General features: G+C 40.9%; 1 protein-coding gene and 1 long non-coding RNA gene across 9 annotated transcripts; one reads left to right on the top strand and one right to left on the bottom strand.

Annotated features, from left to right (window-relative positions):
- Positions 1–1,436: 1,436 nt before the first annotated feature.
- tbc1d4 (TBC1 domain family, member 4) lies at positions 1,437–57,306 on the top strand. Of its 8 annotated transcripts, none has more exons than XM_047370137.1 (23): positions 1,437–2,460; positions 14,934–15,062; positions 15,143–15,374; positions 16,955–17,199; positions 19,431–19,520; positions 19,933–20,037; positions 20,118–20,250; positions 20,358–20,449; positions 20,609–20,719; positions 26,408–26,530; positions 27,113–27,172; positions 30,699–30,913; positions 31,336–31,470; positions 35,136–35,293; positions 36,631–36,843; positions 45,492–45,656; positions 45,750–45,908; positions 48,284–48,384; positions 48,485–48,628; positions 50,081–50,240; positions 50,364–50,533; positions 52,762–52,938; positions 53,550–57,306. In XM_047370137.1, exons 1-23 carry the CDS (start codon positions 2,071–2,073, stop codon positions 53,778–53,780), a joined length of 3,738 nt encoding a protein of 1,245 aa, XP_047226093.1. In that variant the 5' UTR covers positions 1,437–2,070; the 3' UTR covers positions 53,781–57,306. The 8 variants fall into 8 exon arrangements, with proteins under 8 accessions (XP_047226093.1, XP_047226091.1, XP_047226094.1 ...); XM_047370135.1 differs by having other exon boundaries at positions 1,439–2,460; positions 30,696–30,913; XM_047370136.1 differs by having other exon boundaries at positions 1,442–2,460; positions 30,696–30,913; positions 45,495–45,656.
- LOC124871124 lies at positions 35,141–40,739 on the bottom strand. The gene is made up of 3 exons (XR_007038954.1): positions 40,525–40,739; positions 36,616–36,809; positions 35,141–35,278 (listed from the first exon to the last, which is right to left on the bottom strand). It is a non-coding gene; the product is annotated as an uncharacterized LOC124871124 (long non-coding RNA).
- Positions 57,307–60,948: the final 3,642 nt, after the last annotated feature.

Raw genomic sequence — 60,948 nt, 5'->3', positions numbered from 1 at the left:
TAAATATTTTATTATCAGCTAGACTGCTGTTTGTGCTCCAATTGCTTGATGGGTGATTATGCTACTAGGTTTACCGTACCTTTTAAAAACTGATTTTCATTTGATACTATAAATTCTAATTTGGGGAATTTTCAATTTAAAGGATCAATACTGAGATCATTATCTATTTTTTTCATGACAAGCACATTTTTTTAGCTAAGTGTTTTTAATGTAAAGTGTATTTCTTTATTGTTTTTAGTAATGTAACTGTACTGCTGCCTTCTTGGCCAGGTCTCTCTTGTAAGAGATATTTTATCCCAATGGTATTACCCTGGTTAAATAACACAATACAAGCAATTTGTCTTCGGGTTTCGTGGCAGATTATTCTCCGTGGTGTTTAACTGGTGGAAATATTCTGTAGTAACGCACATGACTTTTTGTAGAAAGACTGTGAACTGACATTTGGTCTCTCCACTGAAAAGACAGGATTATTCAAAGATTGTTGTCAAATATTTGCCAATATCTGAAACTCTGTTTTTGTGATTTTGGGCCACTTAAACAGTGGGACAAACTTATATCAAAATTTAAGCTTTTACTTCTTAACTACATTCAATTCAAATCAATTCAAAGATAACGTTATTAATCCCAAAGGGAAATTAAATGTTGCTGTAGCTCATTATGAAGGTTTCTTTAAAGAGCCGTTGTAGATGCTGATGGCTGTGGGCAGGAAGGATCTCCTGTAGCGGTCTGTCTTACAGCAGATCTGAAGAAGCCTCTGACTGAAGACACTGTTGTTGTAGGACAGTCTCATGAAGAGGATGCTCAGGGTTCTCCATAATGTTCTTCATTTTATGAAGAATCCGTCTTTCCACAATGATCTCCAGAGGTTCCAGAGGAGTCCCCAGAACAGAACCAGCCTTCTTTATTAGCTTGTTGAGCTTTTTAAGTTCCTGGCTCTGATGCTGCTTCCCCAGCAGATGATGGCAGAAGAGATCAAACTATCCACAACAGACTTATAGAAGATATGCAGCATCTTGCTGCAAACACCAAAGGACCTAAGCATGGATCATGGACCTATGCATGATCTTGGTATTATTTCAGACCTATTTAATCCTCTCTTAGAAGAAATAGTTAGTTTTTACATACAACTTGTGAAAATTGTCCTACCATACCACTGTAAACATTAAATAAAACAACCCTTTCAGCCCTTAAAGGCACATGTTTTAGTCCTAATACACTTTTACCGCTGGAGACCTTGAAGAATCATTTTTACTAGGTAGTAAAAAGACATATTTGATATCTTCACTTTCAACTCAGATTTTTAAGAATGCTTTTTCAACAAGGAGGAATGAATGTAAACAATATCTGTCACAACGGTCTGCCATACCACCACCCGCTTCTCCAGCACATGGGATGGCTGGGAGGTGCTTCAGCTCGCACAGCCGCTCCCCCTCCGAGGCGTTTGTGAGAAAAGGATCACAATCAAGGGACTGTTCTTAGAGACGATATGCCATCATCAATGTATTGCATTTATAAAAGATTTTTATTAAATAGAGCCACGCAGGTGTATGTGCTGTAGGATTTCAGGATCTAGACGGTGTAAATGCGCCGCAATCTGTGCGCTCTGGAGGGACGTCAGAAAATCAGGCTCTACTAAACGCCTTGTGTTTACACAGCAACCATCCAAAGCCACGTTGTAGCACGCATTCCTGGACGGGAGTGTAGCATGCAGCGCAGAAGACTTTAGCTGGTGTTTCTCCTAACAGACGAGCGCTGCAGTAAATCAGAGTGCATATGTACGATTACTTTTAATCTCTTGAGGAAAACTGTGCACCGGATACACGTTTTACATTTCGATAACATGGAGAATTGCAGCTGATCGAGAGGGTGAGCACATGTGCATGTTAGCTAATCCCCCTGTTGTTACATGAGCATAGAGTGTGGATGTGAACATGGAAATTGTTACAAAGTAATCCCAACTTCGTCTGGTCTGGGGTTGCACGGAATGCTTCATCTGGGATATTTTAGAAGGCGTGATTAGCTCCAGGTCGCCGTCTACTAGTTTTGGACTGAAGAGTCTGCAGTGTGAACATGGAGAGCCAGGAGGACAAGGAGAGCAGGACGGACAAGCGCTTCGCCCTGACTTATGTCGGCTGGTGCTCGCTGGACAGGCGGGCCACTCTGCCAATGCTGCCGTGGCTGGTGGCCGAGATCCGCCGGAAGAGCGAGAGGGGCGACTGCGGCCCCGTCATGCAGCCCAGAGAAGTTCAGCTGCTGCTCAACCCCCCCTTCGTCCGCTGCGTCCCCTCCAACAGCAGCAACTCTTCGGTGTTCATATTCGAGCACAAAGCTCAGCTGGTCTCCCGCTTCATCCACAACAGTAACGACCTCACTTGTTTTTCATATCTGCTGCGGGGCCAGCCGGACAACCCGGAGTCCGAGATGTCCTGTCACGTCTTCAAGGCCTGCGACCCCAACCAGGTAGGCGTGCTCAAGTTTAGGCACACAAATCTGGCGGCGACCCTTGCATGAATGGCGCCCTGGAGAGGCCCCATTCACATGCACCCCTAATTACATACTATATTAAAGCAAGATGTAGAAATGATTAAGACATGAGTTAATGTTGTGTGACAATAATGCACGAATATTCTATTTATGTGCAGACGAAGAAGTTAAGTCTTTCTTTTATTCAATAAAAGACTCAAAAGACCACAACAAAGTCTATAAATCACCCAGAAATGCTAAAACATACAGATCAAAACGTTGTGTTGCAATAACAATGTTCTTGTCTCAGCGTTTTTGTTTATTTTAGAATTAAATATTGAGAGAATAATGGTAATTATGATAAAATCTTGTACTTCACCCAGCGGGATGGAAACCACACACATTTGAACCTAAAGTGTTAATCATTTTTGTGTTTGCACAAATCCAGTAAATGTTTCATACATTTCAAACTGTGTCCTTAAAAGTGTTGTTTAGCACCAAATTGGAAGCTAGAGTCATTAGCCAGCCTCAACGCTTGACCATATTTTCTTCCACTTTTTACACGGTGCACAATCTCCATTACATGAGCATGCAAATGAGAAGTTGATAGGTGTTAGAGTCGTAAGAGACGGATTTGTTTCTCCTAAGTGCACTTCGCTGGTGGGCAAACTGGACAGAGACCCTTCAATAACTGGGGATTCATCTGTGTATTTACTCATGTATTTGGACGGTCCTAATTTAAAGACATTAGGATCGTCTAAATAATGTCTATTATATGAGTTATTACACAGTCGATTCCCCAGTTATTGTCCAGGTCCTAATGTATAGACATTAGGACTTCGATGACTCAAAAATTCTGTGTTTTTCATAATATTTTAAACATAAGACAAGGAAGTGGGGATAACCATGGAGCGATCGTCTTGCCTTTTAATCTCACACAAACAGTACAGTTTTATCCTTTAAACAAACAGTATTAAGTATTTAGGCCAATGGTCGGTGGATATTATTTGGTAGTTAATCCGGTCTCTGTCCTTTTTATGATAAGGGATCTCTTTACAGGCCCTGAAAGTCAACATAATGTAACATAAGAAATATGTGCATACAAAAAGTTCTTTAAAGTATTTGCTTTGATCATCGTGATAGTTTTACACAAATAATTGCCTGCAGTATTCTGTTGTTTCCTTTAAATCCTCTGATGCTTTCAGTTGTTGTAATAGACATTTAGTTTTTTGCCACAAATCTGATTCCAACTTAATGAACTTATCATTTTCAGTCGGCAAATCCTAAATTTAACCAATCACAATACTGAGGTGCATAGTTTTAAAGCCTCTTCTGGGTTATTGATGTCAATGCATATTCACTGAGAAACATTTGAGTAATTAAGTAATATTAGTTTAACAAAAGTAGTGTGTGTAATTAAAAGATGGAAGGATAACGACACCTAGTTTTCAAAACTGTTTACAAATAAAAATACTTTGTATTCTTGTATGTCTCTAAATGAATGTCAATTTTGAAATCTTGCCAAAGTTCCTTGAATGAATCTTGGTCTGTGCTTTGACTGGGCCATTCTGACATATCAATAAGCTTTTGTCTAAACCATTCCAGTTTGGCTCTTGCTGTATATTTAGGGATTTTGTCAATTTGTTAGGTGAACCTTTGCCCCAATCAAAGGTGTTTTTCAGCCTCCAACGTATTTTCTTCATGGAATGCCCTTTAGTAGCTCCATCCAATTTCCCATCAACTCTACCCAGGTTTTCTGTACCTGCTGAAGAAAAGCATCCCCACCACCATGTATCACTGGAGACGTGCAGTGTTAGTTTTCCGTTTTGCATAGCAGTTTGCATGTATGGCAAAACAGTTTAATTTTGTTATCATCTGACCAGAGAACCTTGTTGTACATATTTGCTTTCCTCCTACATGACTTGTGGCAAAATACAAATTAGATTTTTCATGACTTTCTTTCTGGAATTGCTTTCTTCTTGACACTCTTTAATAATGGTCAGATTTGTGGAGTGCACAGCTACTACTTTTCCTGCCAACAGATTCTCCCACCTGCACTGTGGAGGATCTCTGTAGCTCCTCCAGAGTTACCTTCAGCCTCTTAGTTGCTTCTCTGATAAATGCTTTTCCCAGAACATCTGTATTTATGCTGAGATTAAATTACACTCATGTTGACTCTATTGTTTGACATGTAAAGATATTTAGTTGCACAGGATTTTTTAGGGGTATGAAAGTACAGGGGGCTGAATACAAAAAAATTTTTGCAATGCAATTTATACAAGTCCAAAGTTAACATTAGGTAAAGTTTTTCTTCCACTTGACAATGATGTGATACAAGGTGATGTCTGTTATATAAAGTCCTAATGAAACACATAGACTTTTCTGAAGTCAGGAACTTTGTTGCAGATCTCAGTATCCCAGTCAGCCCTTCATTTTTTGAGTTTATATTTTCAGAATTTGAGCTGTCACAATCGGTGTAGACAAGACATTTTTCCTGAAATCTGAAGAGGCACAATTTTGAGTCAGCACATTTACATGCTGATCAGCATGCCAGTCTTGAGTAATAAACTGAAATGTTGAAAACATCCACAAAGCAGGAACGTGGGAGTCTGTGTTTTTCTTGCTTTCTTATCGTTGCTGAAAGGCTGTATCATGTGGTTCAGCCTCTAAGCTTAGAAGTTCACTTCAGCTGCTTTGATGCCCGTTGGGATCTTTGTCTGGCTTTAAATTAGCTGTAAAAAAAAAGCACAAGCTTAGTGCACGATTTGCCAGTCTGTTTTTACACATCTTGACATTACGCTGTTCTGACATGTTTCCATCTCAGCCAGCAACCAAATCTTAAGCCTCACACTTGGTCCTGTTTTTCTTGTTTCCCCAGTGACCCTGCAAACATTCATAAATAATGTTCACAAACAGATATGCACAGGTTTTGCTCTAATGTCAAGTATGCCTGTGTTGTATCATGTTTCCAGTGGTGTGAGCAGGGCTGCACTGAGTTTGTTTGGTGCTCTAAAATAAGAGTAAAAGTAGTTTGTTGCCTCTCAGCTGAAATTGAAATGTTTGCAACAGTTGGAGAGACATCCCGAAAATGCATTAGTCACTATTATTATTCAACAAAAGCCGGCCTGGCTGCGTGCAACATATGAAAGGTGGACTACGTGGAATGGCTGGTAATTCTACTTATATGTCTTTGTCATGTATAACGCTCTGTTGTGACCATTGTAATGGATTTGATTATCTGCCAGGTGCATCCTGTGCTTATTCAAGCTGGCTCCTTATGCTTTTGGAAATCTTCTTTGTCTTGAACAAGTTCAAAGGAACACGTGAAATATTGCTTCAGATTTTAAGGTGACAAAGTTGTAACTGTTTCCAAATCTATTCTTAGCTGAAGACATGATAGGAACTCATTGTGTAAAGCCAGAGTGAGGAGTCTTTGTCCTTGCGTGCATTAAATTGAAGGGAAAGGTTAAAATAGGGAGAGGTTATGCCTCCTCTGCAAATGTGGTTTTGCATGCACGAAGAAAAAGGTCAACATTAGGAAATGTCATGAAAGCAGGTCCTGTCTCTAAACCTGGTTGGTCACGTTGAGTGTGTTTGAAAGGTTGGGTGCTTCAAATAAGGTTTGACTTGAAATGCACATCAAATGTATAAAAAGTATGAGTGTTTTTATCCAACTGTAAAATGTTTTAACAAGGTGCACTCTTTTCAGGTGTCAGGGGAGATGCAAAGTTTTATCAGATTAAAATCAAAGTCAGACTTATACATCCCACTGAGAATTTGAACTTTTTACCTCTTCAGAATCTTTGAGACTTAGTGAGGAGCTCGTAGCCACAGCTACAAATGTAACCATGACCCTGTAATACCATGGCGCCATTATTAAGACAACAATACAGAGCTTGAGCCTGCCCATCACACAAACCACAGGTCCCTTTGTTTTTAAGTTGTGATCTGACGTGGAATCTGACCATTGTAATCTCTGTTCTTTGGTATTGGCACTAAACAGAGGTGTTTCTGCACCTCATCCATTTCTGGTTGCACATAAGAAGCATTGTAGAGTGATAAAACTAGCAGGATTGTTGGTTATAGCAGTGTACTGCATGGCTGAGCCATATTTCACTATTATTTACAGATTAAACTCTGTCATTACCTTCGCTGCAGACTTGGAGGTGTATCAGCAGCCGTATCAGTTTTGAGAAGTGATAATACTAAGGGGTTTCAGCCTGGATTAGGTTCTATTCATTTTTTACCCTGACACAATAATATGTAGTCAAGTCATTAAGAGTAATATATGAAATGGCTATCAAAAGTGTACAATCTCCTCCTAAAAGCACAGGTCTTTGCGGTGTAAAAACAAAGACTTTTATCAGTCATATTAATAACATTGTGCTCTTATAAAACATTTATCCTGTACAATTCAACTAAAAAACTAACTAATCTGTTAGATTAAATGGAAATAAAGATGTAATACCTAGGTTGCATAAGTGTGTGCACCCTCAAATGAAATAACCTTGTGATTCTAACTGAACTTTGGTAGGAATCTATCAGCCTGTAACATATTGACTTGACAATGCTTTCCCGATCTTACTTGCAATAGTTCACAAAAGCTTTCAGACTGTAAGGACATCTCTTATCCACACAAGTCTTTTGGTGACCCCCTCAGACTCTCTGTCCAGTTAAGTTCTAAAATAGGCATTTCAAAAGCTAATTCTTTTCTTGATTCGAATACATGTTTGATCTCACTGGGATGCTGAAAAATTAAATACCTCTCCATCTCCAGCTTTCTTGAAGACACTTAAAAATTATGGGCCAGTACTTGGAACTGTTTGTAACTTTATCAACAAACCCAAATAAGGACTTGTCACCGTGTCCGAGCTACCGCACCCTGTTGGCGGTCGGACGCCTCGGAGCTCCTCCAGTACTTGAACCCCAGAAGCGATCACACACTATATCTAATACTGACTCTTAAAGGAACGACTCTCAAACAATTTCTAACTTTTAGCTCCTTTAATCTAAATTAAGGCAGAGGAATGATTACAGAGATCAGCGCTGAGGCTCCCGTCTCGGACCGTCGCAGTCTGTGTAAGGATGACGAAGAGCCTCGATAGAAGGTCACATACAGTTTTTATATCTGGCACTCCAATGCAATGGATGTGCACTCCTTCAGTGATTATCAGTAGACTATGTGTCACCATTGTGGTGTCTATCTGTTAGATTGTGTAGTAGCGGGTGTCCATACTTAATCTAAGTGTGCTGTAGCTTTCTAATCAAACCAGTTATATCAGCTGCTCCACTATCAACCCCAGTGCCCCAGCCTCAGGTCATTTATGACAAACCTTGGGCCATTTATTCACACACACACACACACACACACACACACAAAACAGAACAAAAACAACACATGCAGAGTTCATGGCAGAAGTAGCACATTCAGTGGCTCCCTATAGGAGAAGCTAAACATATAAGTTCTGAGCTAGCTGTAAAGTATATGCCATGAAAAACAATGTATTTAACAGTCAGGTCAAAAGGTGCTTCAGTTGCTATGTTTAGAAAAGGGACCGGGTTAATCATAGAAAGACAGAGTCAAGGGTGTCATCTTGAGAAACAGAACATGACGTTTTTGACAGCAATAGCTCAGCCGATGGTCATGTGTAATTTCTGTGAAGAAAAAAACAGAGTAAGAACATAAAGTCAATTTTGGCAATAACTACAGATAATCCATAACTGGAGAGTAGTAGGAGAAAGTACCACAGTGAGGAAAAGTGGTCAATATGTCCTCGAAGAGCTTAAGCCAATAGCGGCAAAAACAATAGCAATAACTGAGGATAACAAAAGCCACAGTAACTATAAACTTTATCAAAAATCAATAGATGTAACATTTTGATCTCTAAAATATGGAGCTTGGATATTAAGGGCTTTATATGTAAAAGGAGAATTCTAAATGCTATTCTGAATTTAACAGGGTTTTCTGCATCACTTTAGGACATGTTATTTACATAATAACCAGAAGCCAGAGTAAGTTACTGACTAACCGGTTTGTTTTTCAGAGGCTCTGGCCCAAATATGACAAATTTAGTCTTTTCTGAACTTGAAAGAAGAAAATTTAAAGTCATGCAGGTTTTTATGTCTTCAAGACATGCCTGTAGTGTATCTAATTGATTGGATACATAAACATTCATGGATAAATATCATTAGCATAACGACGGAAATTTATCATATTCCGTCTGCTGGGATAAGTAGAAGTGTGTATATAGTAAAGAGAATTGGCCCAAGCACTGATCCCTGTGGTACTCCACAAGTAACCTTTGAGCATGAAGAAGAATTGTCATTAACATGAAGAAGCTGAAATTTGCATAAAAAAATATGGCCTAAGCCAGCTTAGTGCTGTTCCATTGATTCCTACAGCTTGTTCAAACCCTTGTAGGAGATCTCCGTGATTGATCGTATCAAATGCAGCACTGAGATCTAACAAGACAAGTACAAGCCAAAGCATGTTTATTTGTATAGCACATTTCAGCAACAAGACAATTCAAAGTGCTTTACATGATGAAGTGCGGACACAATTCCATTATCTGAGGCAATGAGAATATCATTGGTGACTTTCACCAGTGCTGTTTCACTGCTATGAGTTCTGAAACCTGACTGAAACTCTTCAAACATGTCCTTCTGGAGTCACCTCTAGGAACTGAACTTAACTTATTTTCAGGTCCATCAGATTCACTGTAACTTAAGAAAACTGAATGCTGAAACTGAATCAAAAACGCTTAATATTTTTGACAAGAGGCTGTGTTATGTTGAGAGCCACTGTACGTGGTTTACAACACCTTAAATTTAGATTTTCTTTTGACACGTTGAACACCATGATTTTCTCCACTATTAAAGTGCCTGTGACATTGAATTTTCATGATAAATCCAATTGCATTTATGGAAAGGAAACATTGATAAAATATTTGAAAATGTAAATTCATGCCAGTTGTTGAGATATATGGTCATACATTTCACTGAAAAGGCATTTCCAGACTACTCTTTTGTGATTTTGTTGTTCTCTTTTATGACGTCAAAGGGGAACTTTGTCACATAAACTGCTACAATGGCCAGCAACACAGACAGCAGCAAAGAATCTGATATTTCTTTTGATATATTTCAGTCACTATCACAGAGAGAGATGCAGCAGAGTCAGGAGAAGAAAGTCATCTGTCATCAGATGACAGAGCGTGCGGCAAGTGCTGCAGCATGCGGACAGCCATCTAATTCAACCAGTCTATTTTTGCCGGATGCCGGAGAACAGCCGGAGTCAATCTGCATGAATCATACCGCACCACCAGGAAACAGAACCAGCACAACATCTGGATTTTCAAGATAACTCACTAAAGACGGACTAGATCTCCTGTATTAATAAATACACATTAGATCAGTTAGATCAGTTGCTGGGTTAACTAAGGTATTATAAACCGAGTAATTGAACATTAATTGCACCGAATTAAGCAACAAATATAGCTTCACTGCACTAAGTGTTCTCACACATTGTAAAACAAAACACATGAAAATATCTGGATGCATAAAACGAAAAATGAAGCAATTTAACTGGTGTAACTTCCACAGAATGAGTTGTTTTGGACTTGCTTCCTCATTTATTGCGCGATCTGCATATGGTTCTTGAGGCTCCTCCGAGCTTCGCAGCGGACTGGACCGGACTGGAGCAGATACAGTGTAAATCTAGCGTTACAGTAAATAGGCACTGATTGAAACAATCAGAGGCAAAACTGAGCAGCATGGAGCAGTAGCAGCAGACACAAAGGATGATTCAAGATCGGAAGACACCACCTGGTGTGTCATTTTTTTAAAACTTTATATTAGAATCTTTAGAGAAACATTTATTTAAATATATCGTATGCTGGTGTAATTTATCTTATTTTAATATTAATTATAATTTCGGATTGTTAATAATAAAAATAATAATATCCGATTTTAAATTATTAACAATAACTGCCAATATCTAAATGTACTTTGGTGACAAGGAAGTGTTCTTACCTGCTGAGCCTTGATCCGTTTAGCAACAGCAGTAACAACCTTTTCTTTGGCGATCTTTTCACATCTTCGCATCTTTGTTCACTATTTTCTAATAGTCCACCTTTTGTTAAGGTGACATAAGGGTCTTTGTGTTTTATGTTGGGACAAGAGTGTTGTTAAATTCAACTGCCCAGTTTGTCCTTTGTAATCTTTGAGCTTACATATATAGTCTTTATTCTTAAGGATTAAGGTACAAGGAAATAAAAAGCCACCTGACCAGCTTTTTTCTTTCATTAACAACACCCATTCACATAGTTTAATTTTTTATTGAAAATAAACTTGGCTACAATGTAAAAAGTTTGTTCTGGAGAAAATGGGATTGAACAATTTCTAATGGAGCTGCTTAAAATATCAAATCAAAGTCATCATTGCAATATTGGTGTGCGAAATATTGCAATTGCAAAGGGTTGCTTGGCTGAAAACTTAAGTAGGGGATTTTCTTTCTTTCAAGTGCTATGCAGTCATGAAATAGGGCATGAATTCTTAGCAATTGAAAGACAATCCCCTACTTAAGCCAATAATATATTTAAGCAGGTCCACTCACTTTTAGTGCATTTCACTATTAGTGACTGAGGTCCTACAGCTGACAGAGAGGGGTGGGGACATTGTAAAAAAAGAAAATGTGGGTTAATAGTATGTGATGCCCTCATTGTAACATTGAAAAATAATATTGCTGTCGTGTTTTCCTAATATCATGCAACCCTAATTTCCAAATTTAGTCTTGTCTTTATACAATTTTTAGAGGAACAACAATACAATGCATCTGAGACACTACAGGCCTCAGTAAAGTGTTGAGATTTATGTCAGCAATTCCAATATTTCGAACAAGGGTGTTTTTGTTTTTTTTTGTAAGGCCTGCTAGTAAAAAATTAACTAAAAAATAGCAACATGTAAAAGTTGCTCCTGAATAAACCACCAAATTTCAGGTGGAATGTACATTTATGACATTTGCCCATAATCCACAGCACTATGTTTACTGGAAACAAGATCCGCTATATCAACACAGACACTTTATACCATCTGTCAAAGCAAAGTGCTGAAGGCCTGAAGATTTGGATTTGTGTTGCAGCCACAGGACCAGGAGTCTTTGCTGTGACTGAATCAACCATGAACACCTCTGTAGATTAAAAATGTTCTGGAGTCAGATGTGAGGCAGCAGCTGAAGTTTCATTGAAACATTCAACAGAACAATGCCTTCAAGCACAGCACCATATCTACCACAGAATACATATTCAAACCCACTCAGCAAATTTTCATTGAACAGACAGAGACAGTCCTATCTTGTCTTCTTTCTGAACAATGTGGGACTGTGGTTAAAAGTGGAAGGTGAAAAGACCTATCTGACAAATTACTGTAAAAAAGATCGCCTGTGTTTGAAGAAAATGTTCGGTCACCTTCCGAAACTAAAACAAGAATGAGAAAGAATGAAGGGAACAAATGAATTCTTAGAGAATTTGATCATTTCAGGTCATTGTTGATAAAGGCCCTTCTTCAAGCTATTCAATACATTGGTTCAACAGTTAAACAGGATGTTAATTGAATAAATCATGGCAAGATGTACTGTTTTAAGTGCTGATTCTAGGTTGAGTGTGCCTAACTAATTGTAAAGTATGTAAGAATCATACTTTTACAGAAGTACAGAAGCAACACGATCTGCTTCTTTTCTTTTCCCTTTATTTTTGTTATTTATTTTGGTTACTTACTTTGAACTGTAGACTGAATATCTGCCCTTGAATTCATCTACAGAATTAGAACAACAGTTTTGTCTGTCGTTTTGACACCAAGGTTGGAGCCTTGGCTCTGTTTAATAATACACAAGACCTTCTAAAAACACAAGTTGCTTATTTATGATGGGTCATGAATACAGTTGAAAATAGATACTTTTCTTTCTTTCGAGGCTACTTATGTCTTTGCAAAACAAGGGTATCATGTTTGCAATGTTTAGGAGACTGGAGATTCAAGTGTCTTTTTCCTTTCTTATAGTTTACCGACACAGTGGTAACCTATATTTTTACAAGAAGTCTGACTTGGTGTTCCTGCAGACACTATCAGTGTGAATTATCTTATATTATTATGGCTGACTGTGGGAAGGGGAGCCTTTACTCAGCAATCAATCTGATCATGTAATGTTTGCTTTTTCCCTGGCCTCTAAAGCTGTGCTTCACTGCTGGCGTTAATGTTGGCAGTCCCTGCTCACACCCAGCATTACTGTTATCGTTTGATAGATGCAGGCAGAAATGGGTGAAAGGTAAACCAGCTTGACAATAGGTTATTAGAGGGTTATATCTAAGCGGATTTCAAAGGGAAAAAGCCATTTCTTTCTTTTTGTCTTGGTTCGTCTCCTTCTACCTGGAACAAGCTATATTTCCGGTTGTATTTTGGATAGGTCATAAATAATTAATCAGCCCATGGCGTCATCTTTCTCATGCATTGTAAAGCAGTTTCTTAAAATCCTATCATGGCCCAGTCATGTTTCCCCTTGCATTTAAGCAGACAGTGTTGCTTTGACTGAACAAAGTCTTTGAATCACCTTCATCCAGGGGTTTCTGCTGTTCGTTCTGCCAGAGCAGGACTGGCAGGTTTCCACTTTAATTTCATCACTGTTTTTTCCAACCTCGATGGCCTGTATTTCAGGAAACTGGCTTGCTTAGCCTGTAGCCAGCTCAAAAGGAGTAAAAATCTTTAAGAATCATTACAAATCAGCTTTGCAAGCAGTTGGAAAATAATTACAGGCTTCTCTTGAGAGGATCTCTTAGCAAGCATGTTCAACCACCTCCTTACTCTTTGGAAATAATTTTTTTTATATAAGATTTATATAAGATACAAGTGATTTTTCTGTAAACCAAAGATGGTCAGGATGTTTTTATACCCTGTTAGGATATTGGTCTAGTGTCTTCCAGGATGTTTTGTTTCGATCCCAACTATCCTCTTCCTGTTTTCCTGTCATTTCAATTTGATGCTTCTCCTTCTGGCCTCGTCTCTGACGTGTTATGATGCATGACTTCCATCTTCAGTCTACATTAGAAATATCTGCAAACCGCTTTTATCTGATCAAATACATTTGTGGAGTATATGAAGCCACTGCCAGCTCTTGTTACTGTATCATAACTTTATATTTGGTCAATTTTGGTCAGTGTAGATATGGTTTCAGACTCTTTAGCTTGTGAATTAGGAATCACGACAAAATGCTCATACATTTCCAAGTATTGCTTATGAATTTGCATCTTCTGGCTTTGCGTCATGTTTTTTATTCCTGCATGAATATTTCCAGGCTGTCCTGATTGTGTTGATAACACAGACTCTTCCTCCAGCACATTGTACACAAACAGGCTCACTTCCAGGTCTCTGGTTTCTTCCACCCCTCCGTTTTGTCTTCAGTCCATTAAGGCAAGGTATTGATATTTCCATGACTCCTTGCCAATTTCACCTGGGATTTACCCTGCTTGTTTGTAACTTTGCTGCTTTTTTTCCACATCAAGTTATTTATTGTGCAACATGAAGTTGGCTCATGTTATTTGTTAGGCAAAATAATTGATTATCTGAAACTGTGTTTCAAATGGACTTTGGACGATGTTTTACTCAGCAAAACAAAAATATTGATATAATTTCCTTATTTTATATGTTAGGAATCATCCTGTGAAAGCAACCTTCCAGGCTTTGTGTTTGTTTACTTTCACTTTCAAACCTTTTTACAGCGCATTGGAAAGGCATTCACATCTCTTCAACTTTGTTCTTTACATTTTATCTTTTTTCATGTTTTAACCACCAGTTCCAGTCATATTTTACAGGGATTCTACGAATCTCCACCACAGTCTCAAGTCGCTTGCAGCATCTGCCAAGTTTTCTTCCAGGCTTTCCCTGTATTTAGCTCTATCCAGCTTTCCATCAAGTCTAACCAGCTTCCCTCTCCCCACAGCATGATGCTGCCACTACCATGTTTAACTATGGTGATGATATGATCAAAGTGTGTGTATTATTAGTTTTTTGCCTCATATAGAGTTTGGCAGGATGTCAGAAAGTTAAATTTTGGTGTTGTCTCACCAGAACACCTTCGGCTACATGTTTGCTATGTCCTCTATCGGTTATGTGGCAAACTCTTAAAGGGATTTCTTTTGGCCTTCTTTCAACAATAGCTTCTATAAAGGATTTGGGGATCTCTACTGTACGCCAGTTTACTATTATCCACTACTTTGTGTTGGTCTGTTAAGTATAATCATATTAAAACACATTGAAGTTTGTGTTTTGTAACGTGACAGAACAGAAAAAGGTCGATTTGTGTGTTCTAAAATGGAATTTCCTAAGATGTGCATTTGTTTGGTTGTTTTTTTTTCCGTACTTTCCTTTTATTTGTTTAAGGTCTCCTCAGTCATTATCTGCTCTCCGTCTACTGTATTTACTCATAGGTCCCTGAGGTAATCAGCAGCATTCGCCAGGTTTCCAAATTGGCTCTAAAGGAAGAAGCCAAGCCCAAACAAGAAGCTGACGAGGCCTTCTACAACTCTCAGAAGTTTGAAGTGCTTTACTGTGGCAAGGTATTTCCCTAAAAAAACTTGTACATTTTTATATTTCACGTTCTTCAGGTAAATGTTATGTATTTTTCTTTTAAATCTAGGTTACAGTGGGCCACAAGAAAGCTTCATCAACCCTCATTGATGATTGCGTCGAACGATTTCGGCAGCATGAGGTTGAACGTAAGCGCCTACGGCTTCTCAACGGTCAGCAAGGGTCTACGGAAACTGTCCCCGTGGATTTACTCATTGATGGAGAAGGAGACCCACTCTCCACTGCTCTTAGTAGGACTACAGAGGAACCAGAAGCTCCAGGACTAGAAGACATGACCACAGGTGAAGAGAAACGCCACGGGCGAACTGACTGAGTTCATTGCTGAGGGCCTCTGGTATGCATATCGTGTTTAAAAGATAATAAAAAAAATTTTTTAACTGGGGTTCTACAACTGCTGGTAAGATGACGACCACTGATAACAATCCTCCAGACCTCCAAACTTCATTTGGCCTTGAGATTAGCTCAAAAACAGTGTTTACAGAGGTCTATGGAATAGGTTTCCATGACTGAGCAGCTGCATCCAAACCTTTCGTACAGAGTACAATGCAAAGTGTTGGAGGCAGAGGTTTAAAGCACACTGCTCCTGGACACTAGAATGCAGAGGTTTTGCAGGTACCAGGAGAATTGCACTTGCCTCACTGTATTGTGTCAAGTGTAAAGAGTAGGGCTTGGTCCTTGGGAACAGTGCGGGGATGGTGGCTATCAGTTCTCACATTACTCTGCACCAGTGCACAAAGCAAAGTTCATAAAGACGTGGATGAGGGAATAACTTGACTGACACGCACAAAGTCCTAGTCTCATACTGACAGAGCACCTTTGAGATAAATTAGAGCAGTGAGCCAAGCTGTCTCGTCCAACATCGGTGTCTGACCTCACAAATGAATGTGCCATGAAAATTCCCATAAACATAATCCTAAACCTTGTGGGAAATTTTCCCAGAAGAGTTGAGGCAGTAATAGGTCCAAAGGGTGGCCTAAGGATTAAGATTAGGATGTCACTGAAATGGACTGCATGGTGAGGCAGTTGGTGGGACTGTTGCTATTCATCAAGAAGGTCCTGGGTTCGAATCCAGGCCTGGGATCCTTCTGCATGGAGTTTGCATGTACTCCCTTTGCATGCATGGGTTCTCCTAGTGGAATCTAGCTTTCTCCCACAGTCCAAAAACTGTTAGGTTACGTGGTCTCTCTAGATTGCTCTTAGGCATGTGTGTGAGCGTGCATGATTGTTTGTCTCTGTGTGTCTGTGCCTTATGATGTACTGGCGAATCTGTCCAGGAGGTTTACGCTGCCTCTCGCCTAATGAACGCTAGAAATAGGCACCAGCCCTCCCCCCAGCGACCCTGCATAGACAAGCTTTTATAGACGATAGACGTACTGTATGTCACTGAAGTTCATTAGTATGTGAAGGAAAATGAGGGAATATAATTGGTATTATAGTGTATATTCCAAAGCTCCTTGCCAAAAACAAAAAAGAAACAAAAAAGAAAAAACAACAGTATTTTCATTTTTAAAGAAGCACTTAATGAGGTTGATTTTGAGAAAATATTAAATTTGAAAATGCAGTATTTATACAGCGTGAGCTTCTTTCGTACAATAAACAAGCAGTTCACAGCACTTATCTCATGTATTATATCCATAAGCCTCTGCATAGTCAAATCAAGGCCAGCTGTTCCCATGCTCTAACAATAGTCTTAACAGAAAAGTAACATTTTAAACTGGATTAGACACTGAAACATGTCTGATTAGTTGCAAATCAAGCCACTATTTACCACAAAAACCATAAGAGTAATGGCCAAAAGCTAAAAAAAATGACCAACTTGATCTAAGTATAAAGGCAACTGAAGTTTCTTTTTCTGCTCCAGGTAAATGTCCATCCAGCAGTGCCATTCAGAGCAGCCCACGGGGAACCTTCCCCGAGTGCATCCTGGAGGACTCTGGATTTGAGGAACCTCAGGAGTTCCGCACGCGCTGCAGCAGCCTGGCCGGAAACCTGCAGAGGAAGCCAGGGGAAGGCGTCATCATGGGTCCCACGCGCCGCAGGCACGCCAGCGCGCCAAACAACGTTCAGCCGTCTGATTCCGACAAGAACCGCACTATGCTGTTTCAGGTAAAGGAAACAAAGATAAGTTTCTTTGATTTCTATGAGATCTGTTAATGTCTTAGCTACAAATCCTTGTAAAAATGAATCTCTACAAAACATTTTTGTTGCTGGTGGTGCCTGGTGCACGTAGATGAGTGTCTTGGATTTTGTCTTGAGTAGCTGTTTCTCCGCTTCTTGTCATCCAATCTCTCCCTGAATTCAGGCTGCTCAGTCTCACTCTGCTGCAAATCATTTTCACATATACGTGCCAGGCTGGTATAACATACAGACTTGCTCTATACTTTGTAACTCTGTAAAGTTGGAGGCTTTAACCCCTGTGTTAAAGCATTGCTCCTGTTTGAACTCAAGGCCTCTTTATTGAAAACATGTGGGCTGCAGCGCGAGCCAGCTACCATTCCTCAAACACCGTGCCCATTCCCTCATGAGGCTAATTTTAAAAACCAGAGCACAACGCTCAATATGATACTCCACACAGCAGTCAATTATTGGAAAAATCATTGGCAGGCTGGCTGTTGGCCTTGATTTGGAGTAGTCATGGATGTGTTTCTGCCCATCAACGAGCAACTTAATATCATGTGATGTTTTGATTTTAACATCTTTTTGCATGACCTAACAACTTTATAAACACAATCTAGCAACAGTACGAATACAAAATTATTCATAGCTCTTCCACATTTTGTCCACTTACACCCAAAACATTTGGTTGGGATTTTATGTGATAGGCTAGCACAAAGTTTTATAAAACACTGAAGTGGAAGTAAAATGTTACATGGTTTTTAACATTTTTAGAAATACAAATCTGAAAATAAAATCCAGTGCCTTCAGAAGTGTCCTGAGTATGTCCAACTGTGTGTAATTTATAAATCCAGCTGTTCCAGGAAATCCTCAGAGGTTTTATTTTAGAAAACATTAGAGAACAAACAGCATAATGAAGACCAAGGAACACAGCAGACAGGTCAGGGAGAATGTTGTTCAGACTTTAAAGCTGGGTTAGGTTAGAAACAATATGTCAAGCTTTAATGCGTCACAGGACTTGCACTGTCATCCAAAAATAGAAAGAATATGGCATAAGGGATAAATTAACAAGGCATCCGCCTTAAGAGAGCATTAATAAGAGAAGCAGCCCAGAGGCCTATCTTTACTCTGGAGGAGCTGCCGAGATCCACAGCTCAGGTGGAAGAATCTCTTGACAGATTTCTCAAGTCATGCACTCCATAGGCCCTGTCCCAATACCCGCACTTCCACCCATGTGTCCCTGAATTGCGCGTTCCCATTGATGGGTTCGAGTGCGTAGTGTGTCCCAATTCTCCAGAGTGGTCCTTAGCACCACCTCCTTTGTGCCCCCCATCCGCCCTTCGGCGAAGCCTGCATCTAAGCGGACTTCGCCGAGCCACACTCTGTAGACTCTCTCGCTACACACTGACCTGCACTAAACACTTCACCCACCAAAGGTGCAATATTTCACTTTCTTATAGGTGCAATATTAAGGACTACCTTATGCTTTACATGTGTACTTTGTACGTTGCAAAGTTCATTTCAGCTTCACTATTTAACTGTATATTGTCTTTTTTTTGCTTTTTGCTGCATATGTTTTTACTGATTGCTATTTATTGTTAGATTTAGCTTTGTATGTTTTACTTAGTTTTCTTTTTACTTAAGTATTAGGCTTCTTAACCGGGACCTGAGTCCGAATTTTGTAAATGTGAGCTGGCATGACAATAAAAATCCTTGAATCCTTGAGACTGGGGGGGAGGTTCACAATCCAGTAGGATCACCACCTTCAACATGCGGTCAATTTAATGGTTCACATCAAAGTATATTCATGTGATTGGATAACTTGTCAACTTCCAGACTTCAATGAAAGCCAATGTTCGGAGAAGCTCTACATTCAGCCTGACTGAGCTTGAGCTTTTTTGGAAGGAGGAATGAGCAAAAACTTGGACCTTTAGACGTGCAAAGCTGGCAGATACATAACCCAAGAGACTTGCAGAGAAAGGTGGTTCCACAAAGTATTGTTTCATTGGTCCTGAAGACAAAAACATTTCAAAATAGTTATTTCCATGTAGTATTTTCCTTCCAATTAACATTTACGCAAAACTTTTTGTTGAGCTATTAAAATCCATATAAAATGCACTAAAGTTAGGGTTAGAAATGTAATGTTTTTGGGATGCGAGTAGCTTTACAAGATATGAGTTCGTTAAATTATTCTATGTATATGATGGTTCTGTGTGTCACAGGTTGGACGTTTTGAAGTGAACCTTATCAGCCCGGATAGTAAGACCGTGGTACTGGAGAAGAACTTCAAAGACATCTCATCCTGCTGTCAGGTTGGTTCATTTTTACTTGCATTATTTACACTGGAAAGCTGTGAGACTTTGCTGCGGCCACAGGTTTAGCTCAGAGTAACTTCATGCAATACGATCCAGGCCACAGATCAACATAGGTTTTTGTTTGTCATTTAAACTGATAATAAATCAACTTTTCCTTTGTGAAATACTGTGGAAATGTGGCCGTTTTTCCATATGTAATGGTTTTGAATGCATTGAAAGAGACAGTTATTATGAAAGCTAATGGACTGCCAAGGGTTTTGGTAATTGCTGATAAAACAGGACATTTTGTGTTGCTCTTTGCTGCAGCCGAGTGATCATTTGTGTATTGAGAACATATATTTAGAAGTTTTTTTTTATTTGCCTTCCTCTGTACTTTTTCTTAGTTGCCTCTTATTCTGCTTCTTCACAGGGTGTCAAGCAGACCGATCATTTTGGATTCGTCTGTCGGGACCAATCAGAGTCCGGTCCCAGTCAGTATGTGTGCTACGTCTTCCAGTGTGCCACTGAGTCCTTGGTGAGTTGCACAAATGATGTAAGTAAAAATTACACCCAAGTGCATAAGGTGAACTGCTTGTGTTTCTGTTTGTTTATCAGGTTGATGAGGTGATGCTGACCCTGAAACAGGCCTTCTCCACCGCCGCAGCCTTGCAAAGCAACAAGACGCCGGTACAGCTCTGTGAAGCATGCCCCATGCATGACCTGCACAAGCTCTGCGAGAGGATTGAGGGTAAGCCACATTATTGGCGCAGCACACCGAACACCCCTCTGTGTCTCTGACTCACTAATATACTAATTCATGGTCTGTTTCTTAGAGTTTCTCTTTTTTTTTTGCAGGTCTCTATCCACCCAGAGCTAAGCTAGCCATCCAAAAATACCTCTCCCAGTTGACCGATAATGAGCAGGCGGAGATTTTTGAGCGAGTTCAAGTAAGCACACTTTCTCCTGCTATCATAGGTCACACATGAACAGTTTTTGGTGATTGTTAGCTAAAAGCTGTGCAGCTTTTCACAGTTGCTTTACTAGCTTCAAAGCAGACCTTCCCCCAATGGTTTTCTTTCAAAGTATTTGTGGATGTGTTTCTCCAGAGACTGAAACCTGGGTCGGACCAAGAAGAGAATGAGTTGGCGATCCTGTATCTAAGGCAGCTCTGTGAAGGCAAACAAAAATCCCATCTTCATATTGGAGAAGCCCCTCAGGTATTTGCTTCACTCTGAAGAAGATCTGAAAACTGTTGTGCCAGTGTTATTTAAACCGATGAACTTTTCACCTATTTATAGTTGATCATTTGTAACATTTCTGTTCAACTTCACCGAAGATTCAAAATTGGTTCAATCTTCAATACGTAGGCTGTGAATACTTAAACGGTTTTCAATTAGCCTCGTCAGCTATGATATCTGAGAAGACATACAGGGGTTGGACAATGAAACTGAAACACCTGTCATTTTAGTGTGGGAGGTTTCATGGCTAAATTGGACCAGCCTGGTAGCCAGTCTTCATTGATTGTACATTGCACCAGTAAGAGCAGAGTGTGAAGGTTCAATTAGCAAGGTAAGGCACAGCTTTTCTCAAAATATTGAAATGCACACAACATTATGGGTGACATACCAGAGTTCAAAAGAGGACAAATTGTTGGTGCACGTCTTGCTGGCGCATCTGTGATCAAGACAGCAAGTCTTTGTGATGTATCAAGAGCCACGGTATCCAGGGTAATGTCAGCATACCACCAAGAAGGACGAACCACATCCAACAGGATTAACTGTGGACGCAAGAGGAAACTGTCTGAAAGGGATGTTCGGGTGCTAACCCGGATTGTATCCAAAAAACATAAAACCACGGCTGCCCAAATCACGGCAGAATTAAATGTGCACCTCAACTCTCCTGTTTCCACCAGAACTGTCCGTCGGGAGCTCCACAGGGTCAATATACACGGCCTGGCTGCTATAGCCAAACCTTTGGTCACTCATGCCAATGCCAAACGTCGGTTTCAATGGTGCAAGGAGAACAAATCTTGGGCTGTGGACAATGTGAAACATGTATTGTTCTCTATTGAGTCCACCTTTACTGTTTTCCCCACATCCGGGAGAGTTACAGTGTGGAGAAGCCCCAAAGAAGCATACCACCCAGACTGTTGCATGCCCAGAGTGAAGCATGGGGGTGGATCAGTGATGGTTTGGGCTGCCATATCATGGCATTCCCTTGGCCCAATACTTGTGCTAGATGGGCGCGTCACTGCCAAGGACTACCGAACCATTCTTGAGGACCATGTGCATCCATGGTTCAAACATTGTATCCTGAAGGTGGTGCCGTGTATCAGGATGACAATGCACCAATACACACAGCAAGACTGGTGAAAGATTGGTTTGATGAACATGAAAGTGAAGTTGAACATCTCCCATGGCCTGCACAGTCACCAGATCTAAATATTATTGAGCCACTTTGGGGTGTTTTGGAGGAGCGAGTCAGGAAATGTTTTCCTCCACCAGTATCACGTAGTGACCTGGCCACTATCCTGCAAGAAGAATGGCTTAAAATCCCTCTGACCACTGTGGAGGACTTGTATATGTCATTCCCAAGACGAATTGACGCTGTATTGGCCGCAAAAGGAGGCCCTACACCATACTAATAAATTATTGTGGTCTAAAACCAGGTGTTTCAGTTTCATTGTCCAACCCCTGTATATTGTTTCACTTTTGTATTTGAAACATTTCTCTGTTCTAAATTAAAAGAGAGAAAAGAAAATTGGAAATATTTTATTTAAGAACTTTAACCCCTGAACTAGACAGTAGGAGCGCCTAAATTCAATCTAACATGTTAGGGTTTATTGTATTGTATTTTTATTTTTTTTATTATAGTTTCTTTCCTCTTACTGATACTTTATGAAGGGCTCTGTGTTAGAAACGTCACGGGTTAATAAAGTATTGATATGGTAGCTTGTATTTTGATAAATTATTAAAAAAAAATGTAATTATTCTCACATATAATAACATTTTATCGTATTTCTTTTTTGGATTATATATATTCCTATTGCCTGGGATTCTGAACCATGTATGAGTTTTCTCTAATGAAATGTGATAGATAATGATCGATAGTCAAACTAAAATAAGAGAGCAAACTCCAACTGGTGTATAATACGTCTTGGAGTCACAGGATATTTATTTAATTAGACCATACGTAGATTGTAGGAAACTGCTTTAAATCATAGGTTTTTAAACAAGTTACCAAATGTGCCGTGGCAGACAGTTCATTTTCATTGCCTAACTTTTCTTTTGAAAACCACAGAGGTAAAATATAGCGTAGAGGCGACGTGACCAGCATTCTTTTTTTTTTACCCGTAGATATAAAAACTCTAATAAGTGCCATTTGGCTTTGAGACTGAGGACTTACTCAGTTCTGACAATAAACGCTGTGATTTTTTAAATAAATCTGTAATCAATTTATCTGAAACAGCGACTACACTTCACAACTTATAGGGAGTCACTATGAAAACTGTAACACATTTTAAATGAGTTTTGATTCAGGCTTATGTGTTCTGTGGTTTTTATACCAACAGAAGAGAAGAGGGCAGTGATTTCATAGGGTTTACACTTTAAAACTGTATTATAATCGCTTCACAGTCAGAGGAGGTTTTTGATATTCACAGATGTTTCACATACAGTACAGACCAAAGGTTTGGACACACCTTCTCATTCAAAGAGTTTTCTTTATTTTCATGACTATGAATATTGTAGTTCACACTGAAGGCATCAAAACTATGAATTAACACATGTGGAATTATATACTGAACAAAAAAGTGTGAAACAACGGAAAATATGTCTTATATTCTAGGTTCTTCAAAGTAGCCACCTTTTGCTTTGATTACTGCTCTGAACACTCTTGGCATTCTGTTGATGAGCTTCAAGAGGTAGTCACCTGAAATGGTTTTCCAACAGTCTTGAAAGAGTTCCCAGAGATGCTTAGCACTTATTGGCCCTTTCGCCTTCACTCTGTGGTCCAGCTCACCCCAAACCATCTCGATTGGGTTCAGGTCCGGTGACCGTGGAGGCCAGGTCATCTGGGGCAGCACCCCATCACTCTCCTTCTTGGTCAAATAGCCGTTACACTGCCTGGAGGTGTGTTTGGGGTCATTTTGGTTTTGGTTTGGTTTGGGGCCAATCCAGATGGTTTGGGGTGAGCTGGACCACAGAGTGAAGGCAAAAGGGCCAACAAGTGCTAAGCATCTCTGGGAACTCTTTCAAGACCTGAGCATCCTCTTCATCAGACTGTCCTACAACAACAGAGTGTCTTCAGTCAGAGGCTTCTTCAGATCTGCTGTAAGACGGAGCGCTACAGGAGATCCTTCCTGCCCACAGCCATCAGCATCTACAACGGCTCTTTGAGGAAACCTACATAATATGAGCTATAACAACACTTAATTTCCCTTTGGGATTAATAAAGTATTTTTGAATTGAATTGAATTTTGTCCTGTTGAAAAATAAATGATGGTCCAACTAAACGCACACTGGATGGAATAGCATGCCGCTGTAAGATGCTGTGGTAGCCATGCTGGTTCAGTATGCCTTCAATTTTGAATAAATCCCCAACAGTGTCACCAGTAAAGCACCCCCACACCATCACACCACCTCCTCCATGCTTCACGGTGGGAACCAGGCATGTAGAGTCCATCCGTTCACCTCTTCTGCGTCGCACAAAGACACGGTGGTTGGAACCAAAGATCCCAAACTTGGACTCATCAGACCAAAGCACATATTTCCACTGGTCTAGTGTCCATTCCTTGTGTTCTTTAGCCCAAACAAGTCTCTTCTGCTTGTTGCCTGTCCTCAGCAGTGATTTCCTAGCAGCTATTTTACCATGAAGGCCTGATTCACACAGTCTCCTCTTAACAGTTGTTCTAGAGATGTGTCTGCTGCTAGAACTCTGTGTGGCATTGACCTGTTCTGTAATCTGAGCTGCTGTTAATCTGCGATTTCTAAGGCTGGTGACTCAGATGAACTTATCGTCCGCAGCAGAGGTGACTCTTGGTCTTCCTTTCCTGGGGCGGTCCTCATGTGAGCCAGTTTCTTTGTAGCGCTTCATGGTTTTTGCGACTGCACTTGGGGACACTTTCAAAGTTTTCCCAATTGTTCGGACCGACTGACCTTCATTTCTTAAAGTAATGATGGCCACTCGTTTTTCTTTACTTAGCTGCTTTTTTCTTGCCATAATACACATTCTAACAGTCTATTCAGTAGGACTATCAGCTGTGTACTGTATCCACCTCCTGCACAACACAACTGATGGTCCCAACCCCATTTATAAGGCTTGAAATCCCACTTATTAAACCTGACAGGGCACACCTGTGAACTGAAAACCATTTCAGGTGACTACCTCTTGAAGCTCATCAACAGAATGCCAAGAGTGTGCGGAGCAGTAATCAAAGCAAAAGGTGGCTACTTTGAAGAACCTAGAATATAAGACATATTTTCAGTTGTTTCATACTTTCTTGTTCAGTATATAATTCCACATGTGTTAATTCATAGTTTTGATGCCTTCAGTGTGAAGCTACAATATTCAGTCATGAAAATAAAGACAACTCTTTGAATGAGAAGGTGTGTCCAAACTTTTGGTCTGTACTGTATAAAGCCTGAAAGATGTGTCCCAAAGAAACATTACCCTTACACACAGCAGCAGCACATTGTTTCCTAAAGATTTGTCAAAGATCCTTTGAGACTGTGGTTATTTTTCTTTTTACTTTAAATAAAGGATTTATTCCCTTTTTGTCCACTGATGTCTGTATGCAGATGTAGATGACTTAAACCTTATTACATCCCTGCAAGGACCTTTTTCTGGAGTTTCTTTGCTGGTTATTTTATTTTTACCTGGTAAATGCAGTGGAAACTGAGAGAAATAATAATGGTCCCAGAATACTACTTTAGTTTCTAGAAAGAGGTTCCTGCAGTTGTTGCTATACTTGTTTTAATTTAAAAGAGTGATATGGGCAAAGTTCCAGGAAAAACAAGTCATGATTATCTGTTTTCCACTACTGGACATTTTTCCAAACAGCTGACTTTTTGTTTTTTAACAAAGGGAAATGTTTCGGGTAAATCCACTCATGGCTATTTTACACAGCTGACTGACAGCTTTCAGCAACACTGTCTGTTTTTATTTAATGGGAAATTAGTGGCTTTAAAACTATGCCTTTTCAAAACCGTTGCATCCCTTAAAACCAGAAACCAACTGCTGCTTATTACCAACCATCAGATTATCCACATTTAATGGGTCTGTTGGCAAGAACCCTAACCAACTGCCATTAAGTGCTTATCATTGTGTGATTAGGTGGGTGAAAAAATTTAAGTTTTCAATGCAAAAATAAAATAAAAGGATACTTTTTTGTTTTAGAGTTAAAACCTGTGATGGACTGGCGATCTGTCCAGGGTGTACCCCGCTTCCTGCCCATAGACTGCTGGGGATAGGCACCAGCTCCCCCGTGACCCACCATGGAAGAAGCGGTGGAAAATGACTGACTGATTGAGTTAAAACCTGAAAGGGTTCCTTGTCGTTGGGGAAAGTTGCTGTTGAAAAGAAAAATTTTTAGCCACAGTTGAAAATCTCAAATGCATCTGTTTTAATCCTAATGCATTAAGTTCTTTGTTTAGTTGTCCTAAAATAGTCATTGCTAAACCTTAGAGATTTTAGGGTAAAACTGTAGAAAGAAAGGGGCAGCGGGTGTTAAATATTATCACTCTAGCTACTGTTGTCCTTCTGTTAAAGATGGCACCTAAAGGCTATTTCTTATTGTTTTACTCATGCCTGATGCTTTTCTGACCTTAAAGTGACTGCTTTTCTCATCTCGTGTAATGATAATTTCCTGATAATGTGTTCCTTCTCTAATTGCTGTCCCAATGCAGAATGCAACAAATAGCACAGCTGCAGGAGACGGCGCAGCCACCGGCAGTCGATTCAAACTCGATGTACTAAAGAATAAAGCTCGCACATCCCTCACCAGCTCTCTGGAAAACATCTTCGGAAAGGTGGGTCTGAGTGGAGAGATTTTTATAATGTATCCCTTATTATTCTCCTGCTTGGTTTGAGTTAAATTCTCCCACTTGTCAAAAATTTTCTCTCCAAGTGTTTCCCCGCTTCTGTTTTTTTTTATTTGTCCTCCATCTGACTGAAAATGGCCACCATGCTGTGCACCTTCTTTTGTTCCTCACCCCGCACAGTCTTGGTTGCTGTTTCTGTGTCGCACTCATCCAGGGGATTTGGATTGACCCATATCTGCCAGCGAGACAACACAATAATTCCTAAGTGAAGGGATCCAGGCATTCAGAGAGTCTCTGCTGCCATCTGTTATTATCTCTTCGATGTAGCTGAAGAACCACACTAAATGCTATCAAATCTGAAAACACCTGCCCTCTTCGTATCTTGCCATTTGGGATTTTCCTTATCATTGTCCATGTCTTACTATGTTAATAGCTTTATCCTTGTTTTTTGTGCAGGAAGAGTAAAAAAAAAAAGACAGCCAAGTTCATTTATGTTAATTGTAGTTTTTTTTCCAAAACTTGTATCTTTTTGTAACATGTTTCACATTGTATTGTAATATCTGTCACCAGGGTGCCAGCAGAATGCGGGGCCGCTTGGGAAGCATGGGAAGCATTAGCAGTTTCGAAAGAGTAAGTGTCCTTGAGAGAGAAATATGCAAATTCCCAAAGCTTCAGTCAGGGGATTCTGGGAATTCTGACTTTTTACCCGCTGACTTATTAAACCCTCTAATATTCCAGCTCTGCCTTGAGCAACAGAACAGGATGATAGATTTGCTTTCTCTTAGATTATTGCATGCTGCTACTGGGGGCCCTTTGACATGAAGACATACATTTGCTCTGCATTGTTTCCACATGGTTTTAAGATGAAAGGGCGCTGGCCAAGAGGCCAGTCTGTACAGCTGGGAACGTGTTCACCGAGGTTTCAGGGAACCGTTTATAACAAGTGGTTGAATTTTGCTGCTGTGGTGCAGAATGTGAAGCGAGTATAAAATGAGGCCCCCCTGTTTGCCCTTCAGTGAGAAGTTTTGTCAGTTTGACATATGGCTGCTGCAGCATTTATGACTCACAGTAAGGTTGTAAAAAGCATTAAGGATGGTCCTATTGAACCACAGATACAGTATGATTCCTGTTACCTTTCACCTAATTAATTTTATCTTAAAACAAGATAGGCAACTGCTGTGACTACTACTGCTTAAGACAATAAAGTGGTGTAATATAGATAAGCTATCTTTTAAACATCCATTTATAATTGTTTAGATGAGCACATGAAAGCCAGTGTAAGAGCCAGCAGGTCGTTTTAATAAATATTATGATTTTATTAATGCAGATGTACAGAGTGGTGGCAGACCGACACAGCAATGATGAATGAAAACATATATTAATAGTTGTAGGCTTTGGTCACACTACTCCCTGTATTTTTCCAACAGAAAAATCTGAAAGGACTTCATCAAGGGTGTCCAAACTGTGGCCCTTGTGCCATTTGTGGCCTGTAGAAGGATTTTGTGTGACCCACTCAATAATGGTAGAAAAACAGCCTACCAGCAAAGACAGTTGATACAGATGTAGACCTTTTTCACTGATGCAAGGCTTTTTAAATCAGATGCAGAAAGCATAAAATCATCTTCTTCACCTCTTGGAAAACGTCAGGCACAACAATTTGTCTTTTAAATATGGAAAAATATGGAAAAAAATCAAAATGACTCCACTGGTTTCTAGCATAGAAAGCGATAGTGTGGATGTGAGAAGAAGGCCTCTATGTCCTCATTTTTAATGATGTCTGGATATCTAGTCCACGAAGATGCACCAGAAACAAAGTTTTTTTTTAAATCACTTTGAATATACAGATGGGGGGTGAAAAGACAGCAGAAATTATGTTTTGCAAAATAGTCATGTTAGTGTATACAGGGATTTCTGATCTATTTCTCTTTGTGAATTAATGGTGGGCACCTAACAGCTGTCCTGGCAACTAGCCTGTTATAAATCTGTTTCAAAACAGCTTTACTTTAAAAAAAAAAAAAAGACAAGAGCAGTACTTCTCTGGTACTCAAGCCTTGTGAAACATTTCCAAGACCTAAACAAAAATGCTGGGAAAAATATCATCAAAATGTTGTAGTTATTTTTAACTGAATACACCTACAGGCAAAATATTAGGTTTCTTAGTTGTTCTGCTTTTTGTGAATTAAGATTGGGAACCCGACAATTGAATTGGTCGGGTCACGTGTCTCGGTAGCGAGGCTGCAGCACTCGACACCTCATTTTATTATGTCTGCCTCCTGCAGGCTGTTTATTTTAGGCTGTGGGTCACCATGTGTACCCCGATTTTGTGCGCAGTCGTTTCCCTTTTTTCCCAGTTTCAGATTTTTATATCACGCTCTTATTTATTAGTTTTGGAAACATTCAGGGAGGTCACTGTCATCCAGGTATGATGCACAGATGACCCGCAACAACCATAAGGAGTTTAAACCACATAGATGTTACGATAAATAGTTTTATTCATTAATTAGTAGTTTAATGCTTTACAAGTGTGACTTTTAAAAAGTCACGGTTTGCCTTAAAGCTGGATATCGAGACCACACCAATTATTAAACAAAAATTACAGTGCAACTTTATTTTATCAGCAAGATTTGGTTTTTTGTACCACCTGATTGACAGTAATACTGCCTCATGTAATTCAAAAGATTTCACTCACCTGCTTCATTAACCTGTCATGTTAACTGCACATGCAGTTAATAGTTAGAGGTGCTCAACATAAAAGATCACAAATCATCATCAAAATATCAACGTGTTTAATATTGCAATCGCAAAAGATTGCTTGCATGCAATTTTTGGAATTCAAGGTGCCATTCATTGAAACTCTAGTTTCTAAAAACATATTTGGTCATTAAAATATCCTTTTTGCCCACTACTAACATAGATCTAAGCAACAAGACCGAAAAGCCCTGGTAGAGATGTGGGGACATTGATACGATAGAAAAGAAGGAGTGTACCAAGAAGAATAAGGGTTGTTTATACAATAAATAATCATTGGAGTATTGAACAATAATATTGCAATATTTATGTTTTCCTTAATACGTGCTACCCTAGTGGATTTATTCCCCAGTAGGAGAATGTTTCTCAGAAATCGGCTCAGGAATATCTCAAGGAGCTCAGTAGAGCCTCCACTTCAGATCTGCCAGTACGACCCACTCTGCTTCTTGCTTCAGACTCGTCATGTCAAGAGTTACTAAAACTGGAGCTGCCAGGTTGAGGAAATTCATTCTTCAGTCAGTCTTTAATTAATGTTGAATATCTTCTGCTCTCCCTGAATCGTAAGCTGCTGCAGCTTTTTCTGGCTCACATTCATCAGTCAGATTTACAGTTTCTCAGAAAATCCTACTTCATGCAGCAGATGACAAAGAGGTGCTTTACCAAGTAATGTTTTGTAACATTTTGACATGGTCAGAAAAACCTGTTTGCATTGTGAATACATTTTGTGAGCTGCTTTGCGGGATCGCACCCTCAGGAAGTGATGTATGAGGAAGCAGGAAACCCCACTCAGGATGTCCAGTTATGCTTCAGCTGAACCCTGTCTGTCCTTGCATTGTCTTCTCAGCCTCACCATAGGACAGAGTGACAAAGAAGTGAGAAATTAGCCGCTTTGTCTTTGCTGTGTTTCAGGCTTTAAGTTACCAGCAATAGGTACCTGTTTACAGCCTCATTAAGGGCAGTTTACTATTCAGTTCTGCTTGACTCAAAAATGGAAGTGGTTTGTGTGCGATGATGGGAACGAGCGGCACAAATGTCACTGCATGTCAGTGTGGTGACAGAAGTTAAGAGGGAGGTCTCTGAAAGCAGGACAGGAGCAGATTGGAGGGTTTTCATGTGACTTGTTGCCAGTGAGGTCCTCCCCACCAATAGTTTGCAATGCTCCGAGTCATTGGACATCATCCATTAGAATACAATAGATGTGGGAGTTGTACCAGCAGACCAGCAGAGTCCAATAGTGGCGAGCAGAGACAGTCTAACCATGTTGCAATAGGTGAGTGCAGATTTGGAACTTGTTTGTGTGTAGAGTTATTTCCAAACTGGTGGTGTGTGAATTTCTGAAGAATATTTGATACATCTCCAAGTCCAAAGATGTAGTAACATTTTGCACCCCCCCCCACCCCCCCAGCAGGATGAGGAATCTCCCGGTCACTCCCCTCCAGGTTCGCCTCCCTCCTTCCTGGATGACGACCTGGAATCTGGACCGCTGTTCCGTCGACGTGCTCACACCTTCAGCCATCCGCCAGTGAGGAAGCGCATCTCCTTTGAGAGCCAGCCAGCCAACCACACCAAACAGGCTCCACTTCGCAGACAGCACTCTGTTAACCCAGAGCTGCTGCAGACAAGGTAAAATGACTGAAATAATCGCTCAGGCTATGCATTTTTAGATTGTAAAAAAAGGAAAATGCATCAATTTTTGCACTTTTAGGAGTTAGTCTTTTGCATTTTTTGCAACTGTAAATTATTTGACATGAGCTTTTGTTTTTTATTTTAAGGTCTGGCTGTTACTAACTGTTGATCTTCCCAATCATTTTAAAACTAAGTATTCAGTTGACCTTTTGATTTCCGGCACACACAATGTAATCTATTTGCAGTACTTTTGTCAGTCTGATATCTCTTCCCCTTTTGCTTTGCTGTCCTGTAAAACAATAGCATCACAGGTTTCCTGCCTGTGTTTTGGGCCCACATGTATTCCTCAGTGTTTTCTTTCCTTTGTATAATGTTTGTTCTTTTTGTATTTGTGGCCATTTCATGTTCGGCCCGCCCAGTCACGTGGTCGTGTCGAGAACGCGCAGCGTTTCAGAGAGCGAGTCCTCCTTCAGCCTCCCCTCCACCTTCTCCGCTCCCACTTTCCTGAAAAGTTTTTACCAGGGCTCCCTGACAGACAGTGGGAGCTTCAAGAGGTGAGCGGGGGGAGCTCGGAAGATCCCCCTTTACATAGATAGACAGCTGATGAAGGACATGACATCTGTGGGAGGGGAACAGCTGACCTTTTGCTGGGTTGGCAGTAGCCATAAACCATGTTGGCTGTGGAATCTTTATAACTCACAGCTTTACTATCCAGTTTCCTTCTATATTTTCTTAAATATCAACACAAACGTATTCATAATTCAAAGATTTCAAGGCTTTTTCCCCCCCACCAGCTTTGCAGCCGGACCCGCCTTCTTTCCATTTAGAAGGAGATACTGATACACCCTTCTTCTGTTTCATTTGCATGTAAATTCAAACCTTTTTGCACGACTCCTCTTTGCTTCTCTGGGACAAACAGACAATATAAACTACATTCCATCCTTCTGACTTTTAAGGATGACAATGCCCTGCAAAAATATTGATACCACAGACTTTTTTTTTTCACATTTTTCTTGCTTAAACCAAACAATGTCAGTATATATTTTATTGGAATTTTCTTTGATAGAACAACACCAAGTATCACATAATTATAAAGGTGGAAGGAAATCTATACTATATTTTCAACCCCATCTATTCAATTCAGTTTTATTTATATAGCGCCAATTCACAACATGTCATCTCAAGGCACTTCACAAAGGTAAGTGCCTTTATGAATGGCATTCTTCAGGCCTTACTTCCATAAAGGTTAGATTTGTGGAATGCATGACTAATAACTGTCCTATCGCAAGGTTCTTCCACCTGTGATGGACCTCTGCAGGTCCATGGGCCTCGGGCATCCATGTCTTTTTAGGTTTGCATTTTTGCTATACTCTTCCCCTTTTGTAGAAGATGGATGGAAAGGTGCTCCCTGAGATGTTCAAAGCCACAAAATTACCCCTCACTTGTATCAGGGTAAAGGAGGCTAAATATGAATTGCACGTCACACTTTTCAGATTTTTATTTGTAAAAGATATTTAAAACAATGAATGACTTCCCTTCCACTTTACTACAATGCACTAATTTGCGTTGGTCTGTACCATACAATACGTTGAAGTTTATGGTTTAAATGAAACAGAATATGAAAATAAATTATAGGATTATGAATACTTTTGCAAGATACTGTAAAATTAAAAATCTAACCAGTCTTGTGATTTTTCTTGTTTTGAATGATTGCTGGTAACCTTCAGCTACTCAATGTTCAAGGTTACTTTATTGATACCCGTAAGTAGCTTTGTTTTGCAGTGGTTCAAAAACATTTATGTATTCATACGAACATCTTAACACAACCAGAACCACCTAAATAAATATAAAAGTGCTCAAAGTGCTCCAGGCACCAATAATCAAATCAAAGCAGGACACAGAAGAAGAGAGCAAAACTTTAAAAGTCGTTAAATATGCAAGAAAAGAACCCCCATCTTTTTAAAACTAATAGGGAAAACCTTAAAACCAAAAATAATCCAAACCTAGAAGTTAAATCTATTAAAATCCATTGAGAGTGGCAGCATCCATTCAGCCTCTTCAGTTCAGTAACAGCAGTCGGAACAAAGCTGTTTTTAAACATCTGGTTCTACATTTAGGGACTAAACAGAGGGAAGAACCTGAAACTCTCTATAAAAGGGATGAAAGCCATCAGTTAAGACAGAAGTGTCTCTCTGCTGTACCTACCTGCTGTACAGGGATGTGATTGGTTGTCGGGGCTCTCACATCCTGCTGAAGGGAACTTCTCATTTTCAGATTTGTATGGCCAAACCGTAACACAGAAGAAATGGATAAAAGTCATTCAATAAAAGCACGATAAACTAAGGTCATTATGGTTTGGTCAATATTAAAATGGACGAGTTTCCTGAAGCAGAAGAGGCGCTGATGTGACTTTAAAATTCAATTTGTCATCTAAAATTGTCCCATGCTATTTGTAAGAATGCACACTCTCAATGGCCTGATCTTACTCAACGTCAGTGTTTGGTTTATTTACAGTCAAAAGCCTTGATTTTGGATGTGCTCAATATCACTCAATATCCAGGTGAGGTTTTCTTTCTGATATATCTTGAGATCCTTTTTACAGAGGCTTTTCAGACACTGTCCTACTTGAGTTAACAAGAGAGAGACGTTAGAGAAAATATATCGAGGGAGGAATTTTAAGGAGCGACTGCAACATGCACGGAGCAGCAGTCGGAGCCAGATCGTTGTTTCAGGGATATTAGCCTGGAACCAAGGTCAGTGCCTGTTTCCCATTGCTCACATGGTCAGGCAGGCTTTTTGTGCTGACTAAGCTCACTGAATACACTAACGTTTTGCAACTATCGGTGAGAGGTGGAGATCATTTTCTTTTTTGGGGGTAAAAACGGAAATTCAAGCTTTAAGTTGTTTTTTTGAAGATCAATTTTGCATTTTAGATTTCACCTTCCCATTAAAGACTTTAGTCGTTTAAAATGTTTGTCCAAGCTTTGGACCTGTAACGTAGAATCCAGTCATATGTTTGAACTCTCCAAAAACCTCATAGCAGCATGCAAAATTATTCAGTACAATTTTATTTTTTTTTATTTTTTTTTACAGTAGTCATGTTTGAGTCATTGGTGAGATAAGATTAAATAAAGAAACTAGAACTTTTAAATGTAATATATTCATATGTTTTCGCACACAGCCAATATGGTGCTGACAATTCCTTTATGCCACCTAATTCAGTGTCATGTCAGTGACATAAACTTCATATATCTTCACATGTTCCTGAAGAGTCTGAAGCCCAGCTAAGCAAGGAGAGATCTAAACTATAGGAGACACGGCACACTGTAGCACGGGAGTGGCTGGGTTGTGCTGTGGGGGAATTAGACAGAGTTGAAGGAAGGCTAGATTGTCAAAGGGATATTAATACTCTTCAAGGCACAGTGCACATTTTGAATAAACAAGATATTTGTGTGATTTTTAAAGTTAAGGTCAATGTGGCACATGTCAATAAATGTCCAAACTTGTCATGTTTTCAGTACAAATATTTTGTGCCAAAATCCACACATAAAATGTGATGTTTGAGGAGTTTGAAGAATAAGTTATGGAGTGTCATGTGGGCAATTTCCTTTTTTTTTTTTTTTTTAATTGAGCCCCCTAAATCAAATCTGCCAAAAGAACAGGACATTTATTAAACTCTACACCAAATTAAATGTCTTTTGAATACGATGATTGCATGTTCTGAGAGTGATGGATTCTTATAGGTTTTTGTATAGGCTATTAACCAGGATTGTGAAGGTTAGTGTTAACCCTCTTTTGTCAGGTAATCTGATTTGAATTTTTACTGCTGGATTATCTGAAATGTACTCCAAGGCTGTAAACCGAAGGTTTTTAAGAAATTCTCCTCATCAATTTCTTCTTCTTTTTCTTCACTGACAATCAACGTCTTTTTCAGAAATATCAGAAGTGCATGTGTCTCAGCCGTGGCCGAAGTTTGTTTTGTTTACTGTTGCTTTATTAACACTGACACTGGGAATCAGTTCATGGCTGCCGTTTATTTCCTGAACATGCTTAAGGTTCAGCTTCACCATTTATGAACTATGCAGAAAGCTGTATGAGTTTTCCTGTTATGTTTGTGTATGGTGTGTAGAGTGTGTGTGCCTGCCATTATAAGAGTTGGTGTAATGCGACACTTGACTCCTTTATCAGGTGTCTCTGACACACATGTCTTTCCTTCTAGCAATGGAGAAGGCAGGAAAAGGACGCTGTCAAGCTGCAGCAATGACTCTCTGAGCGGAGGCCTCCCTCTGACTCCACGCAGGGTCTCCTGGAGACAGAAGATCTTCCTGCGGGTCGCGTCACCCATGAATAAGCCATCTGCATCTATGCAAGACACAGGTGTGGTAACATGATCCTTTAAGCAGTTCTTGAAGGAAAAATTATGTGCAAGGTATAATAAGCTAGAGCTGAGGGCAGAAACGTTCTTGTGGAAACCTGTTAGTGGAGGTACTTTTATGCATGCAAAAAACACAAAAAGTATGGTGGTAACTGAAAAGACTACAATTTATCACTGTTGTCAGTATTTTCAAAGTTTTACTAAGATAATTTGACAATTATGCTAAAAGTTAATCAGATATTCCAATAAATATTTTCTTTACTAATAATATGGAGATATGTTTTAATCATTTTCCCCAGTCATATATAAGCTCTCTTAGTAACATACAGACAATGTTTTCTACCTAACAGTAGTTCTGCTTTTAATTGGTTTAACATTAAGATCCTGCGTCTCAGTGAGACTGCCTTAAAGTTTTATTTAAACACAATTGAAATGAATTCTGAATTTGCGAAGTTTGTATATGCACATTTGCCAAGGGTGGCAAAACCAGTTATTTAAATATGGGGGCAATTACTTTTTTACAAAGGTCCTTGCTGGTTTGGACTGATTTTGTTCTATAAATAAATGAAACCATTTGAAAACTGCATTTACTGAGTTTATCTTTGTCTGATAATGAAATTTATTTGATCGGAAACATTTAATTGTGCCAAAAAAATCAAAATGAGAAGGTTTTTATCTTAGGTCCCTGAGAGGTATACACACATGACATTTGGTGGAGTATTGTGCTGTCTGGCAGTGAGAGGATACAGGTTTACTTTGGGATGAATCCTCCGTCTTGTGGGGAAATGTGTAGATGGGAGACCATGCAAGCTCATTGGCTCTTTGCTGTGGTCCTTAACTTTAGAGGCCAGTTAGTTTATTGTCAAGCTGAGGGGGTGAGCAGTGCTGCCAGAAGGTTACCTTTGTGACTCTGTAAACGGGAACGAGTACTTGGTCAGCAATGATGTTGATGTAGGTGTTTCTATTTTTAAAGAATAATCTAGATGCCAGGACCCACTGCTTTTTATTGAGTTGATGTCATTTACCCCATCTGATTTTAATTTTGTAGCTTGTCTATGTATTTGTGACTCTGGTTGCGTCATGTTTGTGACTGTCGGTTTTGGAATAAGTTAAATACTTTTTTCAGTATTTCTGCTGAAAGCAGGTGCTTTCTGCAGCTGAGAACCGCTTCAGACAACAAATCCTAAATGAAAAGCAGCTGTGCGGAGCTACACTCACTGTTCTGTATAATACACTGTAGACCAACTATTGCCAATAAATCATGCTAATTGTTATATTGTAAAAGCAAAGTGAATTTTAAATACATGTTCATGCTTTAACTCACTTTTACATTTTGTAGACGACTCTGATGCCACGGAGCTGCTGCCTCTATCTCCCCGTGCTCCAGACCCAAGTCTGGACCCTTTTAGGCGTCTTTTATCCCCAGCATCTGATCAACTGCCTGACAAGAAGCCCAAGAAGACAGGAGCCGATTACAGGGCTCTCTGGAAAACTGCCATCCACCAGCAGATCCTCCTGCTGCGTATGGAAAAGGAGAATCAGAGGCTGGAAGGTGAGTGTAAATCCTTACTACTCTGCACCAGCAGTGGCATTTTAAGCCTGGAGCACATTCTTTCATGGTCACATGAAGGACACATGTTGCTTATGATGTCCTCATACTTGCTCTAACAAGAATTACGCTTTGTATTTTTTTTCTCATTGGTAGCTTTTTACCCTGTTAACCATTGTGTATAAATTGTAAAGTGCTATATTAAAAGTTTCAATGCATTGAGTTTTCATTTTCATTTTTGGCAACTTTGACAAGCCTGTTTAGAAATGTGCTTAATCCTGGTGTTATTGTTGCAGCAGACGCCTGTGAAGATATTCTCCACAGGAACAACTTAAACGGCATATATCATCTTTTTTTAATAACTTTTTCTTTTCAACTATGTTTAGGTTTTAGCTCATGAGACGTATATTCACTTCCTGGACCAAAGTTAAGAAAATATGTAAAAAAAAAAAAAGCTTGAAAGAAAGATCAATAAATTAGAATATTGTTGATAAGTTTATTTATTTAACTCAATGCACTAAATGAAACATTATATAGATTAATTACACACACTGGTTTTTGAGCCATTATTTTTGTTCATTTTGATGGTTTTCACCTTACATCTAATAAAAACATGACATTTAAGATTAAAATATTACAACTGACTATTAAAAACCATATTTAAAGCAGAAAAAAAGGGTTTATTGAAAAGTGTTTAACTGTGTGCTCAAAAGTTGGTATTTTTTAAATGAACTTTTAATCTGCAAACGAACCTCATCGGAACACATCTTATTTAATTAAACACGAAAGCATACGTCTTTATCCAATGAGCAGGGGGAAGTCTGTAGAAATGGTGAAATAGCTTGGAGCTCTAACAAAATCTCCGCTAAACCGCCACTCTACCCAGGTATTTAAAAGCACTCTGGTGCAAGCCCAGTCAGCCAGTAATTCATCACAACATGGAATGGCATCTTGGGACAAAAAAAAAGATAAGATTCTGGCAGAATTTAGGTTTGACTCGGTAATTTCTGCTTTGGTTCTGACCAGCATTGTTACTCCTCTGAGTAACCATGTTTCTTCTCACAATTCAGTCACTAGAACACAAAAATAATGCAGTGATTGTGTAAAATAGAGTAGTTTCCTTTACACTTAATTAGTCCCTGTTGTACTCGAGAGGGTTTAATTGAGCTACAGTAAAAGTTATTATGAGGACACTCAAACTGTTACTCCAATCAACTCTTTCTAAAGTTGGTTCTCTTTTAACATTCGTTTCGGTATCTCACTATGGGACACGCCTCCAGCGCCTGTCCCCCAGAAGCTCTATGACATTACGCCAGTCTTGACTGGCAGGCAGAAGTGACGTCTGCTCCCATGGGAGGACTTCCTCCCAGTATAAAAGTCGACGTCACGTAGGTGATCTTCAGTCTAACACCTCTTCTCGCTCCCAGAAGCACCTCTCAGACGGTCATTACAGTAACTTGAGCTAGCTTAACTGTTCACAGAGCGAGCTAACAACTCGGTCGCCGAGCGCTTCTCAATAACTGTGCTCGACTGTTCTGAGTCTTTTTCAACGCTGGTCTGTCGCCAAACAGCAGCGCTGCAACTGGTCACCAAACTAGCTGCAACCTTAATGGAGCTTAAGAAGTTGTGTAACTTGCACTCGTTCTCACCATGAACAGAGTCAAACCACCATCTAGAACCTGCACATGTGGCAATCTCATAGCTGGGCCAGATACCCAATCTGTCTGCGCTTTGTGTCTGGGGCTGCAACATGCCCAGGACGCGTTGGCGTCACCGGTGAGCTGCGGGCACTGTGCACGGCTCTCCCTTAAGTCTCGTCGGCGCAGGCTAGCATGCCAAGCTAGCCTGTCAGAGGTTGATCCTATGATGGGGGTAGCCAATCCCCTACCACCGGAGCTTCCTGGTACTGATGAGAGAGACCCCACTTTGGCTGGAGCCAGTTGGGGTGATCAGCTCGACCCTGTCGTGCCACTGACTGACCCAGAGGAAGACGAGGCCGCACTTCCAGGTTTCAGCACTCTTGCTAACGCTGAATCCGAATCTGAAGTGGAGTCCATCAGTCTCGGGTCTGACGATGACGAGCTGGACTGCGGGACTTATGCCATCCAATCGGTTGCAAAGCCCTCGGTGACGGATGACACCAGTCGCTGCGGTTCCCCAAACCCGATTGCAACGGACCTGCATGATGTCTGCAGAAGGGCAGCAAAGAAGCTGGGCATCGAGTGGCCGGAAACCCTCACCGAAACTACCACATCTTGATATGAGGGGAAGCGGCTTCCGAGAGCCAAATCTTCCAGCAGACAGCTGTTGCCGGTGTTTCCCCGAGTGCCTCGAGGAAGCAACCCGGTCCTGGAGCAATCCTCTCACCGCCAAGAACCCCGCCCTGGGAGGGTCGGCGCTGGACTGGACGGGCATGGAGACCGGCGGTTTTTCACATCTGCCTCCCTTAGAACCTCTGCTGGCATCTCACCTGCACCCATCGCAGAAGTCAGCCATGACAGTGGCAGGACCCACCCTTCCCTTCAAAGCTGATTTTTTTCAGTCCGTTATGAATGAGAAAAGCTACAAGGCGGTGGCTGCATCTGTTAAAGCCTTAAACGCTTCGTCTCTTCTCCTCGCTTACCAAGCGGAATTACAGGAGCAGATGACTGGCACACCAATGGCCGATTTGTGGGACGAGTTGTGCGTGGTGACAGACCTATGCCTGCGTCTCCACAGAAGCGCTGTCCAAGCATCCGGGAGAGCCATGGCCCTGATGGTCACTCAGGAGAGAGCTAGATGGCTGAACCTGGCTAGCCTGTCTCAAAGAGAGAAGAACCAGCCCCTCGACACCCCCGTGGACCCGAAGAGCTTATTCGGCCCCACTGTGGCAGCCATGCAAAAACGCTGTGAGGAAAAGAAGAGGGAAGGTGAAGCGCTAAAGCTGTGTCTGCCCAGGAAAGCGCAGCCTCCTCCCCCTCCAGCACCCCGTGTGCCGTTCGCTCAAGCGGCGGCTCGACCGGCCTACCGCATCCCCAAACGCCAGCCTCAGCCGCAGTCAGCGGACCGTGGGAAACAAACCGAGCTCAAAGGTGCTTGGGGAAGGAAGCCATTCACTCCCCCGACACCGGGAAACCAAGCGACCCCTTCCGCTACGGTGAGCGCAAAGAAAAAGAGGCGCGCTACCTAGGGAGCCGTCTTCGGGGTGGGAAAACAGGATCTGCCAGACACCTGCACCCCCCCTACCTGGACACATCCTGTCCCAGTTTGAGTTCAGAACGCCACGTTCAAGGCAACTCAAACGGCCTGCAGAGCCGACATTGGAGCTCATCGTTCAGAGCCGACCGAAGTGGAGGAGGATCAAAGCCACCGAGAGCTCAGTGGAGCCGCAGCTGTTGCCAGAAAGCACACACCAGTGCACAAACACATGCCAGTGTCTAAAAACACGACCTTCCCCCTTCACAACATGTTCAATAAAGTTGTTTTCTGGCCCGCATCCAGGCCTGGAGCCGAGGGCGCAGCCACAACAAAAAAACATGAAAAATATGTTAAAAATAACACAAGGACAGGACATGGCCGTGCAGCTGCACATGAGGCCACAAGGGGGAGCTCTCGCTCCAGCTTTGGCACAGCGGCAGGCTGGAGCTCCCGCTCCACCCTTGCCACAGCTGCACATGAGGCCTCAAGGGGGAGCTCTCACCCTACCTCTAACACAGCAGGCTGCTTTTTTCTGTGGAAGAAGCAGACCTGGGACGAGCGCAGCTGGCAGTTGTAGCGGAACAGCAGATCCCTCAGCCGGTGTTGCGCAGTGTTTACACGGAAGCACCTTTAGGTCCACTGGCAAACAACACTCAGCTGTGGCGAGCAAATTGGAGCCTGTATCCAAGGGATACAGGCTCCAATTTGTGACAGCCCCACCCCTTTTCAAGGGCATAGTACAGTCATACGCCCGGGGAGAGTCCGCTCGCGTCCTGCAAGAGGAAATAATTTCCCTGCAGCACAAAAGAGCTGTCCAGCAGGTACCGCAGGAGCAAAGCAGAGACGGGTTTTACTCCAGATACTTTCTCATGCGGAAAGGGGCGGGGGTCTGCGACCGATATTGGATCTGCGGGCTCTGAACACATATCTGAGACGGTATTCGTTCAGGATGCTAACACACGCAGCTCTGATAAAGTTTGCGTGTCAAGGAGACGGGTTTGTCTCCATAGACTTGAAAGACGCATATTTCCATATCCCTATATACCCCCCTCACAGAAAATACCTCAGATTTGCTTTTCAGGGAAAGATATACGAGTACCTGGTACTTCCTTTTGGCCTCTCACTGAGCCCACGTGTGTTCGTGAAATGCACCGAGGCAGCCATCGCGCCTCTGAGGGAAAGGGGGATGCGTCTGGCGACGTATATAGACGATTGGCTGATTGCAGCTCAGTCTTTAGAGGAGCTCAGGAAGCATGCCGAGATGCTTACTTTACATCTGACAGCTCTGGGATTCACAATAAACTGGGAAAAGAGCATTTTAACCCGAGTACAAACAATCACCTTCATTGGCCTGTCCCTGAATTCAGTCGAGTTCAGAGCGCGCCTCTCAGCGGAACGAGTAAAAGCCTTTCAGGCTTGTCTGGCACTCTTTCACAGAGGCACACAGGTGAAATTCAGGTTATGCCTCAGACTGCTCGGTCTGATGGCGTCTGCGCTGGCGGTCTACACACTTGGTCGTCTACACATGCGCCCGTTTCAAAGGTGGGTGGCGTCACTCAGCTTGAGCCCCACACGCCATGCTCACCGCAGCGTCCTGGTTTCTCTCATATGTGCACGCGCGCTGAGCCCGTGGAAGCGTCCCGGTTTTCTCAACACCGGCGTTACCATGGGAACCATCCTGACGAGGAAGGTAATTACTACAGATGCCTCGCTGACAGGCTGGGGAGCCACTCACGAGGGGATGATGGTAAACGGCGTTTGGAGTCCACAAACACAGACAGCTCACATAAATTGTCTGGAACTCCTGGCCGTGATGCTGGCACTGAGACACTTTCTGCCCTTTATCAAAGGGCACCATGTTTTGGTCAGAACGGACAACACAACAGTGGTTGCTTACATCAACAGACAGGGGGGTCTGCGCTCACGTCATTTACACGAGCTGGCATACAGACTGATAATCTGGACCAGCTCACATTTGCTGTCGCTAAGAGCGACTCACGTGCCAGGGGTAATGAACAGAGGCACGGATCTGCTGTCAAGGGGCAATCCCCGCTACAAAGAGTGGAAACTCCACAGCGAGGTGATGTCCCAGATATGGAAGAGGTACGGCCGAGCGGAGGTCGACCTTTTCGCATCAGGGGAAAATGCTCAGTGTCCGATGTTTTTCTCACTGACAGAGCAACAAGCTCCGCTTGGACTGGATGCTCTAGCGCACAAATGGCCGCCGGCCCTACTGTACGCCTTTCCCCCGCTGGAACTGATCATTCCTACTCTCGCCAGGGTGCGAGAGGGAAAACACTCACTCATTCTGATAGCTTCCCCGCTGGCCAGGGAAACATTGGCTAGCGGAGATTTTTCAGATGCTACACAGCGAGCCATGGCGGCTTCCCCTCCGCAGAGATCTCCTGACGTAGGCACGCGGATAAATATTTAATCCGCATCCAGAGCGCATGGCCCTATGGGCCTGGCCTGTGAGGGGTTAAATCTGGCTGCCAGTGGGCCTCCCCAGAACGTTATTGACACAATTCAAAATGCAAGGGCCGTTTCCACGCGTAACGTGTATGAGGGTAAATGGCAGGCATTCGTGGGTTGGTGCGCAAAACCTATGGTGAGCGTAATGCAAAGCCCTGTGTCGGACGTTTTAACTTTACTGCAGGCACTGTTGGATAAAGGCTTGGCTTTTTCCACTGTGAAGGTGTACCTGGCTGCTATTTCAGCCTGTCACGTTGGCTTTGGTGACAAAACAGTGGGGCAGCACCCCCTGGTGTGTCAATTAATGAAAGGTGCACGACGGCTCCGTCCAGTGTCGAGGAGCCTCACTCCTTCATGGGATTTACCTATGGTACTCGATGCGTTGTCACGTGCACCATTCGAACCGTTGCAGCAGGTTGAGCTCAAAGTGCTTTCCTTTAAAACGGCCTTATTGATTGCTCTGGTTTCTGCTAAGTGTGTGAATGACATTCAAGCGCTCTCAGTTAACCCGTCCTGCATGCAGTTTCTGGGTGAGTCAAGGGTTTTACTGACACCTAATCCTGCCTTTATACCTAAGGTTGCTACGGCTCTGCCATGCCGTGCCCTTGAATTAATGGCTTTCTACCCACCACCATTCTCCTCTCAGGAGCATGAACGACTGCATATGCTCTGCCCAGTACGAGCTCTGCGGTTATATGTGAAAAAAAACAGCAGATTTTCGTAAATCAGAGCAGCTGTTTGTGTCATCACATAAAGGAAAGCCTCTCACAAAGCAACGTCTTTCGCATTGGGTAGTGGGGGCTATTATTATGGCTTATGAGAGCAGAGGCCTTGCACCCCCTGCAGGTCTGCGGGCTCATTCCACTCGTGGTGTGGCCTCATCCTGGGCATTGTTCCAGGGTATACCTGTGGAGGAAATATGTGAGGCTGCCAACTGGGCGACCCCTCACACCTTCACTAGGTTCTATAAACTGGATGTCACCAGGCCCACACTGGCTCACACGGTTCTGGGTGTGGGTTCCACATTGCCATGAATGCAAGATGCATCTTTTGGTCTTCGAGTGAGCTTATCTGGCAATACGGGAGCAGAAATATCCCATAGTGAGATACCAAAACTAATGTTGAAAGAGAACTTTAGGTTAAGGATTTAACCCCGGTTCTCTGAAACATGAGTGAGGTATCTCACCAGATCACCCTCCTTGCAGGGAGCGAGGAAGAGGTGTGCTTACTAAACTGAAGATCACCTACGTGACGTCGGCTTTTATACTGGGAAGAAGTCCTCCCATGGGAGCGGACGTCACTTCCGCCTGCCAGTCAAGACTGGCGTAATGTAATAGAGCTTCTGGGGGACAGGCGCTGGAGGCGTGTCCCATAGTGAGATACCTCACTCATGTTTCAGAGAACCGGGGTTAAATCCTTAACCTAAAGTTTTCTCACAAACACATGTTGTTTAACCCAAAAAGGCATTTTAATCTAATGCAACATGTTTGGTGGTTAAAATTAGAATTCTGATGTGCAATCTGTCATCCACTGGGTTCAGAAACTGAGGGGTAAATACACGTGCTGCTGCAGCTAATTATCATGGAAGAGCATGCAGGAGGACCATTTGGAGAGAGCTGTTATTGATTTAATTTAGTAATGCGATCCTTGGACTTCGGCAGACGTTTGTGCTGACAGACAACACACATACTAGTAGCTCCAGCTATCTATCATGGCATGAAGTGTGTTGTGTTGTCGTCCCTCACCCCTGGGTTTTTTCTTCCCTTGAAGTTAAGTCTCTAATTGTTTTATAATCCTGGGGGTCATTAGTGTTTCAAAGACTGAAAGTGTTTTTCTGTAAGTGGAGAGATTGCACCCTTTTCACCCATTTACTTCTCCTTATATCCCGGTTTCCTGCATAAATGATCTGCGGTGAAGGAAGAGTGCTAACTTTATTGTTTCCTGCATTGCCGACATGTCGAATCACAATTATTTGGCAGTCATGTTGTGTGGCTCTGACAACCACACAATATCCATATATGGTCGTGCCTTTCTGTTTTAAAGGCGTGGCTCCAAAGATTTATTTTCTTTGAAAGGCGTTTTTTACACTTTCATGGTTTTAGGTTCTGTGTTTGTCTGCTTCTAAAGGAAAAGGCTATTTGCCCTTTGAACTTCTTATTTTTCTGTCAACAGAGCTTTACACTTAATCCTTAACATCTGCTCCAAACGTGTTTTATTATAGGTTGTAAAGTGTTGCAAAAACAATTCATTTGTTAATGTATTAAGAGTTTTGCTCTGGTAGCACCCAGAACAAGATGCTTAATGTGCATTATTTGAAATGAACAATAAAAGTGTTGTTAGGATTATGTTTGTTTGAAATCGCCACCGTAGTTTGGCTCAGATTGTTCAGGATGCAGTCCAGCTCCTTTATATCCCATTTATCAAATATTGCTGTGAAGAACTAGATCTGCACTACTGACAGCATTGAGCTTATGAACATAATGTTTTCTTGCACATCTCAAAACACACAAAGAGCACATCACTTGAATGCACTGTATCCAAAACCAACACGTCTCTTTTTGTTTGTCTGAGATTTTGACATCAATGCTGGTCTGAGGATCTTACAGTGAAAAACTGTTTTCTGTAGAAGGTAAGCAATATAGTGGAAGCCTTTGGGGTTAGGGTAGAGGGTAGAGGTTTTGCATGACATTGGTGGGTAGCTGGTCTTTCAGTTCATTTTTCCTGTTTTGCATGTTAAGGGGCGATCATCTTTATGGTGCTTGTGTTTTTTTTTCCTTTTGTCCCTCTCATCACTAGAGTCAAGTCTACAGGATAATGCAGTTTTCTATTTGGTGTTATTGTGGCTTTTGTGTCTTGTATTTCCATCTTAACTAAAGAGTTGATAGGCTGTATCAATGGTTACTCCCGGTTTTGTTTGTTTTAAGTGCAGTCCTCTCTAGTTTCACAACAACAAATAATATTCAGTTTGTCTTATCTGTTTTTTTTTCCTTCTGATTGAACTGAAGCGAGCCGAGATGAGCTGCACATCCGCAAAATGAAGCTCAACTACCAGGAAGTGTGCTCCTGCTCCATGGAAGCTCAGGCACTCTGGGAGAGGAAACTGACTGCTCCAGGCCGAACCACAAACCCCCAGGACAAGGAGGACATATACAGAGCAGTCTGCCATGGTGAGAGGAATGTGCACGGATCAAAATTCCCTTTAAAAAGCAAATTTTACTAAATGTTATCTAACTTATTCTTGATCCATTTTTTTTCTGCAGGAGTTCCAAAAAGCAGACGCGGGGAGGTCTGGTTACTCCTTTCCCATCAGCATCGGCTGCAGCACAGACTCCCCCACCGCCAGCAAGCTCCAGACATCCCCTATTATGACCTTCTCAAGCAGCTCACTGCACAGCAGCACGCCATTCTGGTGGACCTAGGTGGGTATAATCACCTAATGTGATCTCGGTTTAACCACACAGCCCCATTAAGACTAGAGATAACAAAATGGAAAACATTCACATGAATATCCAACTGTAGACCTGAAATCTTAGTTGTTTTCAGAACACAAAACCTATAAGAAGCAGTTATGAAGCTTTGTACATGTACATGCATCGCTTTCAAAAGCACCTAAAAGCAAAGAACACACAAGGAAGCTGATTTTTTTTTTTTTTTGCAGCTATAGGAAGACAGACATATTTTGTCCTGCACATGGAGCCTAGTTTTCAGAATCAGAATCAGCTTTATTGCCAAGTTCGTACATACAAACAAGGAATTTGACTACGGTACACTTTGCTCTCTGTTTTTGCATTACAGAATATACATATATACAATATACAAATATACACATATATAAATAAAAATAAAAAGGTGCATTTGCAACATCTGTATGCTGTTGTTTTATTTCATAGGTTGGATTTAAAACTGAAAAAAACCAAAACTTGTTGAGCTAAATTCTTGGGATGCCCTTAACATTTTTTGAACTGGCCAATTAAGGTTCAGGAAGCAGAAACTGTTTGGTCTTTTCTACCTGCTGATCTTTTTCTACCTTCAAAAATGGTCTGGTATTTAAGGTTTGAGTCAAATGTTTTCAGGGCAGACAAAATAACAAGCTTAGACCTGAACAAAGGTGGGGCCTAGGCTATAGCAAAGTGTACCATCAGCAAATGAGTTCGCAAAGAAATATTTATTGCAAAGAACTACTGAATTTATAGGGATGTCCCAATCAGGATGTTGTTGCATGATGCTGGTCAGAGTTCTTTAAAAACGGGCGGTTGCTGGTGCGGTAACGATACTTCAATAAAATCAATACCATATATATGCTTGAAAGCTTAGTAACCCTAAAGCGCATAAGATATCACAATACATGGTCTAAATTAGCATTGATGTCCCACTCACCCAACAATGATGCTCCAGCTGGTACAGTATTTGTTTTGAGTTTTCTGAAGTACTTGGCTACATTTAGTCAATTTGACTTTGTTTTGATATTATTTGTTGATAATACAATACAGCTTGTACTATTGTGGTTCCAGTTGGTTCTGTGTGGACAAACCATAGCACTTTGATCTAACCATCATAAGATTTAATAACTAGTGTTTCAGCTGCTTTCTGTGCCACGCACTACTAAACCTACAGCTGTCTGGGGCAGGTGCAGCAGCCAGTACCATCCCTCTGTAACAATGTAAAAAGCTGGGTTAAAAGCACTTGCATTGTTAAATGTGCTAGATGTGTTAAATCAACCAAATAACATTTATGGGCTAGTTTAGTTTTGCAAGTTGTGTACATGAAAACTGGCTTAGATGTTTAAAAGAAACGACCCTGCAGCAGCCAATACTTTATTAAGTTCTTATATTAATCAGAATCAGAATCAGCTTTATTGCCAAGTTCATACATACACACAAGGAATTTGACTCCGGTACACTTTGCTCTCTGGTTTTTGTTTTTTGCATTAAAGAATATAAATATTTACAATATACAAATATACATATATATAAATAAAAATGTGTATTTGCAACATCTGTATGCTGTTGTTTTATACTCTATTAAATGTTCAACAGAGAAACAGCCTGGGGGAATAAACTGTCTCTGTGGCGGCTGGTTTTAGAGAACAGTGCTCTGTAGCGGCGGCCTGAAGGTAAAACTCTAAACAGTTTATGTGCAGGGTGTGTGGGGTTTGCAGAGAATTTAGCAGCTCTTTTCTTGACCCTTGACCTGTATAAGTCCTGGATGGAGGGAAGGTCAGCCCTGATTATTCTCTCTGCAGACCTGATTATTCGTTGCAGTCTGGACCTGTCCTGTTTTGTGGATGAACCAAACCACACTGAGATGGATGAAGACAGGACAGACTGAATGATGGCAGTGTAGAAGATCACCAGCAGCTCCTGTGGAAGGTTGAACTTCTTGAGTTGCTTCAGGAAGTACAGTCTCTGCTGGGCCTTCTTTCGAACAGTGTCTATGTGTGAAAACCATCTCAGGTCCTCATAGATGGTGGTTCCTAAGAACCTGAAGTGGTCCACGGCCGATACAGTGTTGTTGAGGATGGTGAGGGGGGTGTATGGGGGTGGTGTTCTCCGAAAGTCCACCACCATTTCCACAGTCTTGAGTGGGTTCAGTTCAAGATAGTTCTGACTACACCAGTGTACCAGCCGATCCACCTGCTGTCTGTATGCAGACTCATCACCGTCCTGGATCAGTCCAATGACAGTGGTGTCATCTGCAAACTTAAGGAGTTTCATGGACGAGTCCGATGAGGTGCAGTCATTTAAGCACTATTCTTAACAAAGGCTTATAGTTGTAAATCTTTCTCCCTCCTCAGGCCGGACCTTCCCCACCCACCAGTACTTCTCAGTCCAGCTTGGTGCAGGTCAGCTTTCCCTCTACAATTTGCTGAAGGCCTACTCTCTGATGGACACAGAGGTACAAGCTGTAATCCTCTTTGCTCTGCTCACAGTAAATTACCGTAAAGACTCTCTTCAAGATCATTCTAAAATGTGCTGCTGTTGTTCGTGCTCCACAGGTCGGCTACTGCCAGGGCATCAGCTTTGTGGCCGGAGTGCTGCTGCTGCACATGAGGGAGGAACAGGCTTTCGACATGTTGAAGTTCCTGATGTATGACCTGGGCATCAGACGGCAGTACAGGCCCGACATGGTCTCTCTGCAGGTCAGTGCACACACTGATCGACTTCTTTAACAAAAAGCTTAGAAAAAAGGTATAGAATAATTCCAGTCTTCATGGGCTGAGGGAAAATTGGTGTTTGTATGCAAAAATCAACAAAATCAAATTCTCCTTCAGAAATCGGACCTGCATTCTGCAAGCAGAAGAGGAAAAGCACGATGTTGCATTAATATCGGTACTGTAACGCAATAAATGCACATGGCTTTATTTTTATTTCCTAACAATATATGAATATTTTAAAGCAGCATATCCTCCCATCTAGCAGCATCTTTTTTAATAAAGATTGTAAAATTTTAACAGTGCACTGCTAAACCATATTTTGGATGCATCACATGTTACAAGAGCCCAGAACCAGTTGGCACACTAACAATCCAGACGTGCTGCACAGTCTAAATGTTGTATGCAGCATGTCAAGGATGAAACACAGAAACATTATGCTGGAAGAAATACAGTAGTTGATCCTCTCTATCACCAAAACTGACAAGACATGATAATGAAACACCGTTCAGTTATCTTATGCAAAGCCATCACGAGCCTCAAAATGTGCAGAACCTCTTTCTGAAAACGATAATATGTAACTTTAATCAAACATTTGTCAACTTAGTGACATTTGTATTACTTGTTTAATTTTTGGACCCAATCTCTTTTCTTAAAACAGTTTTTAAGGTAAGTAGAAATTGGAGATTCACTTTTGAGAATATATATATTGAATGCAAGGACACAAAAAAACGTACATATAAAGTACATATGCGATACATTTACTTACTTTTTGAAAACATGCATGCTGGACCTTTACATTCATTTTTATCTGCATGCTACCTTTTCTGGGTTTCATTCGCTGGCAGCAGTGTGTCTCCACCTCTCTGTCAGACCACACCTGCTCTGTTAGCTTCAGTTAAACATCAGCTGACCTCACTGGAGTTAAAGCATCGGCAGGGGGTAATGTTTAATCTCCTTCAGGTAACTGTTCAGCCAAGCACAAACCTGCCTTTTCTCTCCTCGCTGCGGCTCTGGTCTTTAAAGACGTCACCTGACGTTTGCACATACGGAAGATATTTGTGCTGTTTTCTTTGTGCTTCAGGAGGAGGTAAAGTTGTTGCTTATCTTCTTTGTTACTGTGAGGAAATTGTAAAAGCAGAGAGTCTAATTTTAGCCTGAGCTAACTTCTGCTTCTCCTTTCTGCGCTCTTTGCTGTCTCATACTGTAAAACGTTATTACTTCTCATCAGAAGCATGGCCTTGTCTGAGCAAGTCCTTAAAGCAACACTGTGTTCACATTACCGGTGCTGTACTTGAATAAAAAAAAAAAAAAAGAAACCCGTCATTGATTCTTAGATTTCTCTTAGATACCCTGTCTCTTCCAGATCCTGTTCTACCAGTTTGCTCTGACCCTGCATGTTCTGACCTGAGGTTACCTTTTCTCTCTGTTTTATCCCAGATTCAGATGTACCAGCTATCAAGGCTGCTGCACGACTACCACCGGGACCTGTACAATCACCTCGAGGAGTACGAGATCGGGCCGAGCCTCTACGCTGCGCCGTGGTTCCTCACCCTCTTCGCCTCACAGTTCCCCCTTGGCTTTGTGTCCCGCATCTTTGGTAAAGTTGGAACATTGGCCTCTCTGTTTGCAGCCAAATGCCTGAGTACAATTATATTTATCGCCCCAGTGTTGGGGATATGTTAATACTTTTCTGATGCTTCTTTTTGGTTTTTCCTGTTAGATTTTGTGTTTGTACAGGGTACAGAGGTGATCTTTAAAGTGGCCCTCTGTCTGCTGAGCAGCCATGAGGGGGAGATAGTGGAATGTGACAGCTTTGAGAGCATTGTGGACTATCTGAAAGCTACACTCCCCACTCTCACACAAACACAGATGGAGCAGACTATTGCAAAGGTACATTTAGGAATACCAAGCAATACAGCGGTGTGGTGTAATAACACAATTTACTGCCTTCTTCTTACAGCAAACTTCGTTTGTCAGTTCCAGGATGTTATAATATTTTTGATTATTTCTTCTATTGAGTGTCTATTTTCCAGGATTTATATTTTATAAGGATTTATACAGAAAACATATTAAAAAAGGTATTCATTCACCTACATGTATTTTAAGCTGGACCTTGCAAAAGTTTTTACAACCCTTACTCTCTGTCATATGACAACCACAAACTTCAATGTAGTTTTACTGGGACTTTATGTGATGGGCCTAGGCAGAGAAGTGTATAATTATGAAATGGAGCATATATATTACATGGTTTTCATTTTTTGTTACAAATAAAAAATCATCCACACAGCATGATGCTTCCACCACAATATTTCACTGCTGGAGAGGGTGTGCTCAGGGTGATGTCCAGGCCAAGAACTTCAATTTTGGTCTCATCTGACCGGAGCACATCTGCTGTGTCAAATGTTATTTAGTACTTGTCTTGACTTTTTTCAGGGTTCCTGCAGACTCTTGAAAAGTACAGACTTTGTAAGGAACAAAATTCAAATAGCTTAATTATTGCAGAGGTATTTACATTGGGTTATACTTCAATTCAGTTTTATTTATATAGCGCCAATTCACAACACATGTCATCTCAAGGCACTTTACAAAAGTCAGGTACATACATTCCAATTAATCCTAACCATTGAACAATGCAGTCAGATTCAGTTATTTATTCAAATTGGATAAAAAGTTTTTCTATCTAAGGAAACCCAGCAGATTGCATCCAGTCAGTGACTTGCAGCATTCACTCCTCCCGGATGAGCATGTAGAGACAGTGGACAGTCACTGGCGTTGACTTTGCAGCAATCCCTCATACTGAGCATGCATGTAGCGACAGTGGAGAGGAAAAACTCCCTTTTAACAGGAAGAAACCTCCAACAGAACCAGAACCAGGCTCAGTGTGAGCGGCCATCTGCCATGACCGACTGGGGGTTTGAGAGAACAGAGCAGAGACACAAAGAGAACAAAGAAGCACTGAACCAGGAGTACTTTCTATGGGAAGGAAGTAAATGTTAATGGATGTAGCTCCTTTAGTCGTTTCACCTAGAAAGAAAGAACAGATAAACTCTGAGCCAGTTTTCAAGGTTAGAGTCTGAAAGAGAGAACATAGTCACAGTAGACGCTCAGTCAGTAGCTATGTCTAGGAGAGAGAAAGGGTTAAACACTGAATTGCATATTTCATGTTTGATTTAAAAATAATACCTATCAGTATTTCACTTTGTGATTCACTGATGGAAATCCAAAAGGGCAATTTCACACCTTTTTGGACTTCAGGCATCTTTTCATGAATGTTGAACTGGACCTGTGGCCATTATCCTGCAAAAAGCATTAAATGGTTATGTTTTACAAACAAAATAAAGCTACTGTAGTTTTCATACTGGGCTTTAAAGTATCTGCAATTTAGCATAGTCCATTTGTTTTGACAAGTACAAGGGTTACAGAAACTTAAAAAGAAGCCCACGTAATTTAGTTGAAATGACAAAAAAGGAGCAGAAAGGGTCTACACCACACTCCAGGCAGAGGTTAGTATCAAATGTCCACAATGTTAATAAAATGGCAGAAAACAAGAAATTTGAGTCTAGACAAGTTACATTTGTTTTTATTAAAAAATTAGTAGAAATTCAGTGGGGGTCATGCACTGCATAGATTTCTAAAATGCATGACTAAAGTAGCGTTTATATTAGGATGAAAAATTAAACACAGGTGAAAACTATTAACTAATTTGGTATTTACTGGTTAGGTGACTTCTAAAGACAATGGTTACATTGGGTTTAGAGTAGAGGGAGATAAATACAAATGCAGACCACACTTCCAATTTTTCTTATATAAAAACATGTTTAAATCCATGTATCCATTTCCTTCCACCTGACAATTACACCCCACATCGTGTACATTGTGTTGAATCTCTATAAAATACATTGCATTGATTTGCTGTTGTAACGTGGATCAATAAAGTGTTTTTGAATTTAAATTTAATTGAATATCCCCAGTGAATACAAGGTGGATATTCAATTCAAAGGTTTAATAATTTTAAGGCTTTATATGTGTGTACCAGGAGTGCAAACGAAAAGAGGAGAAAGATGTACATTTAGAGTTAGGAATAAACAATCTTAATGGAACTCATGTTTGATCACCAGGTTATGGAGATGGACATCTCCAAGCAGCTGCATGCATACGAAGTGGAGTACCACGTCCTGCAGGATGAGATGCTGGATGCCGGGCCGCCGCCCGATGACTCGGAGCGGCTCGACAAATTAGAGAAGACGAACGTGCAGCTGAAGAAACAGAACATGGACCTGCTGGAAAAACTTCAAGTAAGGAAGAGAAAGAGCAAACTCACGTATTTTATTTTCTAGACCAGAATACTTTTGGGATACTGCAAGAATATGTTCTGGGGGACACATTCATAATTTGTTGAAATTGTACCCATTGGTGGAATCCAGAAGAAGCTGTGTTTGATGGTATGTTTTTAGTTATTGTCACAGATTGCCTGTAGATGGCACTAATACATCAGCAGAAAACACTGGGGTGATGTAGGAATGTCAAAGGACTGAGAGCTATTATATTCCCCACATACTTCAATCATTTCAATGAAGTGTGAATCTGTGGAGGAGGACTGATAAAGTCGCACCTGATGAGCTTTATATTAACAGAAGTTTAAAAGTTCTTCAGGTGCTCTCATGTTTGATTTAACAACAGGGTCTGTATTTGAGGAATTGGGAAGCTGCTCATGTAAAACTAAACAAATTATATGTAGATTGTGGATGAAAAGTACATTTAGATGCATCATAGTGATTATTGACATTATCCTCCAAGGTAGTAGAGCAAAATCAAAAAGGTTTTGTATTGTAGTCTTTAGGATTTGCAGATTTAAGGGTCCATTTTGTATCAGTGTTGACTGAGTTGCAATCTTTGTCTCCTGCAGGCTGCACGGCAGAAGATTCAGACTCTGGAGACGAGCGTGGAGAACTTCCTCTCTCGGGAGAGCAAAATGAAGCACATGATTCGCTCCCTGGAGCAAGAGAGGGGAGCCTACCAGAGGACCATTGAACGCATGCGCTCGAGTCTACCCCCCGACACCCTGACAGATGTGGAGATGACCCAGATCAAAACAGGACCCAACGGGAAAGCCAAAACTGCAGCCAAGAAGCCCTGATGGCGGGGCGGGGGGGCTGGCTGCACTGGGCAGATGCAGCGGCTCAGATGCACAAGCTGACAAGTAAAGACTGTTGAATGGAAAGCTGATGAGCTCCACTTTACTTCTGTGATGAAGTGCGGCAGCATTTTGAAAATGTTTGTGTGGAGAACATCTTGGTTGTGTTTGCGAGCGGTAAAAATGCAGTGGGAGGACGGATTCAGTGAAATTGTCAGTGTTTTCATTGTGCAGAAAAGCTGCTGTTTGTACCGAGCAGTTTGAAGGTAGAATCAACGTGTACATCGTACTTCAATGGTTAGATCTTCCGCGGTAATCATGGGTGGGGGGAGATTTCCTTGCTAGCACTGCCTTGATGTATTTACTACCTGCCAGAGTAACTCCACAGAAGCTGCCTGTTGCCACATCGTCTTTCAGACCTTTTTTGGTCTGCTTACAGCCATTACCAGTGTGTGATCTGGGAGTATTTTGTTGTTCTTTTACACTTTTGTCTCTGATGGAAGCTTTGCCTCATCGCTTTATTACATTTTAATCACTTGAGGTTTTTATGAATGTATTCTCTCCCTTTGGGTCATTTTAATAGCATTCATTCTTTCACCAAAAAGATCGGCATTAATAATCAGCAGATCTAGAGTGTAGCACCACTAGAGACCTTACAGATCTGTTCGGAACGTGCTGTTTTCTGTAGGAAGAAACATTTCTTCTGCATCTCAGGCAGGATGTCAGGTCGTCTGCCTCTTCAGTTTCCTGGCCGTGCAGACGTCTCTTTTTTAGCACCGCCTTCAGACTCTGAGGCAGAACTCGCGCTCCCCAGGAGGCGCAGACTAAACAGACTGAGGTTGGGACGTGATCTGAATGTACGACCTGCTGCACTTACAAACAAAAAAAGCTCTGCCTGGCACTACTTTAGTTGCCTCTCAGAAGTATTCACAGCCATTTAACTGTTTCACATTTTGTCTCGATGCAAACATCAATATATTTTCTCATGATTTAATGTGACATATCAATACAAAGTAACATATAATTGTAAAATGGAACGAAAATGAAACATTCGTCTATCGTCTATTCCCGTTTTTCCTTGCAGGGTTGTGGGGAGGGGACTGGTGCAATGTCCAATGGTCATTGGATGGAGAGGTGGGGTACACCCTGGACACGTTGCCGGTCCATTACAGGGCAACACAGAGACATACAGGGCAATTTACAGAGAGCAATTAACTACTAGGTAACAGTCATGTTTTTGGACAGTTGGAGGAAGTCCGAGTTCCTGGGTAGAACCCACTCAAGCATGGGGAGAACATACAGATTCCATGCAGAAAGAGCAAGAGCCCAGACGGAAATTCGAACCGGGGACCTTCTTGCCTTTCGACTAACAATGTATATCCATTTTTAGTACAATCTGTGTACCGTAATACCCCTAAACAAATTACAGTGCAACCAGATGTCTCCAGAAGTCACATAATTAGCTATCTGTAGTTTATCCTCACAACTGTACAGCTGTCCAGTGAAGGTTTTTGAGGGTTCTTAGAGAACAAACAGCATCGTGACTGGTCTTCATGAAAGCATTATTCAGACAAACAGCCAAGAGGCCCATAGTAAGTCTGAAGGAGCTGCAGAGATCCACATTTAAGGTGGATTTGATATTGAAAGGACAACTTTTAGTCGTCCACTAAGCATACCTAGCTTTTAGGTGAGAGTGACGAGAAGAAAAGCTATTGTTGGAAGAAACCAATTAGTAGTACTGTTTGCATTTTCCACCATCCAAGTAGGAGATACAGCAGCCAGTGTTCTAGTCAGATGAGACCAGGATTCAGCTTTTTGATCAACATGTAAAATATGAGGTGGAAACGTAAAACTGCAAATCCCCCTACTCACCATCCCCATTCTGAAACATGGTGGTGGCAGCATCATACTGTTGGAATGCCTGTCCTTAGCAGGATCAAGATGCTGGTTAGAATTTATGTACGGCTAAAACGCAGGAGGAAAGCTGTAAAATGCTTGAGACTGAGGTGGACGTTCACCTACCAGCAGGACAACAACCCTAAACATACAGCCACAACTACAATGGAATGGTTCAGGATCCATGTGTTAGAACGACTCAATCAAACTCCAGACCTAAATCAATGGAGAATCTGTGGCAACACTTGATAACTGATTTTCCCAGATGCTCTCAGGGAAGATGAATACAAATGCGCATTGTTCTGATTTTTATTATTAAACAAATGTTTTTTTTTTTAAAAGCTTGTGGTTGTAATGTGACAAAATATAAAAACGTTCATTAGACATGAATACTTTTGAAGGGCCTTTTATTGGGGTTAAGATTTCAGTAAGATACGAGGCTGTTTGTCACATGTCTAAAACTCGAGAGTTTAGGTGAACAGAGAAAGAGGAAAGGAGCTAAAATGAGCCTAAGGACACTTGAGTTGCCCTCTCAGCATGTTTGTTTAGTAATCATACGCACAAGCCTGCCGTACCTCTTTACTTGTGAGTTATATCAGCTAATTCACACAAGATGTTATTAGCTGTTATGTAAATAAGGCCTGAAGGTCCCGACTAAAACAGGTTTCTCTTGTGTCGATTGAGTTGTAATTGAAAAATGAATTGCATGGATTTACCCTGCAAAACATATCAAATCGCTTGTTTTTTTTTTTTTTAAACCAACAACTTTTATAGGATGCATGCGATGGAGAGGAACTAAGCCTTCACCTGTAGTTTGGATTACTGCAGTATTTGTGCATCTTGGTCATAAGACCATTGACCCAAAGATGTGCTGTATTTCCTGGAAATATATGGATCAATTCATCCAAATTTAGTGGTGTAATTTAACTTTTATGAGTTCTTTCACCGCGTCTGTCTCGCATTTTATTTTTAGGTGTTGCTTTAACGATTATTTGAAGAAATGCCAAATATTGGTCACAAAGACTTGAGTACTCGATAAAAAATATGTCAGGTCATTTTTCATCATCACATAATTTTTATTTTCCTTTGCTACACAATGCTCTGTATACAGGGTTCCTATGCATTTCATGTCGAAATCCAGTACTGAAGACAACAATTTCAGTTTTCTGACCTTTCAGCCTATTTCTAATGTGTTTATTTAAAATTTAACAAGAGATTTATGAGTTGTTAGATTTTTACACTTGCCAGGCTTATATCGAACCTGCGAAAACTGATGGATGGATGGACGGTCCAACAAGTGGAAAAGTGAATGGTCTAAATGATAGAAGAATGGCTTGAAGATGAATAAATGGGCGCGTGGATGAAGCTCAATACTCCATAGTTTATCCAGACCTGGAAAATACCTAAATTTCATGCTTTTTCAGACTGTATTGGAACCCTGTACATGATCTATAGAACTGTCAAAGATTTCAGCCTATGTTCTGTCAGAATCACACTGTTGGGGTCAGTGAAGGCTCTACGTCTTCATTCCTAATTAGTGTTTGCATCACTGTGTTTAAAGTATCAACATGAGGGCTACACTGAAGCAAAGAAACTGTCTTGAATACATCAATAAACCTCACCTTGCCTTGTTTTCTGTCTGCTCGTCTCAATGTATTTCCTTCCCAGCATGAGATCAAAAAAATAAATTATGTTCCTTCAGCACTCCAAGGTTAGGACGTAGCCTTTAACTGAAAACATCATTGCTTAAAAGACCAAGGTAAGCTCTGACATGCACAAAGAGCACATATAAAGGCTTTTTATTAGTATGAGTTTTTCTTTTATCAGCAACTTGGGCAAGCAGAAGTACATTTTCATATTGGGCAAAAAAAAATATTAAAGAACATTTTTTTTTTAAATCCCTTACTAGAAGTTAAAGATTCAGCTGTGTACACAAGTAAAATTTAATCAAATTGTTGTTCTGTTCCCAATCATGTGTGACTCGCTGCTCTGCTGTGTGAAGCAAAATTATCTCCAGAGCAAGTTAGCAAATATAAACAGTGAGCTTTTATTAATAAAAATGTGAAATATATAAATAAATAAATATAAGCAAAAATTATAATTTGCTACAAATAATTTCTGTGGCTGCAGTAAGTTAAAGCCTCTGCCACATTGTTTTGTGTCTGGCCACAGATACACTACAGGTCAAAAGTCTCAGAATGCCTTTCTCATTTAATGGTTATCTTCATGACTATTTACATTATATGTAGATTATCAGTGGAGGCATCAAAAGTGAATGAACACAAAGTTATATAGCACACAAAAAATAGTAAAATAACTTAAAATGAAACATTTCTTTTAGGTTCCTTATAGTAGCCACTCTTTGCTGTGATGACTGAAATATTAACTTCTGGCCGTCTCTCAATGAACTTCTTGGAAGTTCTTTCAAGGATTTTTGGAAAACCATTTCAGGTGACCGCCTCATGAAGCTCATGGAGAGAATGCTAAGAGAGCAAAGCAGTAATTAAAGCAAAGGGTGGCTCTCTGGAAGAATCTGAAACATAAAAATGTTTAGAGGTATTTCACGCTTTGTTTACTATATAATTCCATGTGTTTTCATTCACAGTTTTGTTGCCTTTGGTGAGAATCTACAATGTAAATAGTCTTGAAAATAAAGAGACCCATTAAGTGAGACAATGTATCTAAAACCTTTGACCGGTAGTGTACATGAAATTAGTTTTTAAGTGTAGTTTGTGAAATAAAGTCCCATCACGAAGTGCTTTGAAAAAGTATTTGCTCTCTGTTGCTTTTTTTCGTCACACTTAAATATTTCCAACAAACCAAATTTTGCTGTCAAGAAAGATGACCTGACTGAGGAGGGAAAATGCTATCAAAGCTAACAGGAACTGAAGTAATCATCCCCTAAACCTAATAAATAATTGTGCCACCCTTGTTGACAGCTACGTCCCTTCCAGTATTTCTGATTACTGACAGTGAATCTCTGTGGAGGAATTTCGGTCCACTATTCTTTGCAGAATTATTTTTAATTCAGGCATGTTGAGGGGCTTGTAAGCATGAATGGCCAGTTTAAGGTGTTGTGAGGTGAAGACTCCAGCAACACTTGAAATACAGAGTAACAAACTTTATTAACAATGAGGTTGGTTCCTCTGTATTTCAAATCACCTCATCAGCTCTTTGTCCTTCTCCATGCTCCTTGAAAGTAGGAAGTTGTGGCAGAAACGTGGATGTCAGTTTAAGGTCATCCCAGAGAATCTCAATCAAGTTTGAGTCTGCACTTTAATTGGCCATTCCAAAACTTTCATCTGCTTCTTTATTTTTCAGATTTGGGCCTGCTGGTGTGTTTTGGCATACCACACCTCCTCTCCTAATTACACAACGTTAGCGGTGACATAAAGGAGACCAATTTCACTAGCTTTGATTGAGAATGCTGATTATGTTGTAATTTCTCCAAAGAAGGAATTCTCTAATCCGGATTTTATTGTTTGGTCTCTTCTTTCTCATGCTGTTTTTGTTATCATCTTTTCTAAAAGGCTGACAATTCAAAATTAAAGAGAGGACATATAATTCCCTTGACTCTTTCTCCACAGAATGCAGAATGTGGTTGGTTGAAATTCATTTGAAAGGCCCTCTCAACGCTGTATAAGCGCTTTGCAATAAAACACAATGTTATTGAAATGTTAATTTATTTTAGTAATTTATTTCAAAAACGTAAAACACTAAATTATGTTTCTCATAATATATCTTAATAAGACAAAGTAAAAAGATTTTTAATATAGAAATGCTGAAACATAAGTCCATATATTGTACAGTGTCTGTATTCAATACTTAGTTGTTGCTCATTTTGCCTTAATTGCTGCATTAAAACAATGTGGCAGGAGGTGATCAGCCTGTGGCTCTGCTGCTCTGGCTTTTCATCATCTATGATCTATGATCACCTCATCTTAAAGAATCTACTAGATTTTTTTTGTTTTGTGCTATTAATTATTTCTCTGTGTCTTATTGCCAACAAATCTGACTTTGTTGTTTTTTAAAACATTTCGAGCAACAGTTCTACATGTTTTTACAAAAGTGCTGAAAGTCAAACCCCTCTGTGTAGATTGTCTGCATTTTATTGTCAGAGAATTCCTCGCACCCAGCCATTTTCAGATGGATGTTTAATTTTTTTTCGTTCTCATTAAAGCAATTTACGCATAACCTATGGAGCATACATGTAACATTTGCGAGAAGCCATTTCTTTTCATCTGGATGTAGTTTGATACTAGCAGCATGTTGTACAAACACACCTTTTTTCCTTTAGGTTGTTGTAGCCATCAAAAATATTAAAGACCACACAGCTTAACAGTCAGACAGTCAGTATTTAGAACCAACTAAGAGACTTTAACTAAAGCAAAACCTGCATTTCTCAGCACAGTGTGCAGCTTGTTCTTTGCAAACCTGAAACAAACTAGTGGCAGAAAGAAAAAGAAGTGTCAAGTCTTAAAAACTTCCTTACTGGTGGAACATTGTGGGAGGTGTCAGGGAAGCTTTTGAATTTTTCTGGCTTTTTCGGGTACGTCCAGCTACAAAAGCTGGCAAGCTGTAATGAAGAGCCCTTCTTAGCCATTCAGTTATTGTGTGGTTTATAAATAAAAAACAGAGAAAGCCCACCATGTGTTCCATTGGCCAAGGAGGGTCTTTGAAAGATAGCAGCTATGAGCTAAGTCATTGTTTTCCTAGGAGGGCCATACCCATAAAGGACTGTTGGAGTGTTGCTATGATCAGCCTCTGCCTGGAGCTCATCACACATAAGACTCACAAATGACCGCCAACCAGAAGCCTATCGCACGCTAAACAAAAGGGGCCCCATTCCTTGTGTATTCCCACACGAGGACACATCCTGCAGCAGGGCAGCAGTGGGATGCAGGGTCTCCATGGGGGAATTGGCCCAGAACAACACTTCCTCTGCTGAAGGCTTATCAGCTCTGCTTATGTTTTTTTTTTTCACTATCTTCATTCTCCAACCCATCCCTGCCTCCCACTCTGCTTCCCACTCTCCTCAGTCCCTCCCACCAGATTTGCGCGGGTTGATCAGGCTTTGGTATTGATCACTTTCCAGTGCACCTCCTAAAGGAAAATGCTTTGACACTTTTTCAGGATGTATATTTTGATGGCAAACACATACTGTATTCACAGTTACATTCCTGATTGGGACTTTATATCATAGACATGGACTTCATAGAACCATAGGGCTTAAGCAGAGCACATGACAAGTGTCAGGTCATTAAAGGTGTTAAAA

The sequence above is a fragment of the Girardinichthys multiradiatus genome, chromosome 7 (genome assembly GCF_021462225.1).
Source record: "Girardinichthys multiradiatus isolate DD_20200921_A chromosome 7, DD_fGirMul_XY1, whole genome shotgun sequence".
NCBI lineage: Eukaryota > Metazoa > Chordata > Actinopteri > Cyprinodontiformes > Goodeidae > Girardinichthys > Girardinichthys multiradiatus.
This window is presented reverse-complemented; position numbering and strand designations above follow the sequence as displayed.

Bases quoted from the DNA above. Each gene is read 5' to 3' on its own strand.
- tbc1d4 (XM_047370135.1), top strand. From the start codon at position 2,071: ATGGAGAGCCAGGAGGACAAGGAGAGCAGGACGGACAAGCGCTTCGCC. The intron at 17,200-19,430 runs GTAAAGGAAACA...TGTGTGTCACAG, and splicing joins ACCGCACTATGCTGTTTCAG to GTTGGACGTTTTGAAGTGAA. The intron at 20,720-26,407 runs GTATTTGCTTCA...GTCCCAATGCAG, and splicing joins ATATTGGAGAAGCCCCTCAG to AATGCAACAAATAGCACAGC.